The sequence below is a fragment of the Pseudophryne corroboree genome, chromosome 5 (genome assembly GCF_028390025.1).
Source record: "Pseudophryne corroboree isolate aPseCor3 chromosome 5, aPseCor3.hap2, whole genome shotgun sequence".
NCBI lineage: Eukaryota > Metazoa > Chordata > Amphibia > Anura > Myobatrachidae > Pseudophryne > Pseudophryne corroboree.
Genome location: NC_086448.1, coordinates 474,212,778 through 474,284,866, shown reverse-complemented (window position 1 = coordinate 474,284,866; position 72,089 = coordinate 474,212,778). Strand labels below are relative to the sequence as shown.

Sequence of the window (72,089 nt, the reverse complement as noted above, 5' to 3'; positions counted from 1 at the left end):
TTTACGACAAGTGGCAAGGACCGGCTAAGGCCCTAGCCTATGTTCATGACTAGTGGTTCAGCTTCACATGACGATGAAAGCCTTCATCCTCCCGCTATAAAAATGAAAAGAGTTAAGATGGAAAAAGCACAGAAAAGAACTTTGTGTTCTAAGATGGTATCACAAATCCCCAAGGAGAGTCCAAGTGTGTCGGCGGTTGCGATTCCTGACCTTCGCAACACTGAATGGGAAGAGTTGGCTCCTTCCACTATTTGCACGACCCCTGCAAGTGCTGGAAGGAGCAGCCACAGTCCAGTTTCTGATATTCAAATAGAAGGTGTCACTCACACCAGGATGAGGATATGGGTGTTGCTGGTACTGATGAGGAAGTTGACGATGGGGATTCTGATGGTGATGTGGTTTGTTTAAATCAGGCACCAGGGAGACACCTGTTGTCCATGGGATGAATAAGCCCATTATGACACCTGGGCAAAGTAATAAAAAAGCCACCTCTTCGGTATGGAATTATTTCTCCACAAATCCGGACAACAGGTATCAAGCCATGTGTTACCTCAGTCAATCTGTAATAAGTAGGAGTAAGGACGTTAACCACCTAGGAACATCCTACCTTATATGTCACCTGAAGTGTATTCATAAGAAGTCAGTGTCAAGTTGTGAAACTTTGGGTAAGAGCGTAGGCATTCCACTGACACCTAAATCCCTTCTTTCTCTTGTACCCAAGCACATGCAAGCCACACCACCAACTCCCTCAACAACAACTTCCTCCTCAGTCAGAAATGTCAGTAGTCCTGCAGGCCATGTCACTGGCAAGACTGAGGAATCCTCTCCTAACTGGGATTCCATCTTCTGAGGATCCTTGAGTGGTACGCCTACTGTTGCTGCTGCTACTGTTGTTGCTGCTGGGAGTCAATTGTTATCTCAGAGGGGAAGTCAGAAGACAACTTGTACTACTTCAACTAATCAATTGACTGTCCAACAGTCCTTTGTGAGGAAGATGAAATATGACAGCAGACATCTTTTTGCAAAGCGGATAACTGAGGCCTTGACAGTTATGTTGGTGTTAGAAGTGTGTCGGTATCCACCATTAGTTCAGTGGGGCTTAGAGAATTGTTTGAGGTACTGATGTCAGAAAACACGTCCTCAGTGTCCTACAAAATGCAGTGGTACCCACTGTCCACTTAACCACGGACATGTGGACAAGCAGAACAGGGCAGACTAAGGACTATAGGACTGTGACAGTCCACTGGGTAGATGTATGGCCTCCCGCAGCAACAACAGCAGCAGCACCAGTAGCAGTATCTTGCAAATGCCAACTCATTCCTAGGCAGGCTATGCTATGTATCACTGCTTTCCATAAGAGGCACACTGCTGACAACCTCTTACGGAAACTGAGGGACATCATTGCACAATGGCTTACCCCAATTGGACTCTCCTGGGGATTTGTGCTATCGGACAACGCCACCAATATTGTGCATATGGGCAAATTCCAGCACGTCCCATGTTTTGCACATACAATAAATTTGGTGGTGCATATTTTTTTTTAAAATGACAGGAGCGTGCAGAATATGTTGTCGGTGGCCCAAAAAATTGCGGGACTCTTTCGGCAATCAGTCACCACATGCCATCAAACACACCTGAACCTGACCTGCCATCACCTGAAGCAAGATGTGGTAACGAGGTGGAATTCAACAGTCTATATGCTTCAGAGGATGGAGGAGCAGCAAAAGGCCATTCAAGCCTATACATCCACCTACGATATAGGCAAAGGAGGGGGAATGCACATGACTCAAGCGCAGTGGAGTATGATTTCAACGTTGTGCAAGGTTCTGCAACCCTTTGAACTTGCCACACGTGAAGTCAGTTCAGACACTGCCAGCCTGAGTCAGGTCATTCCCCTCAACAGGCTTTTTCCAGAAGAAGCTGGATAAATTGAAGGAGGAGCTAAGACAGAGCGATTCTGCAAAGTATGTGGACTTGTGGCTGGAGCCCTTCATTCACTTTGCCAGGATTCAAGGGTGGTCAATCTGTTGAAATCAGAGCATTACATTTTGGACACCGTGCTCAATCCTAGGTTTAAAGCCTATGTTGTATCTCTCTTTCTGGCAGACACAAGTGTGCAGAGGTTCAAAGACCTGCTAGGAGAAAATTGTCAACTCAAGCTCAACGTGACCCGTCAACAGCTCCTCCCTCACTTTCTCCCACCGCTGGGGCTGCGAGGAAAAGGATAAGATATCCTATCCCACTCGCTGGTGGTGATGCAGGGCAGTCAGAAGCGAGTGCTGACATCTGGACCGGACTGAAGGACCTGCCAATGATTACTGACATGTCTACAGTCACTGCATATGATTCTGTCACCATTGATAGAATGGTGGATGATTATATGAGTGACAGCATTCGTATACTGGCAGGAAAAAGAGGGAATTTGGATGCCCTTGCACAAACTGGCTTTATTTTACCTAAGTCCCCCCCCCCCTCCAGTTTGTACTCTGAAAGAGTGTTTAGTGCAGCCGGTAACCTTGTAAACGATCGACGTAGGAGGTTACTTCCACAAAATGTGGAGAAGATGATGTTCATCAAAATGAATTATACATTTTTCTGGGAAGAACTTGGCCAGCAATTGCCTCCAGAAAGTACACAGGGTCCTGTGATGGTGGATTCCAGTGGGGATGAATTAATACTCTGAGATGAGGAGGAGGATGTAAACAGTGAAAGGGGTGAGGAATCAATGGATGAGGATAAGGTCAACATCTTGCCTCTGTAGAGCCTGTTTGTGCAAGGAGAGATTGATTGCTTCTTTTTTAGTGGGGGCCCAAACAAACCAGTCATTTCAGCCATAGTCATGTGGCAGACCCTGTCGCTGAAATGATTGTTTTTTAAAAGTGTGCATGTCCTGTTTATAGAACATAAGGGTGGGTGGGAGGGCCCAAGTACAATTTAATCTTGCACCTATTTTTCTTCTTTGCATCATGTGATGTTTGGGGACAAGTTTTTTTAAGTGCCAGTCTGTCTGTCACTGCTGTCCCACTCCTAGATGGTCCAGGTGTTTGTGGCGCACACTTGTGTCGCTTAGGTTAGTCATCCAGCTACCTCATTGCACCTCTTTTTCTTCTTTGCATCATGTGCTGTTTGGGGCCTAGTTTTTGAATAGTGCCATCCTGTCTGACACTGCAGTGTAACTCCTAGATGGGCCAGGTGTTTGTGTCACACACTTACGTCACTTAGATTAGTCATACAGCTACCTCATTGCACCTCTTTTACTTCTTTGCATGATGTACTGTTTGGGGTCTAGTTTTTAAATCTGCCATCCTGTCTGCCACTGCAGTGCCACTCCTAGATAGGCCAGGTGTTTGTGCCGCACACTTGTGTCACTTAACTTAGTCATCCAGCCACCTTGGTGCAACCTTTTGGCCTAAAAACTATATTGTGTGGTGTGAGATGTACAGAATGGACTGTAAATGAGTGGAAATTAATGGTATTGAGGTTAATAATACTGTAGGATCAAAAGTACCCCCAAATTCTGTGATTTTAACTGTTTTTATGTTTGTTTTTTTTAAATCATCCAGATCCAAAACCAAAACCAAAACCAAAACAGGGAATGGTGGTTTTGGGAAAACCAAGCCAAAACCAAAACGTGAGCAGGAAATTAGAACCAAAACCAAAACACAAATCTGAAAAGTGCCCGCTGCACATCTCTAATAAAATAGCAAAATTTTAGTCAGTATTAAATAGTCACCACTTCACTTGTACAATATATACTGTACTTTAGTTTCTCTGCTGTGTAACAGTCTAGCATGCCAGATTACATAAAGCTGCTGCACTGACTCTTTAAACTAGAGTTATCTCCCTAGCAAACAGTCTAAAGTAACACAGGTCTAGAATCAAATCAGAAATACTATTTTATTTATCAAACACATTTCTTTAGTCATATGTCATTTTTGTCCATACAGAAATGTAAGTGTTATTCATTTGTTATAAACTAAAAAAAAATTGCATTTGATCCATTGATCCCCCTCTTTTAGCTGTTCCTGACACTTTTGACTTTGAGTTAGCATGAAAGTAAAGTAACTTGTGCAAGTAATGATGTTGACTATGCAACTGAAAGTAATTTGTTTTCATTTTATGCTTGCATATAATACATGAAATAAAAAACCACATTACTAGTGCTCAGGTTTGAATGAGTCTGTTGCTAGGTAATTCTGCTCCTTCCTGCATAAGCTGTCAAAACTTTTTCTGTTTGAGAATCATAAACAAAAAAAATATTCTATATAAAAATACAGACCTCTAGTGGTTTATTGTATATAATTTAATGACCTCTGACTTCCAGAGTTTTGACAGTGTATCCATGTCATTTAATATTGATCAATCAGGAAGTAACACATCCCTTGTGGCATTTCCTTGATTATGTTTTCAATAGCTATTCTTAGGCCATGCAATATATACTGTAAGTGAAAAGCTGTAAGAGATCAATATTTGAAATGCAATAGAATTATACAGTATAATGATTATGCCGTGTTTAAGTTACAGAATAAGAACAACTGCAGAAATTCAGATGGTAAAACAAAGCCATACCTTTCCAATTGCTAAAGAATATGCTTATTCATACAGGCACAAATTGAATATGTTATACTGTAATATATATAGACATGTGCGGCGGGCACTTTTCATGTTTTGGTTTTGGCTTGGTTTTCCCAAAACCACCCTTTCGAGTTTTTGGTTTTGCTTTTGGATCTGGATGATTTTTTGGAAAAGAAACATAAAAACAGCTAAAATCACAGAATTTGGGGATATTTTTGCTCATACAGTGTTATTAACCTCAATAACAATCAATTACACTCATTTCCAGTCTATTGTGAACACCTCACACCTCACAATATTGTTTTTAGGCCTAAAAGTTGCACCAAGGTGGCTGTATGACTAAGCTAAGCGACACAAGTGTGTGACACAAACACCTGGCCCATCTAGGAGTGGCACTGCAGTTGCAGACAAGATGGCACTATTCAAAAACAGCACATGATGCAAAGAAGAAAAAGCTGCAATTAAGTAGCTGGATGGCTAAGCTAAGCGACACAAGTGTGTGGCACAAACACCTGGCCCATCTAGGAGTGGCACTGCAGTGGCAGAGAGGATGGCAGATTTAAAAAAATAGGCCCCAAACAGCACATAATGCAAAGAAGAAAAAGAGGTGCAAAATGGAAATCTCCTTGGGCCCTCCCAACCTTATGTTGTATAAACAGGACATGCACACTTTAACAAACCAATCATTTCAGCATCAGGGTCTGCCATACGACTGTGGCTGAAATGACTGGTTTGTTTGGGACCCCACCAAAAAAGAATCAATCAATCTCTCCTTGCACAAACTGGCTCTACAGAGGCAAGATTTTGACCTCATCATCATCTTCCGATTCCTCGCCCCTTTCACCGTGTACATCCTCCTCAGTAAGTATTAATTCGTACCCACTGGAATCCACCATCACAGGTCCATGTGTACTTTCTGGAGGCAATTGCTGGTAAAGGTCTTCCCGGAGGAATTTATAATTCATTTTGATGAACATCATCTTCTCCACATTTAGTGGAAGTAACCTCCTACGCCAATCGCTGACAAGGTTACCGGCTGCACTAAACACTCTTTTGGAGTACACACAGGAGGAGGGTCAACTTAGGTAAAATAAAGCCAGTTTGTGCAAGGGCATCCAAATTGCCTCTTTTTCCTTCCAGTATATGTACGGACTGTCTGACATGCCTACTTGGATGCTGTCACTCATATAATCATCCACCATTCTTTCAATGGAGACAGAATCATATACAGTGACAGTAGACATGTTAGTAATCGTTGGCAGGTCCTTCGGTCCGGACCAGATGTCAGCTATCACTCCTGACTTCCCTGCATCACCGCCAGGGGGTGGGCTAGGAAAACTTATCCTTTTCCTTGCAGCCCCAGTGGTGGGAGAAATTGAAGGAGGAGCTGTTGATGGGTCACATTCCGCATGAGTTGACAATTTACTAACCAGCAGGTCTTTGCACCTCTGCACACTTGTGTCTGCTGGAAAGAGAGATACAACGTAGGCTTTAAACCTAGGATAGAGCACGGTGGCCAAAATGTAGTTCTCTGATTTCAACAGACTGACCACCCTTGAATCCTTGCAAAGCGAATGAAGGGCTCCATCCACAAGTCCCACAGACTTTGCGGAATCGCTCCGTCTTCAGTTTATCCAGCTTCTTCTACAAAAGCCTGATGAGGGGAATGACCTTACTCAAGATGGCAGTGTCTGAACTGACTTCACGTGTGGCAAGTTCGAAGGGTTGGAGAACCTTGCACAAGACGGAAATCATTCTCCACTGCACTTGAGTCAGGTGCATTACCTTTGCCTATATCGTTGGTGGATGCATAGGCTTGAATGGCCTTTTGCTGCTCCTCCATCCTCTGAAGCATATAGAGAGTTGAATTCCACCTCGTTACCACATCTTGCTTCATTTAATGGCGGGGCAGGTTTCAATAGTGTTTGCTGGCGCTCCAGTCTTCGGCATGCAGTGGCAGAATGCCGAAAGAGGCCCGCCATTTTTCTGGCCACCGACAGCATCTCCTGCACACCACTCTTATTTTTCCAAAAATTCTGCACCACCAAATTAATTGTATGTGCAACACATGGGACATGCAGGGATTTGCCCAGATGTAATGCACGCACAATATTGGTGGCATTGTCCGATATCACAAATCCCCAGGAGAGTCTAATTCTGCGATGATGTTCCTCAGTTTCCGTAAGAGGTTGTCAGCTGTTTGCAGTGGACATATAGCAGCAGAATATATCGTCACTGGAATTACTGATGATACAGGACACTACCACTGGTCTGCACAACACAGCACCACTTTATACAGCTACACTAGATATATGGCAGCAGAGAACACCAACACTGTGAATGGCTAGACTGATGCAGCACAATACACTGACTACACTGGACTGGTCTGCACAATACAGCACCACTTATACAGATACACTGGATATATGGCAGCAGGGAACACCAACACTATGGGGTATATGCAATTGCGGTCGAATTCCCGAAATTGTTGAATTTCGGGTCATTTTCGACCAAAAAAAAAATTCGCCTATGTAATTCAGTGCTTTCCGTCCAAAAAACGGACTTTCAAAATTCGACTTTTTGAAATTCGAACTTTTGCAAATTCGACTTTTCTGCAATGATACAAGTGCTGCAATTGCTGCAATTCGACCAAAGCATATTCAATTCAAGTTTGGAAATTCGACAGCAGTGCTTTTAGACAGCAAATTCGTCATTTTCAATCCGCCACACTTTGGAGGGTGAAAACAATAAAAAAAAATGTAAACATGTTTTTTTTTGTTTTTTTTTTTTTAGGAATAGCATATCTATTTATATTAGAAGGGATTAGGTACTTTTTTTTTTTTGGGAGGCACAAATATTATTTATATATTTTTTTAAATATATATTTTTTTATTTTTAATTTTTTATTGCTGGAACGGTAAAATCCTTAAAAAAAATGGCGTGGGGTCCCCCCTCCAAAGCATAACCAGCCTCGGGCTCTTCGAGCTGGTCCTGGTTCTAAAAATGCGGGGGAAAAATTGACAGGGTAATTCAAACAAAATCAAAATGAACTTCTTTGTAGAAATGTCAGAGAAAAGGGTGCTATACCAACGTGTTTCGTCCTACAGACTTCCTCAGGGGTGTATTAATCAAAGAATCACAATATGGACATACATCTTATTGTGTCTTCAAAAAGGCAATTTAACAATGCTTAAAATAGTATCGGACCAAATTTCACCATATGGGGTATCAATTTAAATGGAATTGGAAGTAACCCTTTTCACTGATTATCCACTGGGTATAACTGTTCTCTGACATCTCTACAAAGAAGATCATTTTGATGTTGTGTGAATTACCAACACAACTAGCGTCTGTACAAACATAGTTAATTTGTTATTCTGGGCAAATTGTAAACAGTTTTATGTATTGCTTTTAAAAATAATAAACAATCTCTCTTTTTTAAGATTATTTTATTATACAAAACTTGTACATACCAAAGTACGACAACAGCTCCCTGGGGAAATCTCTTCTTTCAATATATATATATATATATATATATATAGCAGTCCAATTGAAAACGGCACTCAGAGACAGAAAAATCGTAGAAGAAAGGTTTAATTCATACCATTAACGTTTCGGGGCGACAAGCCCCGTCCTCAGAATGGACAGAAATGAAATACAAAGACACTTACCACAATAAATAGAGACCCACACCGACGGCGTTTCCTCCCATCGCCTGCTCCCTCGCGTTCCGGTCCCACTGCTCTGTCCGCGACGTCATTTCCGCATCCGCCGCTAATGGTTGCTAAGGGAACGCTTTGGTATGCGTTCCACCGTCAGCCAATCGCTGGATCCACCTCGGTAAGAAGTAGGAGGATCGAGCAGGGGAAATTCTGCATAGGGAGAGGGGAGGGTCGGAGGCACCGAAACATAAAAATAAAAATATTAGCCATAACGTCCCCATACCGGTGTTGTACACATTGCCCAAGCTACACAAGGACAGTTCAAATCCTCCGGGTAGACCTATCATCTCCGCTCCTGACTCCTTGTATAGGCCAGTGGCACAGTTCCTGGACTCGATCCTGCAACCGTATCTTCCACTACAATCAACATTTTTGAAAGACACTACTTCATTCCTGTTGAAATTACAGGAGTATTCATCAGTTCCTGAAGGGACGTTACTCTGCTGCTTAGATGTATGCAGTCTGTATACATCTCTATTTATTGTGGTAAGTGTCTTTGTATTTCATTTCTGTCCATTCTGAGGACGGGGCTTGTCGCCCCGAAACGTTAATGGTATGAATTAAACCTTTCTTCTACGATTTTTCTGTCTCTGAGTGCCGTTTTCAATTGGACTGCTATTTCTTTGCTTCAACAGGCACCAGAGCAAGCTGTTGTGATTTGAGTGCCGGCATATACTGGAAGTATATTTTTGTGCTACTTTTGTGCCCCCGTTGCCAGGCACCTCCGTTTTTTACGCATTGTTTGCATTGCCTCAGGACACTGCTCCTATACACTGCGACCCTGCAGTAGGATTGATTTTTATTGCTCCTTGTGCTGTCATTGGAGCTGATACATTTTGAAGACATGATGTCAGCATCACAAGAAGCCCCTGGTTGTCGCAATTTGGTTGTTACCGATACAGGAGAGACATTCAGCTTCTCTCAAGCTGAAATAGAATCCATCTTGTCAAAAGAACCTGCCATTCTCTCCGATAAATCAGTGGACCCAGAGATCCTATACCACCAGATTTGGAAACTCAAACGCAGAGAAATAGACTTTGCTCTTCATAGCAGCACCTTATCTGAATACTTTTGCGAACATAAAATTCCACGCGGCTTCTGGGTAAGAAATATGCCCACTATAGGGCGTAACAACCCTGATTTTGTTCGCCGGTGGATCGCTATCCTAAATAAGTGTGCATTCGACCTGATCATTTTAGTGATCGATGAGGCCAATAAGGAACTTCTTACTACGAGATCAAAAATTGACATCTTTGAGAAAGAACAGTTTAAAACTCTGGAGGAAGATAGAACGCAGGACTGGATTCTTAAGTTGGAAAATCAGTGCACACAGTATAAACGTGATCTCCTTAAATTCAAAAGGAATAAGAAGCTTACGGTTGATACCGACTACGAGGAGAATCAAGTCTACCGCTGGTTATCTGGCGGTAACCCCACAGATACAACTAAGGGTCGGCCGCGGATGAGAAGGCCCTGGTTCCGTAAGTCTCATCGGAAGGAAGGTTCTCAGAAATCTAGCTCGGAGAGCGAATTTGCAATATCTGAAACTGAGGATGCTCCTGCCCCTTTAGATACCCCTTTAGAGGGCACATCTCGAAAGCCAACAAAACCTATAAAATCACTCCCACCCGCCGGGGTGGCCAATACAAAAGGGGTAAGAGCAGTGACCCAACGCAAGAACCGTTAATCTTTAACCTTTCTGATCGAGTGCTAAATACTACTGAACTTGCCGTACTTAATAAAGGACTGAGTTTTGTCCCTACAAATCTTCATGATCCCTTCAATTGGAATAGGGACCTACATGCATTTTCACGCAAACTCCGCCTCAAGGAACATTTCAAAGATGGACTGGAAGATTCTGAGACCTCCATCTTCTCCACCTTCTTGAGAAAAACATCTAGATCAACTTATGATCCACCTTCCATGAATGCCTCTTTGAAAGCGTTTCACAGATTATTAGATGAATCTATTACCAAATTTACCGCTGCTCCTTCTAAAATTAAATTTAACTTGTCCAGAGACGAGTCCCAAGCCTTGGTTGCATTGGGCTCGTATGATGACATAGTGATCAGGCCCGCCGACAAGGGTGGGGCCATTGTTATTTTGAATCTGGATGACTACAAAGCGGAGGTATATTCGCAATTGGCACATATGGAAGTTTATCAAAAATTGCCTGTGGACCCCACTCCTAAATATCAGAAGGAACTTACCCATATTCTCAATATGGCTGTGACTGAGGGCAAATTACCACCTAAAATGTTGAAGGCACTTTCCATCAAATGTCCTCGTGTACCGGTGTTGTACACATTGCCCAACCTACACAAGGACAGTTCAAATCCTCCGGGTAGACCTATCATCTCCGCTCCTGACTCCTTGTATAGGCCAGTGGCACAGTTCCTGGACTCGATCCTGCAACCGTATCTTCCACTACAATCAACATTTTTGAAAGACACTACTTCATTCCTGTTGAAATTACAGGAGTATTCATCAGTTCCTGAAGGGACGTTACTCTGCTGCTTAGATGTATGCAGTCTGTATACTGTGATCCCCCATACTGGGGGTTTGGCGGCCATGTCCGCTTTCCTCAGTACTCATCTCCCTGTTGATAAATTTGACCATGAGTTGTTTATGACCTTGCTAGAACTTACTCTCCGTCGTAACTATTTTCTGTTCGACGGACAGTTTTTTCTGCAACTTAGGGGTTGTGCGATGGGGTCCCCTGTGGCCCCGTCGTACGCCAACATTTATATGTTCGTCCAAGAACAAGAATTGTTTTTCATTAATCAAGATATCGGAGACAATATTCTTATGTTTTGCCGCTACATCGATGATATTTTCCTTCTATGGAAAGGTGGTGAAATGGCATTTAGGCAAATGATGTCAGATATTAATGCTAGAGATGGTCCCGTTAAATTTACCTTTACTTGCAGTACCAGTGAGGCACACTTCCTTGATGTAGCCATTAGGGTAGTGAATGGTGTGTTGACCACTGAGGTTTTTCACAAAACTACAGATCGTAACACCCTTTTAACATCATCTAGCCATCATCCAGAATCTCTTAAGAAAGGTTTACCTCGATCCCAGATGATGCGTGTTGCACGCATTGTCAGTGATCCTGAGGTCCTTAACAGAGAAATTGATGCTCTTGTGCTGAAGTTTCTGGCTCGTGGTTATGATAACAATTTACTTCAGACCTCTAAGAGGGAAGTGTTGGCAATACCTAGGCATGTGCTTTTAAAATCCTCTAATAAGCAACGGAGACCTAAAATCCCTTTTCCCTGCGATTTTTCCACCTCTAATCCCATTATGAGACGGGCCACCCGGGCATTATGGCCCATTGTTTCTACTGATCCAGATTTAAAAGGTCTTAAACAGTTTACTCCCATGATGGCTTTTAGACGGGGGAGGAACATTAGAGACAGGGTGGTCAGAACAGACATCACAGGGATGGGGGTCTCTCGATTGCCCAATGTCCATTATAAAGCACCCAGCTGCTATCGTTGCAGCGGATGTACTACCTGTAGGTATATGTTTTCTTGTAAAGCCTTCCAACATCCCCATCATGAGAACAAAAAATATGACATTAGATTTGTTCTCACATGCTCCACCACCCATGTCATCTATATTATTATCTGCCCCTGTGGATTGTTTTATGTTGGGCAAACCATTCGTAAATTTTCCGAACGTATGGCTGCCCACAGATCAGCGATTAAACTGACCCTTGAAGGCAAGTTTGTCGATCAGCCGGTGGCTAAACATTTCAAACAGGCTGGCCACTCCTTAGAATCCCTCAGGTACTTCATGATTGATCATGTCCCCCTAGCAATCCGCGGGGGTGATAGATCTAAATCCCTACTTATTAAGGAAGCACGCTGGATTACCCGATTGGGGACTATATCTCCAGGTGGCCTTAATGAGAAAATTAATTGGAGTACATTGATGTAGTTCTGAACTCTGAATATTTATTTATACTTGTCAACTGCGTTGAGAAGACACGTATATCCTGATATTTTGTGGTGTATCGTTTATGGCCATTAGTATGTTTTTTGCTACAGATGTCTGATACATGTATGTTTTTTCAATCTCAGCACATGTTCTTAACATAGCTTTGTCTTGCTAAGTATATGTTCTCTGTTCCTGTACATTAGGTATGGGGACGTTATGGCTAATATTTTTATTTTTATGTTTCGGTGCCTCCGACCCTCCCCTCTCCCTATGCAGAATTTCCCCTGCTCGATCCTCCTACTTCTTACCGAGGTGGATCCAGCGATTGGCTGACGGTGGAACGCATACCAAAGCGTTCCCTTAGCAACCATTAGCGGCGGATGCGGAAATGACGTCGCGGACAGAGCAGTGGGACCGGAACGCGAGGGAGCAGGCGATGGGAGGAAATGCCGTCGGTGTGGGTCTCTATTTATTGTGGTAAGTGTCTTTGTATTTCATTTCTGTCCATTCTGAGGACGGGGCTTGTCGCCCCGAAACGTTAATGGTATGAATTAAACCTTTCTTCTACGATTTTTCTGTCTCTGAGTGCCGTTTTCAATTGGACTGCTATTTCTTTGCTTCAACGGGCACCAGAGCAAGCTGTTGTGATTTGAGTGCCGGCATATACTGGAAGTATATATATATATACTATATATATATATATATATATTCCTGACGAAGGTTAATAAAACCAAAACGTTGAAGCTATTCAGCCTCTTAGCTCAGTCTGTGAGTGCCGCCGACCTCTCTCTATGTATGCATGATTTGGAGGGCACCCAGCACGTTGTTACCTGAATTCGTGAGTGCCGAGTCTACACGCTTCTTATATATATATATATATATATATAGAGAGAGAGAGAGAGAGAGAGAGAGAGGTTCCTGTGGACGGAGAGAGAGTGTGGGCTCCATCCATTAGACCCATTCTGCTCTTTAGGCCATCACCCTGGGATCAGGCTGCTGCAATTAGTGTTTGCACCTGTAGAGGCCAATAAAGCGGTGACAGAGCTTTACTCAGAATCTCACTGCCTGGGGAAACAGGTAGCAGGTTTGACCAGAGACACTGTGATGTACAGACAGTCATTACTTTGCATATGCTTTTGTTGTGTTAGGGGCACTAGTTCCTACTACTCTGAGAGAGGCAATATACATTATGTGTTAGTTAAAGCCCAGATCGAATAGTTTTTTTTATATTTTGTCTATCTGTACTGTACTTCACAATAAACCTATTTTAGGTGTAGCTACAAGAAAAATGTTTTCCCCTAAATTTTGGAGTATACTGTACATGTTGCTTCACACTGAAGCCTACAGTATGGTACCCATGGCTCTCTCTACATCATCTGGGCTTGGAATTTCACCAGGTTCTACTTTCCAGAGTCTTTCCTTCTACAGTTGCAGTTCCACAGCAAATTTTCATGAAGTTTACTTTTCTGCACCTCTTAATTTAATTAATCTCATTATAGGTGTAATTCCTGCAGTACAACCATTATCAAACAGTTTTAGTGCTATAAAATGTGCTGTAACATTCGCTGTCTTAAATACACTGTGCTTGCTTCACTCTGTGCTAATGCAGCTGACTGTGTCCGATATATGTGGCAAAGATAGCACCTCAGGGTTGCTCTCACATTTGCAACAAACTTCAAATCTGTATAATATACCCATGGACAAGTCCACTTTAGTTTTAGCATGCAGTGTGATTTACTGAGAAAGTGATAGTACATCCATACTAATTGTGAAACTGGTTGATGGTCATGAAGTGGTGCTTGTAGTGAAGCAGGATTCATACAGATCACCACCTGTTGACTATATCCTGGATGCGGAAGCAGTACAGGGTGCTAGAACAGCAGTGTAGCAGGTAAAAGGTTGCAGTTCTTGGAGCAAAGGGGAAGAAATCCATTTCCCACTATGTCACTCATTCACTGTAACAAGATGGTGCCATGCATGCACTGTAGTAGTAGGGGCCACCTTGGTAGGAGAATGAAGTATTAACCCTGGATAAGCCATATTGGAGGCTGCACACTTATTCTAACAAATATAAGGAACAAACAGGTGGTATTCATGTGACCGCCGGTCAGCTGACCGACAGTCACATGACCTCCTCCGTGAGCCCGACGGCTCACTATCCCGATAGTCGGCATGCCTACCAACATGGACTATTTCCACTCGTGGGTGTCCACGACACCCATAGAGTGGGAATAGAACCCGTGACGACCGCAGGTCGCCACCGAGCCCGCAGCGTGGTGAGCGCAGCGAGCCCGCAAGGGGCTTGCTGTGCTCGCCCCTCCCCACCGGGATCCCGGCGTCGGTATGCTGCCGGGATCCCGGCGTCGGTAAGGTGACCGGCGGTCAGGAGACCGCCAGTCACCAGTACTACACCCGGTACAAACAAACTACAGTAAATTAAGATTACCAATGAGAATCAGGTGACAAAAAGCATACATAAAAAGTAAATCACAAGTAGAAAGCAGGTTAATAATGCAATGTGGTGCCTTAACTTATACACTCATACTCCTTAGGCTTGAACATTAACTTTCCTATGGAAAGATGCCTCCCCACATTTAATTTAGATTCAGGGAATATTTGAATGGTGTGGTCACATTATTTCTTAACATTTTCAGATACAGGTTGAGTCTCCCTTATCCAAAATGCTCGGGACCAGAGGTATTTTGGATGTGGGATTTTTCCGTATTTTGGAATAATTGCATACCATAATGAGATATCATGGTGATGGGACCTAAATCTAAGCACAGAATGCATTTATGTTTCATATACACCTTATACACACAGCCTGAAGGTCATTTTAGCCAATATTTTTTATAACTTTGTCCATTAAACAAAGTGTGTCTACATTCACACAATTCATTTATGTTACATATACACCTTATACACACAGCCTGAAGGTCATTTAATACAATATTTTTAATAACTTTGTGTATTAAACAAAGTTTGTGTACATTGAGCCATCAAAAAACAAAGGTTTCACTATCTCACTGTCACTCAAAAAAGTCTGTATTTCGGAATATTCCGTATTTCGGAATATTTGGATATGGGATACTCAACCTGTAGTTGAAAGAAACATTTTCTGTTTTGTTTTTTTTTGTTTGTTTTTTGCAAAGATGTTGGCACTTCATGTATCAGAGACTTGTAAATCTGTTGCAGTGCCTTCAATTCCCATGTTTCAGAATGTGGAAATACAATTCAGGAAAGGAAAAGGTGGCACTTGCAGTAATGAAGACAACAGAACCAGAGGGATTCAATGTTTCAATTGATCTAAACTTCTCTGAGTTTTTTGTCTTTATGACTTTATTATTTTACATACAGTATGTGTCCTCTAACACCAAGCCTCACGAATACAGATGTACAATTATGCATAGGCAAACGCAGGTGGGGGGGGGGGAACCCCCTCCTCTTGGCAAGTGGTTCAAATTATAACAATAGCAGTGGTATATAATACGATTAATAGAGCTGCTGCCACATCGTGTAGTGTAAGGGACAGAGCAGAGCTGCTGCACATGCCCAGTGCTAGCTGCTTCTTCTACCAAGTTAGCAGTGTTGTGGTTCTCAGTCAGTGCACTGGACTAGAGAGTAGCTCCAGTGGTGCAAGTAGAAAAAATGTCTTATAGGTACTGTGTGTGCGTGCCAAAAATGGGTTTGGTCAAATGCCACATAGGGCGTGGCCAATGAAAATGGGGGTATGATACACCTTTAGGGAGGGCGGATACACATATGACCCCAACAGTGCCAGATACACTTTGTCCCGCAGTGCCAGATATAGATTGCCCCAAAGTGCCAGATATACATTGTCCCACAGTGCCAGATATACATTGCCCCACAGTGCCAGATACACAAATGCCCCCAGAGTCGCAGATATACATTGCCTCACAGTGCCAGATACACATTGCCCCACAGTGCTAGATACACAAATGTCCCCAGAGTGCAAGATATACATTGCCTCACAGTGCCAGATACACAAATGCCCCCACTGTTTCAGATATACATTGCCCCCAGTGCCAGATACAGAAATTCCCCCACAGTGCCAGATATGCCCCCAGTGGCAGATACATATATGCCCCCAGTGCCAGATATAGAAATGCCCACAGTGCCAGATACACATGACCCCACAGTACCAGATATACCCCCAGTGCCAGATATGCCCCAGTGCCAGATATGCCCCAGTGCCAGATACAGAAATGCCCCCAGTGCCAGATACACATGTCCGCCAGGGCCAGATATGCCCCCACAGTGCCAGATATGCCCCCAGTGCCAGATATGCCCCCAGTGCAAGATACACATGTCCCCGCAGTGCCAGATATGCCCCCAGTGCCAGGTACACATGTCCTCACAGTGCCCCCCTCTTCCCTTGCTGTTTACCGTTCTGCTGCTGTCCTGTGTGTGAGGGGAGGAGAGCACAGCATGCGCCTCTCCTGCCCCTCAGTCTCCAGCAGTGGTGCGGGTGTCTACCTTCAAATAGGCACTGATCCGTGAGCCAATCAAAGCTTGCAGGCCAGAAGCCAATCAGGAACCTTGGCTGCTGGTCTGCGAGCTCTGATTGGCTCCCGGGCCGGCATTGAATTAAAGGTAGACACTTAAGGGCAGGAGAGGTGCACGCTGCGCTCTCCTCCCATCACAGCAGCAGCACGGTGAGCAGCAGTGGAGGGAGGGAGCGGTGGCCTGGAGACGATCGAGCCGCTTGCGGAGGTTGAAAGAGCCGCATGCGGCTTGAGAGCTGTGGGTTGGCCACCGCTGGTCTAGTTGGTGAGAGCAATGAGCGGAGGCCCAGTGGAGGTGGGTACGGTGTACCCACTGCTAAATTCTTATGGGTACGCCATACCCGCATGTACCCGCACACTTGCACCGCTGAGTAGCTCCCAATAAAAGAGACAGGAGCACTACCATGAGGTGGGAGAATGTGTGCTTAGAAAGTGCAGTACTAGTTCTGTTATGTTTTTGTATTTACTTATCATGGTATGTTTAACATTTTCCTGAACACTTATTTATATTATTTAAATGTTTGATACAGCCTATACTATAGACCATCCACAGTACTAAAAATTAATACTGTATTCCATACAGTATCCAGTGTATAAAAGACCAATGTTTACATTAATTTCCACTTGTCCAGGGTCGGCGTAAAGTTCTTCTGCAGCTCCCCCAGACTCCCGCACTTGTTCCAATGTTCCGTAAGGTGAGAGATCGTGGACTGCATTTGGAATCCCCTCTATAGAAATCCTGTGTTTGCCATAGAAATTAAACAGTGCATCACTGCAGTCTCATGCAGCAGTTTTGTTGCATCCAATAGTTAAATTTATGCAACTAAGGTGCACATTCGAGTAAAAGGATGCTTGGTATGGGACATGTGCTGGGTGTGGTTTTTAGATTTGCAACCTTTTGTTCGACAATCATTCAATCGACCACGCAAGTTAGACAGGGTATTCAGATCGACATAGCGTACATCGACAGTAACATTACTCAGACATGCATAAAATCAAACATGTTAGTAGATCGTTATTCATGACATTGAATATGAAACATAGACATATACATAAGATCGACAGTGCCTAGGTAGATAGTTAAAAGACATATACAAAGATCGACAGTAATATCAGGTCGACGCTACCTACATCGAAATAACATAGATAAACAAGCCCTAGATCGAAACTAAATAGGTCAACAGTTAATAGATTGACATATAGCAGTTAGACAAAACTTAGATTGAAACAAAATATGTGGACAGTTAATGGATCGACATATCGAAGTTCGACAAAACTTAGATAAGGGCTGTCTGGGAGCTGTAGTTCCACGGATGGAAGCAATGGCAGGGGTAGCGCTATTAGTGTGGGCTCCCCATGATCGCAGGGAGGACAGGGAGGGGTAGTGGTGGGAAGAAGGGGTGAACTTCAGGGACTGGGGGTACACAGCAGGTCAGATGAAGGACAGAGGGGTTTGTGTAGGTGGGGGCTGTAAGGGCTTGCTGGGAGGTTGTAGTTCGATTATGGAAGCAGCGGCAGGGGTAGCGCTATTAGCGGGTGGCATCTTGGAGTAGACGGGTGACGGGGTGCCCAGGTGTAGGCACCCCATGATCGCGGGGAGGACAGGGAGGGGGTAGAGGTGAGGAAAAAAGGATTGCGATGCAGGAACTAATGTCAAGTAAAGGAGAAAGCTTCTTTCCCCAATTTCCCAGTGTGAATTTCCCCTAATAGAATACTTATCTATTCCAAGTTAAATACCAATTCCAATTCATTTAATATGCTTCCCCATTAATATCATAACACGTGGCACTACATTAAACTGGTACTACAGGCCCCAGCTTGTCCTTTTATCGCACAATATTCTGATATGAATGCCAGCGCAAACAACCAACCTTCTGCCCTTTTCCTGAAGAACTGTGCACTTGCTGAACCTGCAGCGCACCCCTCATCTCCTCTGACTCCCCCTCCTTGTCCTCCCTGAGATTACGGTGCACCTACACCTAGACGCCTCGACACCCCGTCTACTTCAAGACGCCCCCGCTAATAGCGCTACACCTGCCGCTGCTTCCATCCGTGGAACTACAGCTCCCAGAAAACCCTTTACAGCATCCACCTACACAAGACCCTCTGTCCTTCACCTGACTTGCTTCGCACCCCCAGTCCCTGCAACACACACCTTTTTCCCACCACTACCCCCTCCCTGTCCTCCCTGCGATCATGGGGCACCTACACTTGGGCGGCCCGTCACCTGTCTACTTCAAGACGCCCCCCGCTAACAGCACTACCCCTGCCGCTACTTCCATCCATGGAACTACAGCTCCCAGCCAGCCATTACAGCCCCCACCTACACAAGCCCCTCTGTCCTTCATCTGACCTGCTGCGCACCCCCAGTCCCTGCAGCGCACACCTTCTCCCCACCACTACCCCCTACCTGTCCTCCCTGCAATCAAGGGGCACCTTCACCTGGGTGCCCCATCACTCGTCTACTCCAAGATGCCCCCCACTATTAGCGCTACCCCTGCTGATGCTTTTATCCATGGAACTACAGCTCCCAGCCAGCCCTTACAGCCACCACCTACACAAGCCCCTCTGTCCTTCACCTGACCTGCTTCGCACCCCCAATCCCTGCCGTGCACACCTTCTCACCAACACTACTCCCTCCCTGTCCTCCCTGCAATCATGGGGCAACTACACCTGGGCGCCCTGTCACCCGTCTACTTCAAGATGCCCCCCCCCCCGCTAATAGCACTACCCCTGCCACTGCTTCCATCCGTGGAACTACAGCTCCCAGTCAGCGCTTATCTAAGTTTTATCGAACTTCGATATGTCGATCCATTAACTGTCGACCTATTTTGGTTCAATCTAAGTTTTGTCTAACTGCTGTATCTTGATCTATTAACCTATTTAGTTTTGATCTAGGGCTTGTATATCTATGTTATTTTGATGTAGGTAGCGTCAACCTGATATTACTGTTGATCTTTGATTTGTCTATTAACTATCTACCTAGGCAATGTCTATGTTAAATATTCGATGTAATTAATAACGATCTATGAACATGTTCAATTTTATACATGTCTGAGTAATGTTACTGTCGATGTATGCTATGTCGATCTGAATACCCTTTCTAACTTGCGTGGTCGATCGAATGATTGTCGAACAAAAGGGTGCCGATCTAACGAACCAAACCCAATTATTCTGTATCTGTTTCTACTTAGATCAGATTATATAAATGATATATAATACAGTATTAGTTCATTTTCTCTTTTAACTAAAATGTAACTGTAAATACTATTGTTGATTATAATCATTTCATTTTCATTTATTGTTTTTAGTGCATATTAATGTTTCTAATTTGTTTAGCAAAAAAAAGTGCATTATCCAGCATTGCTACATTTCCATAAGCACTATTAAAATATGTTTTTGCCCTGTATGTAGTATCAAAGTCATAAGAACGTAAATTAATTTTCTTTTGACCTTTACAGAAAAAGTTTTAGTATTCTAACAAATTGACACCAAGCATACTTTTTCTAATTTAGTGCAGCTACTTAAATAATATTACTTTACACAGAATTTATGAGACTGTTGGAATGCAGAAAAAAGCTGTTATATGAGTATATGAGACAGTGAAAATAAAAGACTGCATACTATATTTGAAAAGTTCACAATGTGAATCATCACCTACAATATGTAGTTAAACAGATGAACAGACATATTTCTTTATTTAAGAAATTGAAGTTTATTGTTATTTTAAGTTCAAGAACAAAACTACTGCAAAAGATGTTCAAAAAGTAATATTATTCTAAGCAAAAAAATTGGAATCGATAATTATTCTATTAGGGGCAATTCACACTGGGAAATTGGGGAAAGAAGATTTCTCCTTTACTTGACATTAGTAAATATGATATACAGGAATGAATCCTACACATTTTGCAATGGCCGGTTCTTTGAACTGTTTAGATTCATAAAAACCAAAAGCAACTTTGGACTAAATTTAAATATATTTAAAGTCAAGCTTTAGTCTAACAGCTATTTTTCCATGTTCCTTCTGACCATACAGACTAATAAATGTTTATCTGGTGTTCATTCTATATAATAAAAGGCTAGAACTGCTCCTCACCTCTATGGAGGGAATTCAAGTGTTTTGCGCTCTGGCAGCCACTAGATGGTGCCCATCTTTGTAAACAGAGTTAAACATAAGGACATTGAAAGAAGCCGATGAGATTCACTTTGCTTGCTGCTTTTTAAGACTTAACTTACTGTAGTAGCAAATTCATAACATTCTTCACTTTAAAAAGATTATATATATATATATATATATATATATATATTAAGTAGAGATGAGCGCCTGAAATTTTTCGGGTTTTGTGTTTTGGTTTTGGGTTCGGTTCCGCGGCCGTGTTTTGGGTTCGAACGCGTTTTGGCAAAACCTCACCGAATTTTTTTTGTCGGATTCGGGTGTGTTTTGGATTCGGGTGTTTTTTTCAAAAAACATTAAAAAACAGCTTAAATCATAGAATTTGGGGGTCATTTTGATCCCAAAGTATTATTAACCTCAAAAACCATAATTTACACTCATTTTCAGTCTATTCTGAATACCTCACACCTCACAATATTATTTTTAGTCCTAAAATTTGCACCGAGGTCGCTGTGTGAGTAAGATAAGCGACCCTAGTGGCCGACACAAACACCGGGCCCATCTAGGAGTGGCACTGCAGTGTCACGCAGGATGTCCCTTCCAAAAAACCCTCCCCAAACAGCACATGACGCAAAGAAAAAAAGAGGCGCAATGAGGTAGCTGTGTGAGTAAGATTAGCGACCCTAGTGGCCGACACAAACACCGGGCCCATCTAGGAGTGGCACTGCAGTGTCACGCAGGATGGCCCTTCCAAAAAACCCTCCCCAAACAGCACATGACGCAAAGAAAAAAAGAGGCGCAATGAGGTAGCTGTGTGAGTAAGATTAGCGACCCTAGTGGCCGACACAAACACCGGGCCCATCTAGGAGTGGCACTGCAGTGTCACGCAGGATGTCCCTTCCAAAAAACCCTCCCCAAACAGCACATGACGCAAAGAAAAAAAGAGGCGCAATGAGGTAGCTGTGTGAGTAAGATTAGCGACCCTAGTGGCCGACACAAACACCGGGCCCATCTAGGAGTGGCACTGCAGTGTCACGCAGGATGTCCCTTCCAAAAAACCCTCCCCAAACAGCACATGACGCAAAGAAAAAAAGAGGCGCAATGAGGTAGCTGACTGTGTGAGTAAGATTAGCGACCCTAGTGGCCGACACAAACACCGGGCCCATTTAGGAGTGGCACTGCAGTGTCACGCAGGATGTCCCTTCCAAAAAACCCTCCCCAATCAGCACATGATGCAAAGAAAAAGAAAAGAAAAAAGAGGTGCAAGATGGAATTGTCCTTGGGCCCTCCCACCCACCCTTATGTTGTATAAACAAAACAGGACATGCACACTTTAACCAACCCATCATTTCAGTGACAGGGTCTGCCACACGACTGTGACTGATATGACGGGTTGGTTTGGACCCCCCCCAAAAAAGAAGCAATTAATCTCTCCTTGCACAAACTGACTCTACAGAGGCAAGATGTCCACCTCATCATCACCCTCCGATATATCACCGTGTACATCCCCCTCCTCACAGATTATCAATTCGTCCCCACTGGAATCCACCATCTCAGCTCCCTGTGTACTTTGTGGAGGCAATTGCTGCTGGTCAATGTCTCCGCGGAGGAATTGATTATAATTCATTTTAATGAACATCATCTTCTCCACATTTTCTGGATGTAACCTCGTACGCCGATTGCTGACAAGGTGAGCGGCGGCACTAAACACTCTTTCGGAGTACACACTTGTGGGAGGGCAACTTAGGTAGAATAAAGCCAGTTTGTGCAAGGGCCTCCAAATTGCCTCTTTTTCCTGCCAGTATAAGTACGGACTGTGTGACGTGCCTACTTGGATGCGGTCACTCATATAATCCTCCACCATTCTATCAATGTTGAGAGAATCATATGCAGTGACAGTAGACGACATGTCCGTAATCGTTGTCAGGTCCTTCAGTCCGGACCAGATGTCAGCATCAGCAGTCGCTCCAGACTGCCCTGCATCACCGCCAGCGGGTGGGCTCGGAATTCTGAGCCTTTTCCTCGCACCCCCAGTTGCGGGAGAATGTGAAGGAGGAGATGTTGACAGGTCGCGTTCCGCTTGACTTGACAATTTTGTCACCAGCAGGTCTTTCAACCCCAGCAGACTTGTGTCTGCCGGAAAGAGAGATCCAAGGTAGGCTTTAAATCTAGGATCGAGCACGGTGGCCAAAATGTAGTGCTCTGATTTCAACAGATTGACCACCCGTGAATCCTTGTTAAGCGAATTAAGGGCTCCATCCACAAGTCCCACATGCCTAGCGGAATCGCTCCGTGTTAGCTCCTCCTTCAATGTCTCCAGCTTCTTCTGCAAAAGCCTGATGAGGGGAATGACCTGACTCAGGCTGGCAGTGTCTGAACTGACTTCACGTGTGGCAAGTTCAAAGGGCATCAGAACCTTGCACAACGTTGAAATCATTCTCCACTGCGCCTGAGACAGGTGCATTCCACCTACTATATCGTGCTCAATTGTATAGGCTTGAATGGCCTTTTGCTGCTCCTCCAACCTCTGAAGCATATAGAGGGTTGAATTCCACCTCGTTACCACTTCTTGCTTCAGATGATGGCAGGGCAGGTTCAGTAGTTTTTGGTGGTGCTCCAGTCTTCTGTACGTGGTGCCTGTACGCCGAAAGTGTCCCGCAATTCTTCTGGCCACCGACAGCATCTCTTGCACGCCCCTGTCGTTTTTTAAAAAATTCTGCACCACCAAATTCAAGGTATGTGCAAAACATGGGACGTGCTGGAATTTGCCCATATTTAATGCACACACAATATTGCTGGCGTTGTCCGATGCCACAAATCCACAGGAGAGTCCAATTGGGGTCAGCCATTCCGCGATGATCTTCCTCAGTTGCCGTAAGAGGTTTTCAGCTGTGTGCGTATTCTGGAAACCGGTGATACAAAGCGTAGCCTGCCTAGGAAAGAGTTGGCATTTGCGAGATGCTGCTACTGGTGCCGCCGCTGCTGTTCTTGCGGCGGGAGTCCATACATCTACCCAGTGGGCTGTCACAGTCATATAGTCCTGACCCTGCCCTGCTCCACTTGTCCACATGTCCGTGGTTAAGTGGACATTGGGTACAGCTGCATTTTTTAGGACACTGGTGACTCTTTTTCTGAGGTCTGTGTACATTTTCGGTATCGCCTGCCTAGAGAAATGGAACCTAGATGGTATTTGGTACCGGGGACACAGTACCTCCAACAAGTCTCTAGTTGGCTCTGCAGTAATGATGGATACCGGAACCACGTTTCTCACCACCCAGGATGCCAAGGCCTCAGTTATCCGCTTTGCAGTAGGATGACTGCTGTGATATTTCATCTTCCTCGCAAAGGACTGTTGAACAGTCAATTGCTTACTGGAAGTAGTACAAGTGGGCTTACGACTTCCCCTCTGGGATGACCATCGACTCCCAGCGGCAACAACAGCAGCGCCAGCAGCAGTAGGCGTTACACGCAAGGATGCATCGGAGGAATCCCAGGCAGGAGAGGACTCGTCAGAATTGCCAGTAACATGGCCTGCAGGACTATTGGCATTCCTGGGGAAGGAGGAAATTGACACTGAGGGAGTTGGTGGGGTGGTTTGCGTGAGCTTGGTTACAAGAGGAAGGGATTTACTGGTCAGTGGACTGCTTCCGCTGTCACCCAAAGTTTTTGAACTTGTCACTGACTTATTATGAATGCGCTGCAGGTGACGTATAAGGGAGGATGTTCCGAGGTGGTTAACGTCCTTACCCCTACTTATTACAGCTTGACAAAGGGAACACACGGCTTGACACCTGTTGTCCGCATTTCTGGTGAAATACCTCCACACCGAAGAGCTGATTTTTTTGGTATTTTCACCTGGCATGTCAACGGCCATATTCCTCCCACGGACAACAGGTGTCTCCCCGGGTGCCTGACTTAAACAAACCACCTCACCATCAGAATCCTCCTGGTCAATTTCCTCCCCAGCGCCAGCAACACCCATATCCTCCTCATCCTGGTGTACTTCAACACTGACATCTTCAATCTGACTAACAGGAACTGGACTGCGGGTGCTCCTTCCAGCACTTGCAGGGGGCGTGCAAATGGTGGAAGGCGCATGCTCTTCACGTCCAGTGTTGGGAAGGTCAGGCATCGCAACCGACACAATTGGACTCTCCTTGTGGATTTGGGATTTCGAAGAATGCACAGTTCTTTGCTGTGCTGCTTTTGCCAGCTTGAGTCTTTTCATTTTTCTAGCGAGAGGCTTAGTGCTTCCATCCTCATGTAAAGCTGAACCACTAGCCATGAACATAGGCCAGGGCCTCAGCCGTTCCTTGCCACTCCGTGTCGTAAATGGCATATTGGCAAGTTTACGCTTCTCCTCCGACAATTTTATTTTAGGTTTTGGAGTCCTTTTTTTTCTGATATTTGGTGTTTTGGATTTGACATGCTCTGTACTATGACATTGGGCATCGGCCTTGGCAGACGACGTTGCTGGCATTTCATCGTCTCGGCCATGACTAGTGGCAGCAGCTTCAGCACGAGGTGGAAGTGGATCTTGATCTTTCCCTAATTTTGGAACCTCAACATTTTTGTTCTCCATATTTTAATAGGCACAACTAAAAGGCACCTCAGGTAAACAATGGAGATGGATACTAGTATACAATTATGGACTGCCTGCCGAGTGCAGACACAGAGGTAGCCACAGCCGTGAACTACCGTACTGTACTGTGTCTGCTGCTAATATAGACTGGTTGATAAAGAGATAGTATACTCGTAACTAGTATGTATGTATAAAGAAAGAAAAAAAAACCACGGTTAGGTGGTATATACAATTATGGACGGGCTGCCGAGTGCCGACACAGAGGTAGCCACAGCCGTGAACTACCGCACTGTACTGTGTCTGCTGCTAATATAGACTGGTTGATAAAGAGATAGTATACTCGTAACTAGTATGTATGTATAAAGAAAGAAAAAAAAACCACGGTTAGGTGGTATATACAATTATGGACGGGCTGCCGAGTGCCGACACAGAGGTAGCCACAGCCGTGAACTACCGCACTGTACTGTGTCTGCTGCTAATATATAGACTGGTTGATAAAGAGATAGTATACGCGTAACTAGTATGTATGTATAAAGAAAGAAAAAAAAACCACGGTTAGGTGGTATATACAATTATGGACGGGCTGCCGAGTGCCGACACAGAGGTAGCCACAGCCGTGAACTACCGCACTGTACTGTGTCTGCTGCTAATATATAGACTGGTTGATAAAGAGATAGTATACGCGTAACTAGTATGTATGTATAAAGAAAGAAAAAAAAACCACGGTTAGGTGGTATATACAATTATGGACGGGCTGCCGAGTGCCGACACAGAGGTAGCCACAGCCGTGAACTACCGCACTGTACTGTGTCTGCTGCTAATATAGACTGGTTGATAAAGAGATAGTATACTCGTAACTAGTATGTATGTATAAAGAAAGAAAAAAAAAACACGGTTAGGTGGTATATACAATTATGGACGGGCTGCCGAGTGCCGACACAGAGGTAGCCACAGCCGTGAACTACCGCACTGTACTGTGTCTGCTGCTAATATATAGACTGGTTGATAAAGAGATAGTATACTCGTAACTAGTATGTATGTATAAAGAAAGAAAAAAAAACCACGGTTAGGTGGTATATACAATTATGGACGGGCTGCCGAGTGCCGACACAGAGGTAGCCACAGCCGTGAACTACCGCACTGTACTGTGTCTGCTGCTAATATATAGACTGGTTGATAAAGAGATAGTATACTCGTAACTAGTATGTATGTATAAAGAAAGAAAAAAAAACCACGGTTAGGTGGTATATACAATTATGGACGGGCTGCCGAGTGCCGACACAGAGGTAGCCACAGCCATGAACTACCGCACTGTACTGTGTCTGCTGCTAATATATAGACTGGTTGATAAAGAGATAGTATACTCGTAACTAGTATGTATGTATAAAGAAAGAAAAAAAAACCACGGTTAGGTGGTATATACAATTATGGATGGGCTGCCGAGTGCCGACACAGAGGTAGCCACAGCCGTGAACTACCGTACTGTACTGTGTCTGCTGCTAATATATAGACTGGTTGATAAAGAGATAGTATACTCGTAACTAGTATGTATGTATAAAGAAAGAAAAAAAAACCACGGTTAGGTGGTATATACAATTATGGACGGGCTGCCGAGTGCCGACACAGAGGTAGCCACAGCCGTGAACTTCCGCACTGTACTGTGTCTGCTGCTAATATATAGACTGGTTGATAAAGAGATAGTATACTCGTAACTAGTATGTATGTATAAAGAAAGAAAAAAAAACCACGGTTAGGTGGTATATACAATTATGGACGGGCTGCCGAGTGCCGACACAGAGGTAGCCACAGCCGTGAACTACCGCACTGTACTGTGTCTGCTGCTAATATAGACTGGTTGATAAAGAGATAGTATACTCGTAACTAGTATGTATGTATAAAGAAAGAAAAAAAAACCACGGTTAGGTGGTATATACAATTATGGACGGGCTGCCGAGTGCCGACACAGAGGTAGCCACAGCCGTGAACTACCGCACTGTACTGTGTCTGCTGCTAATATAGACTGGTTGATAAAGATATAGTATACTCGTAACTAGTATGACTATAAAGAAAGAAAAAAAAACCACGGTTAGGTGGTATATACAATTATGGACGGGCTGCCGAGTGCCGACACAGAGGTAGCCACAGCCGTGAACTACCGCACTGTACTGTGTCTGCTGCTAATATAGACTGGTTGATAAAGAGATAGTATACTACTAATATTATATATACTGGTGGTCAGGTCACTGGTCACTAGTCACACTGGCAGTGGCACTCCTGCAGCAAAAGTGTGCACTGTTTAATTTTAATATAATATTATGTACTCCTGGCTCCTGCTATAACCTATAACTGGCACTGCAGTGCTCCCCAGTCTCCCCCACAATTATAAGCTGTGTGAGCTGAGCACAGTCAGATATATATATACATTGATGCAGCACACTGGGCTGAGCAGTGCACACAGATATGGTATGTGACTGAGTCACTGTGTGTATCGTTTTTTTCAGGCAGAGAACGGATATATTAAATAAAACAAACAACTGCACTGTCTGGTGGTCACTGTGGTCGTCAGTCACTAAACTCTGCACTCTCTTCTACAGTATCACAGCCTCAGGTCAATCTCTCTCTCTCTCTCAACCCTAATCTAAATGGAGAGGACGCCAGCCACGTCCTCTCCCTATCAATCTCAATGCACGTGTGAAAATGGCGGCGACGCGCGGATCCTTATATAGAATCCGAGTCTCGCGATAGAATCCGAGCCTCGCGAGAATCCGACAGCGTCATGATGACGTTCGGGCGCGCTCGGGTTAACCGAGCAAGGCGGGAAGATCCGAGTCGCTCGGACCCGTGAAAAAAAACATGAAGTTCGGGCGGGTTCGGATTCAGAGAAACCGAACCCGCTCATCTCTAATATTAAGGTATGCATATTTAATGAAATTATCTATGCAAATTCTACATTAGACCTGTGGTGTAATTTAATGGCTTTTCTCTAATCCAATTCTCTTCAGTTTTGATCCTGAACCCTATAACAGAATAAAATTAAATGAAAACCAGGTGTGTTTTGCGTTACATGTTATTGCTGTTTTTTTCTGATAAGAATCATTGGCTTGCAAAAGCTGACTCTTAGTAAATCTAGGGGTAAATTCACTAAGCAGCATGTTTGAAGTAATTTCAAACCTGGAGGAACAGGCTGTGGATTGATGGCAGGTTCTATTCACAAAAGGCAGTATTTTATAAAGTAACATTGAAAGGATTCTCAAACTGACCCCATGCTGGCTTCATAGGTAATTTATTCTGAGGGAGTTGGTCAGTTCCTTGCTGTAGTGACTTTCTCAGATCAAAGGTCTTTGGGGGTAATTCCGACCCGTTCGCACGCTGCAGTTTTTCGCAGCGGTGCGATCAGGTCTGAACTGTGCATGTGCTGGCAACGCAGTGCGCCGGCGCATACCAGATGACCGACGGACATCATTGCCTAGCGATCGCCTCTGCCTGATTGAGAGGCAGAGGCGGACGCTGGGCGGGAGGAGGCGGCACGGCGGTGTTTGGCCTCCGTTTTTGGGGGTGCAGTCTGGCCAAAGCAGGCATGGCCGGACCATGCGGGGAAGGGGGGGACCTCAGCGGCTGCATGATGGCACACGCAGCCGCTGTGACCCAGGCAGCGACAAGTAACTACTGACCAGCCGCAGGAGCTGCACTGGCTGGAAGTTACTCTAAAAGTAAAAAAGCATCGCTGGGCGATGCTTTTGTACTTGTGCGGTAGGGCCGGGCCAGACATGCGGGGTGGACTAGCCCTGTGCTGGACATCCCCCCGCATGTCTGTGTCAGTGATCATAGCTGCACAGCTATGATCAGGTTGGACTGACCCCCTTTGACTAGCCTTTCCATGTTATTGTATGAAAATGTACTAATAAATTCAAGCTAAATACATAATGAAGGTTTTAGGAATCCTCCTCCTTTTGGGCTGCAAACACTGTTAAACTGTTCCTTTAATGAGTTGCCACAAATCATCCCTCTCCATGTATTTTATTAAGCTCTTTTTTGACCTACTAAATATATAGCCAGCTATCAATCCCTGTCTGATTTTTAGGCCCCATCCCACGTGGATCCCAACACAATCTCAAGATAAACCCGCTGCTTTACCACCATGGTTTACCAAAAACCTTTGCAGTATTGAGAGTCACAGAATACATAGTTAAAGGAACATATTTTTTGGGTTAATTAAGGTAGTTGTATTAAAGAAGTTAATATGGCATTTGGGTAAAAGTTCAGAGATAGTGCTGTGAAGTTCTCAGTTGCAGTCCAATTATTTGAGTTGTTTTAAACTCTTAAAGTTACTCTTGTTTGCCCATTACAACCACAGCAAGTTCATCCAAAAGCTATGTAGTCAAAGATGTGCTGAAAACAGGTTCCATGGCTCCAGGTTTTTACAGAAGCAATGAAACAGCAGCTCACATCAGAGCTGTACTGTTGTTTCTCTATTATTGTCTACCGCAGTGGCTATATTCACAGCACATGGTTATGGTAACTGCCTGATATCCCCAGGATATCAAATAAATACAGTGGGTTAATGTGATACATCAATGAGGCTCCCCATCTGATTGGTTATTGGACCTATAAAAAAACTAGGGTATCACTGATATTATATCGTCTGAAGAAACTACATCAGAAAAAGGGCAGAGGAACACATCAGTGACCAGTTAGTGAGACACAAGGTGGAATTCAGGTCGGAAGTCTAGTTGGCAGAAGACAGTGTGCAGGATATAAAGCAGCCATGGATGTGATGTACTATATAGCAGTGGTGGTCCCAGGTGCAAAAATATGCTTTGGGTCCCCATCCTCTGCCCCACTCCAAATTCACAATAAAACACACAGCAAAGAGTGATGGAAAGAGGATGATGACAGGAAGAGTCAGTGGGTGACAGTGAGAGGGTTACACAGAGAGGAAGAGGGGGTAAGGGAGAGGGAGTGGGTGACAAGTAGAAAGTGACCAGGAGATGCAGTTGGTAACAGGGAGAGAGTTTGAGAGAGAAGCAGAGGGTGATGGGGAGATCGTGACAAGTAGAGGGTGACAAGAAAGGCAGTAGGAAGAGGGAGGCAAGCAAAGGGTGACAGAGAAGCAGTGGATGACAGGGAGAAGGTGATAGAGAGAGGGTGATCGGGATAGGCAGTTAGTTTTGGGGAGTGGGTGACAGGGAGAGACAGAAGGTGATGGAGAGTGGGTGATGGGGACAGGAAATGGTTGATTTGGAGAGGGTGACAGGGAGACATAGAGGATAATGGAGAGTAAGTGACTGAAATCTAAATTGCAGTGTAACAATAAAGCATCCAGGATTTTCCCTGCACAGAAACAAAATAACCCACCCAAATCTAACGCTCTCTGCAAATGTTATATCTGCCCCACCTGCAGTGCACATGGTTTTGCCACATGCTAATACATTTTCTGCTACAATCAACTCTGAATTACCCCCTATGGCCCTCATTCTGACCTGATCGCACGCTGCATTTCCTCGCATCAGTGAAATCAGGTCTGGAATGCACATGCGTGGCATGCGCATGCGTGGCGTGCGCATTGCGCATGAGTGTCATTGCCTGGCAACAGCTGTTGCCGGGCAACGATGCTGACAGCAGAGAAAGTGGTTGCAGCGGTGACCGCAAGAAGATTGACTGTAGGAAGGCGTTCCGGGGCGTCAACTAACCATTGGAGGTCATTTTCGGGGAGTGGTAAGAAAAATGCAGGTGTGTCCAGGTGAACGGAGGGCGGATGTCTGACATCAAAGGATCACCAAGAATCAAAGACAACACTACACGTTTGAATTGATCATCTCACTGGCACACATAAAATTGTTTTATTGATTGATATTATTTACACGGAAGGTGCTGGTTCCTACAATTTTTAAATATTGAACTGTGTACTTTTTGGTAACAGAGTCTATTGAGGACTTTCTAGCAGCCCCCTTTGAGTGGAAGTGTAATTTGCTTATTTGTCGATTGATTGTTTATTATATGCTGTTGGTTAACACAGAGTTTGTTTACAATAGCCTAGTTTTTTTTAAGTAGTAGCGCTACTTACTCTATCACAAATATATCTATATATATATATCTATATCTATCTACATATATATATATATATAGAAATAGAAAAAATTACTGCGCCACTTGTGTTCACCAACGTTAGACGTAAACAAAATTAAAACAAAATTAATCTGACACTCCCTAGAAATTTAAAAGGGCGTCTGCTTACCCCCTAACAGGGATGGCGGTTCCCTGTATAAGAAAATTAAATATAGTTGGGGGGGAGGGGGTTTAGCGACCAATGGTGTCTAAAAGAATCACACTTTAGGTGAATAATTTAAGAATAAAATACAATTTATTAATGTGTAAAATTTAAAAATGACAAGAAACTTTTTCTAAAAAAAATGGGATAAAAACTATACATACAGAAATATAAAATACCAGTTAAAAATGAATAAATAGTAAAAAAGATTCCTTAACTTGGTATGTAGTCACTGCCAGATAGCCCAACGCGTTTCGTCCTTAAGACTTCATCAAGGGGTGTTGGCAGACTGGGACCAGGCATCTATTTATACTAATACTAGTATGGTATCAATTATGACATCATTTCCTGTTGGTACCACATGATATTTTGTGACAGACTAAGAATTCTTATTTTACACTGGTAAGTGATATAGTTAGATAGTATATAAGATCCATATGTTGATAATTTGTTTTAGGAGCAAGTTTAGAGTTCAGAAAACCGAATATAACCATCAGAAGGTGCGCCAGTGCATTTTCCGCCCCACTTCCGGTTTCTCGGCGTCGCGTCACTTCCGCCCCACTTCCGGAAACCAGACTGCGCATGCGCCCGCGGTTTCCAATGCGTCTAGTATCAAGAGAGCTGAGTTCTGAGTTCGTAGTTCTCTCAGCGGCGGCCATCTTTGTGGAGACTTTTCCTTCAGTCTCTCTATGTGGCGGCCATCTTAATGGAGGGCAGCAGTGCGGACATTTATAGTGTTTCTTAGCATAGAAATAGGAAATAAATAGAAAAAGGGAATTAGTGCATGTTAAAAACGATGACAGTACAGCATTTTACATTTAGAGCAATATCTGACCATAAAGGGATATCAATATACTTCTAAAAGGAGATTAAATACATTTTATATAGATATTAAATAAGGAATAAAAAAGGAATATAAAATAAATAAATATAAATACAAAATATATGTGCATATAATTGATTATAGTACTTTATGCATATTGCATGTTAATAGGGTGCAGTTTTAGGGCAGTACAATAAAGGTGCTTTGTGCATATTACTGTGCTTAGTAGGTTACCAAGGTGCAGATCGGGGCGGTGAGGGAAGGGATGGTATTAAGTGTACATTATTTTCGTGCTTAATGTCTGTTAAGTAATATAATACTGACATGCTCATGTAGGCTTTTTTAGTTAGTTTGTTTACAGTACCTGATATTCCCAGGTGGTCTCCCTGTTCTGGTACTGATCAGGCCCGACACTGCTTCGCTTCCAAGATCGGACGAGATTGGGCGTGTCCAGTGTGGTTTGACTGTACAAATCACTTACCTTACATGTGTCAGCGTTATTTATGATAAGACTATGCACGTTTCAGTGGAGGGGTGGTGGAGGTGGGAGAGGATTGTGGTGGTAGTGTTGGGGGGGGGTGAGGGGGGGGGGGGGATAGTGGCCAAAGCATTAGATAAAGTGTTTAAGTGTTTAAGGATCCGACCGTGTGGTCCTGGTGCCAGGAATGAGATTACAGGAACGGCGCAATTTCATAGTAGTCGTTGAATCCCTTTGGGTGAAGTGTCTGCAGTTGGAAGATCCAGTACATTTCAATGCGTGACAATCTGTTAGCCAAATCGCCACCTCTTTCTCCCAGTTTCACAAGTTCGATAGCTTTGAAAGTCAATGCTTCTGGGTTAGAGTCATGTACTAAGTTGAAATGTAATACCTAATCAGTAATCTACCTTTTAGAATGTGGGTGCGGAAAGCAATATGTGGGAAAGACTAAGAGACCCCTCAAAATAAGAATCCAAGAACACATCCGCAATATAAAGAATAAAATAGAAACACACGCAGTATCCAGACATTTCAACTTAGTACATGACTCTAACCCAGAAGCATTGACTTTCAAAGCATTGACTTTCTCATTCCTGGCACCAGGACCACACGGTCGGATCCTTAAACACTTAAACACTTTATCTAATGCTTTGGCCACTATCCCCCCCCCCCCTCCCTCACCCCCCCCCCCCCCAACACTACCACCACAATCCTCTCCCACCTCCACCACCCCTCCACTGAAACGTGCATAGTCTTATCATAAATAACGCTGACACATGTAAGGTAAGTGATTTGTACAGTCAAACCACACTGGACACGCCCAATCTCGTCCGATCTTGGAAGCGAAGCAGTGTCGGGCCTGATCAGTACCAGAACAGGGAGACCACCTGGGAATATCAGGTACTGTAAACAAACTAACTAAAAAAGCCTACATGAGCATGTCAGTATTATATTACTTAACAGACATTAAGCACGAAAATAATGTACACTTAATACCATCCCTTCCCTCACCGCCCCGATCTGCACCTTGGTAACCTACTAAGCACAGTAATATGCACAAAGCACCTTTATTGTACTGCCCTAAAACTGCACCCTATTAACATGCAATATGCATAAAGTACTATAATCAATTATATGCACATATATTTTGTATTTATATTTATTTATTTTATATTCCTTTTTTATTCCTTATTTAATATCTATATAAAATGTATTTAATCTCCTTTTAGAAGTATATTGATATCCCTTTATGGTCAGATATTGCTCTAAATGTAAAATGCTGTACTGTCATCGTTTTTAACATGCACTAATTCCCTTTTTCTATTTATTTCCTATTTCTATGCTAAGAAACACTATAAATGTCCGCACTGCTGCCCTCCATTAAGATGGCCGCCACATAGAGAGACTGAAGGAAAAGTCTCCACAAAGATGACCGCCGCTGAGAGAACTACGAACTCAGAACTCAGCTCTCTTGATACTAGACGCATTGGAAACCGCGGGCGCATGCGCAGTCCGGTTTCCGGAAGTGGGGCGGAAGTGACGCGACGCCGAGAAACCGGAAGTGGGGCGGAAAATGCACTGGCGCACCTTCTGATGGTTATATTCGGTTTTCTGAACTCTAAACTTGCTCCTAAAACAAATTATCAACATATGGATCTTATATACTATCTAACTATATCACTTACCACTGTAAAATAAGAATTCTTAGTCTGTCACAAAATATCATGTGGTACCAACAGGAAATGATGTCATAATTGATACCATACTAGTATTAGTATAAATAGATGCCTGGTCCCAGTCTGCCAACACCCCTTGATGAAGTCTTAAGGACGAAACGCGTTGGGCTATCTGGCAGTGACTACATACCAAGTTAAGGAATCTTTTTTACTATTTATTCATTTTTAACTGGTATTTTATATTTCTGTATGTATAGTTTTTATCCCATTTTTTTTAGAAAAAGTTTCTTGTCATTTTTAAATTTTACACATTAATAAATTGTATTTTATTCTTAAATTATTCACCTAAAGTGTGATTCTTTTAGACACCATTGGTCGCTAAACCCCCTCCCCCCCCCAACTATATATATATATATATATATATATATATATATATAAAGAAAAACTGGCACTGCATACAGTTTAAAATAGTTGCTCCCGTGCCCTCTACAAAATAGTATCATAGAACGGTCAAAATCAGCAGCACTGGGAGACTGAGCATAGTCAGTATAGTGTATTAGAAAATCACACCATGTTACTAACATTTCGGGAATGGCATACCTCTTTGTCAAGGTGAACCCCGTTGCAATTCCGAGTGACACTGATTTTGACTTCTGTCTCTCTCTCTCTCTCTCTATATATATATATATATACAGGTATATATATATTGAAAATCCTGAGTTTGTCACTGATGTAGTTGTATGTAAACATACTATATGGTTTATGTACACCTTAATTTAGGCTAATGTTCCAGAACTTGATACTGTACATCTTGATTATGATGATTTTCAATTTTTTCCAGGTCATATCAGAATACAATGGCAAGCTGTTTTGACTCACAAAATTGGACAAATGTGAATACCGTATTGGAGGTATTGTTATTATCATTTTTGCGCTATTGAAATATAAGTTGCACCTAAAAAGCAATATTCTAACTAGATGTTAGTGCCAGGAGGTGCGCGTCCTGGCCATTGCTTAGTAGCCGGGACACCACGCCTCCCGTTGACCCCCACCTAGCTCTTAGCAATGCCGGGCACACAGCTTTCTGGTCCCTACCTGTTGCCTAGCAACATGCTGATGCCGGGCACTGGGAGCCGCCGGACTCCTAGCAATGGGGATGCCAGAGGCAGATGGTGTTCCCTGTTGCTGGGTAATTAGTAACTCAGCTGTAGCTCTAGGTACGTGCAGCAGAGCAGCTGCATAGACTTTATTAACTAAGACTCCTGGGTTCTGATTGGTGCAGCACCATTTATATTCCCTTCCTGGCCTCTCCCAAATCACTGGTGATAGTTCCTGCTCTTGTGAGAACCTGTCAGCTCCTGTGAGAACATGTGAAGCCTTTGATTCTGAGACCCTGCCTGCCTGACTTTCTGATCTTATCCAGCTTGTATTCAGGTTTTGCTGTGGAGTTTCCACACAGGCACTGTCTTGCCTGAATTTCTTTATTGTATCCACCTTATACATTGTTGCATCTTGAAATAATTTATACTTACATGTTGTTATTCATAACACCCTGTGCATTGTTGTGATTGTGTTTTGATTATATTCCAACCTGTGCATTGTTGCACTTACATGCATTCCTCATATATTCCTCAGTCTGTGCCTTAGCACAGTAGTAAGGTTGTGTCAGGTGATGTCTCACTGTACTGCATTTACCCCTGCCCAGCCTCCAATAGTCATCTTGTATACACATAAAACCTTTGGGCATCTGAATACGGGGTGGACCTAATTCACCCTGGAAAGGTGGGTGCTATAGGCGAAGTCTTTGGCTGCAGGAGACTAAAAGACTGCTGGGCAGTGGGTAATTGTGTGAGCATCATAAGGCACCACCTATAAACCTACGGAACTGAGTGTAAACATAACAGTATCTTTAAAAACCTAAAAACCGTAGCACCATCGGTTGGTTGTTTTCAAATGGATCCAGCACAAAATCTGGGCCAGATTCTGGTGGGCCAGATCCAGTGTTCGACCCAGCAGCTACAGGACCTTACCATTCATGTGGACACTCAGGAGGACAATCGTAGAACCCAGACTGTCTCATCATCTGCTCCGAGGGAACTTAAACTAAACCTCCCAGATAGGTTCTCTGGGGATCGTAAACAGTTTGTGAACTTATGGGAGATTTGTAAGTTGTATTTCAAGCTCAGGCCTTAATCTTCAGGTTCTAAAAACCAAGCGAGTGGGAATCGTAATTTCCCTGTTCCAAGGTGACCCACAATCTTGGGCCTTTGGCCTTTCACCAGATCACCCCAGTCTGCATTCCGAGGATTTCTTCTTTAAAGCCTTGGGAGTCCTTTATCATGACCCTTAGCGGGCAGCATCTGCGGACGCCCATCTTAGTTCCCTTAAGCAAGGGAAAAAATTCTACTGAGGTTTATTGTACCAAATTTTGCTGATGGGCCAACGACTGTGGTTGAAATGACCCGGCACTTCGGAGTCAGTTCTTGTTGGGACTTACAATGCAAATTAAGGATTTTCTCATCCAATATCCTTCCCCGTCCACTCTGAATGCACTTATGGAGTTAGCCATCAAAGTAGATAGGCAGATACGGGAACGGAGAATGGAGAAAGTGGTTCCCATACCTACATCTCGTTGGACAGTGCAAGAGGTTGCAGGAAGTACTAAGGAACCAATGCAAATCGGAGCTTTCCGCTTGATGACTCAAGAGAAGGTGAGATGTTGCAGTCTGGGACTGTGTCTTTATTGCGGGACCAAGAAGCTTAAGGCAAACACTTGTCCGCAGAAGGCAAAAACTAGAAGACCTGAGAAATTCAGGGAGAGGTTTTCGGGTCACTGTTCCATCTCCCTGAATAATTCTTTATTATTATCTATTAGGTTACTACCCCTTCAGGTCCAAGTGAAGTAACTGCTTTTGTTGACTTCGGGGCTGTCGGAAATGTTATGAATTTTAATTTTGCTCATTCCCGAGGTATTCCTATGGAGACTCTTTGCCCACCAATTTCTGTCTGTGGATTAGATGCTAATCATCTTCAAAATGATCGGGTGAGCACCCGGACTCCAGCCCTCCAGTTTTGTGTCAGAATATACCATTGTGAAGAGTTGTCTTTTTTTCCTTGTACATTGTCCTTTAACTCCAGTAGTTCTGGGCCTGCCCTAGCTAAAAGCTCATAACCCAGTAATCAACTGGAGTGCAGGAGATCTTGTTCCTGGGGCATGGAATATGCAGCCAAATGCCTGACCATGTCAGTCCACTCAGCACTTCCAGTCTCTGAAGGGTTACCAACCAAGTACATGTCTTTCATTGATGTTTTTTTCCAAAGAAAAAGCTGAATCTTTGCCTCCTCGTCATCCTTATGATTGTGCAATCAACCTTATACCTGGAGCTTGACTCCCTAAAGGCCACCTCTGTGCTCTGTCTTTGCCCGAGACGAAAGCTATGGAGGAACACATCCAGGAGAGTGTCGAAAAAAGCTTTATCAGGCCTTCTAAGTCACCAAACTAGGTGTTTGAGCTATTCTTTCACAAGGGGATCCAGTCAGTCATAAACTCTACCCCTGTGCCTTTTTCTCTCTAAAAATTTTCCCTGCTGAAGTCAACTATGATGTAGGAAATTAGGAGCTCCTAGCAGTCAAATGCGCTTTAGAGGAATGAAGGCACTGGCTGGAGGGAGCAAGGCATAGAGTAACCGTATTCACAGACCACAAAAGTCTAGTCTATCTTGAATCTGCAAAAAGATTTAACTTTCGGCAAGCCAGATGGGTGTTTTTCTTTGCTAGGTTCAATTTCATAATTACCTATAGGCCTGGCTACAAAAACCTCAAAGCTGACAGTTTGTCCTGGAGTTCTCTGTCTATGTTAGGCGCCGTGGTCCGGCGCCTCCTCCCTGTCCGGTGCCTAGCAATATAGTGATGTACTATATAGCAGTGGTGGTCCCAGGTGCAAAAATATGCTTTGGGTCCCCATCCTCTGCCCCACTCCAAATTCACAATAAGACACACAGCAAAGGGTGATGGAAAGAGGATGATGACAGGAAGAGTCAGTGGGTGACAGTGAGAGGGTTACACAGAGAGGCAGAGGGGGTAAGGGAGAGGGAGTGGGTGACAAGTAGAAAGTGACCAGGAGATGCAGTTGGTAACAGGGATTGAGTTTGAGAGAGAAGCAGAGGGTGATGGGGAGATCGTGACAAGTAGAGGGTGACAAGAAAGGCAGTAGGAAGAGGGAGGCAAGCTAAGGGTGACAGAGAAGCAGTGGATGACAGGGAGAAGGTGATAGAGAGAGGGTGATCGGGATAGGCAGTTAGTTTTGGGGAGTGGGTGACAGGGAGAGACAGAAGGTGATGGAGAGTGGGTGATGGGGAGAGGAAATGGTTGATTTGGAGAGGGTGACAGGGAGACGTAGAGGGTAATGGAGAGTAAGTGACTGAAATCTAAATTGCAGTGTGACAATAAAGCATCCAGGATTTTCCCTGCACAGAAACAAAATTACCCACCCAAATCTAACGCTCTCTGCAAATGTTATATCTGCCCCACCTGCAGTGCACATGGTTTTGCCACATGCTAATACATTTTCTGCTACAATCAACTCTGAATTACCGCCTATGGCCCTCATTCTGACCTGATCGCACGCTGCATTTCCTCGCATCAGTGAAATCAGGTCTGGAATGCACATGCGTGGCATGCGCATGCGTGGCGTGCGCATTGCGCATGAGCGTCATTGCCTGGCAACAGCTGTTGCCGGGCAACGATGCTGACAGCAGAGAAAGTGGTTGCAGCGGTGACCGCAAGAATATTGACTGTAGGAAGGCGTTCCGGGGCGTCAACTAACCATTAGAGGTCATTTTCGGGGAGTGGTAAGAAAAATGCAGGTGTGTCCAGGTGAACGGAGGGCGGATGTCTGACATCAAAGGATCACCAAGAATCAAAGACAACACTACACGTTTGAATTGATCATCTCACTGGCACACATAAAATTGTTTTATTGATTGATATTATTTACACGGAAGGTGCTGGTTCCTACAATTTTTAAATATTGAACTGTGGACTTTTTGGAAACAGAGTCTATTGAGGACTTTCTAGCAGCCCCCTTTGAGTGGAAGTGTAATTTGCTTATTTGTCGATTGATTGATTGTTTATTATATGCTGTTGGTTAACACAGAGTTTGTTTACAATAGTCTAGTTTTTTTTAAGTAGTAGCTCTACTTACTCTATCACAAATATATCTATATATCTATATATCTATATCTATCTAAATATCTATATATATATCTATATATATATATATATATATATATATATAAAGAAAAACTGGCACTGCATGCAGTTTAAAATAGTTGCTCCCGTGCCCTCTACAAAATAGTATCATAGAACGGTCAAAATCAGCAGCACTGGGAGACTGAGCATAGTCAATATAGTGTATTAGAAAATCACACCATGTTACTAACATTTTGGGAATGGCATACCTCTTTGTCAAGGTGAACCCCGTTGCAATCTCCGAGTGACACTGATTTTGACTTCTCTCTCTCTCTCTCTCTCTCTCTCTCTCTCTCTCTCTCTCTCTCTCTCTATATATATATATATATATATATATATATACAGGTATATATATATTGAAAATCCTGAGTTTGTCACTGATGTAGTTGTATGTAAACATACTATATGGTTTATGTACACCTTAATTTAGGCTAATGTTCCAGAACTTGATACTGTACATCTTGATTATGATGATTTTCAATTTTTTCCAGGTCATATCAGAATACAATGGCAAGCTGTTTTGACTCACAAAATTGGACAAATGTGAATACCGTATTGGAGGTATTGTTATTATCATTTTTGCGCTATTGAAATATAAGTTGCACCTAAAAAGCAATATTCTAACTAGATGTTAGTGCCAGGAGGTGCGCGTCCTGGCCATTGCTTAGTAGCCGGGACACCGCGCCTCCCGTTGACCCCCACCTAGCTCTTAGCAATGCCGGGCACACAGCTTTCTGGTCCCTACATGTTGCCTAGCAACATGCTGATGCCGGGCACTGGGAGCCGCCGGACTCCTAGCAATGGGGATGCCAGAGGCAGATGGTGTTCCCTGTTGCTGGGTAATTAGTAACTCAGCTGTAGCTCTAGGTACGTGCAGCAGAGCAGCTGCATAGAGTTTATTAACTAAGACTCCTGGGTTCTGATTGGTGCAGCACCATTTATATTCCCTTCCTGGCCTCTCCCAAATCACTGGTGATAGTTCCTGCTCTTGTGAGAACCTGTCAGCTCCTGTGTGAACCTGTCAAGCCTTTGATTCTGAGACCCTGCCTGCCTGACTTTCTGATCTTATCCAGCTTGTATTCAGGTTTTGCTGTGGAGTTTCCACACAGGCACTGTCTTGCCTGAATTTCTTTATTGTATCCACCTTGTACATTGTTGCATCTTGAAATAATTTATACTTACATGTTGTTATTCATAACACCCTGTGCATTGTTGTGATTGTGTTTTGATTATATTCCAACCTGTGCATTTTTGCACTTACATGCATTCCTCATATATTCCTCAGTCTGTGCCTTAGCACAGTAGTAAGGTTGTGTCAGGTGATGTCTCACTGAGTGTAAACATAACAGTATCTTTAAAAACCTAAAAACCGTAGCACCATCGGTTGGTTGTTTTCAAATGGATCCAGCACAAAATCTGGGCCACATTCTGGTGGGCCAGATCCAGTGTTCGACCCAGCAGCTACAGGACCTTACCATTCATGTGGATACTCAGGAGGACAATCGTAGAACCCAGACTGTCTCATCATCTGCTCCGAGGGAACTTAAACTAAACCTCCCAGATAGGTTCTCTGGGGATCGTAAACAGTTTGTGAACTTATGGGAGATTTGTAAGTTGTATTTCAAGCTCAGGCCTTAATCTTCAGGTTCTAAAAACCCAGCAAGTGGGAATCATAATTTCCCTGTTCCAAGGTGACCCACAATCTTGGGCCTTTGGCCTTTCACCAGATCACCCCAGTCTGCATTCCGAGGATTTCTTCTTTAAAGCCTTGGGAGTCCTTTATCATGACCCTTAGCGGGCAGCATCTGCGGACGCCCATCTTAGTTCCCTTAAGCAAGGGAAAAAATTCTACTGAGGTTTATTGTACCAAATTTTGCTGATGGGCCAACGACTGTGGTTGAAATGACCCAGCACTTCGGAGTCAGTTCTTGTTGGGACTTACAACGCAAATTAAGGATTTTCTCATCCAATATCCTTCCCCGTCCACTCTGAATGCACTTATGGAGTTAGCCATCAAAGTAGATAGGCAGATCCGGGAACGGAGAATGGAGAAAGTGGTTCTCATACCTACATCTCGTTGGACAGTGCAAGAGGTTGCAGGAAGTACTAAGGAACCAATGCAAATCAGAGCTTTCCGCTTGATGACTCAAGAGAAGGTGAGATGTTGCAGTCTGGGACTGTGTCTTTATTGCGGGACCAAGAAGCTTAAGGCAAACACTTGTCCGCAGAAGGCAAAAACTAGAAGACCTGAGAAATTCAGGGAGAGGTTTTCGGGTCACTGTTCCATCTCCCTGAATAATTCTTTATTATTATCTATTAGGTTACTACCCCTTCAGGTCCAAGTGAAGTAACTGCTTTTGTTGACTTCGGGGCTGTCGGAAATGTTATGAATTTTAATTTTGCTCATTCCCGAGGTATTCCTATGGAGACTCTTTACCCACCAATTTCTGTCTGTGGATTAGATGCTAATCATCTTCAAAATGATCGGGTGAGCACCCGGACTCCAGCCCTCCAGTTTTGTGTCGGAATATACCATTGTGAAGAGTTGTCTTTTTTTCCTTGTACATTGTCCTTTAACTCCAGTAGTTCTGGGCCTGCCCTAGCTAAAAGCTCATAACCCAGTAATCAACTGGAGTGCAGGAGATCTTGTTCCTGGGGCATGGAATATGCAGCCAAATGCCTGACCATGTCAGTCCACTCAGCACTTCCAGTCTCTGAAGGGTTACCAACCAAGTACATGTCTTTCATTGATGTTTTTTTCCAAAGAAAAAGCTGAATCTTTGCCTCCTCATCATCCTTATGATTGTGCAATCAACCTTATACCTGGAGCTTGACTCCCTAAAGGCCACCTCTGTGCTCTGTCTTTGCCCGAGATGAAAGCTATGGAGGAACACATCCAGGAGAGTGTCGAAAAAAGCTTTATCAGGCCTTCTAAGTCACCAAACTAGGTGTTTGAGCTATTCTTTCACAAGGGGATCCAGTCAGTCATAAGCTCTACCCCTGTGCCTTTTTCTCTCTAAAAATTTTCCCTGCTGAAGTCAACTATGATGTAGGAAATTAGGAGCTCCTAGCAGTCAAATGCGCTTTAGAGGAATGAAGGCACTGGCTGGAGGGAGCAAGGCATAGAGTAACCGTATTCACAGACCACAAAAGTCTAGTCTATCTTGAATCTGCAAAAAGATTTAACTTTCGGCAAGCCAGATGGGTGTTTTTCTTTGCTAGGTTCAATTTCATAATTACCTAAAAAACCTCAAAGCTGACAGTTTGTCCTGGAGTTCTCTGTCTATGTTAGGCGCCGTGGTCCGGCGCCTCCTCCCTGTCCGGTGCCTAGCAACTAGGGACGCCATGCGCGCTGAGCCGCCGGGTCCCTAGCAACGCTAGGACGCCGTGCGTGCTAGCCGCCGGGTCCCTAGCAACGCTAGGACGCCGGGCGCGCCGAGCCGCCGGGACCCTAGCAACGGGGACGCCACAGGCGCACCGCGTTCCCCGTTGCAGGGATTATTAATTAAATACATACACTTGTTCTCTGGACTTGCAGCATGGCAGCTGCACGATATTTAGTGTAATTTGGCTCTGCATTCTGATATGAGGGTTCCCTGTTAAATCCCTCATCAGTGCCTCACACAGACGCCGGTAATAGCTTCCTGCATGTTGCCTGTTGTTTGGTGAAAGTCTGTTCCTGGTTTGCTGTGTCCGGTCCCTTCAGTCCTCAGAGTTGCAGAATTTTGGAGTTGGTTTCCTGGTCCTAAGGAGTGCTTCTGGTCCTAAGTCATCTGGGGCAGTCGTTTGAAGCTCTCTGTTGGTTCCGTGAGTTGCGGCCCTGCCGCATGTTGTGGCATTAGCCACTTAAGTATTATTATGAGACAACGGAGGTAGGGTGCCAGGGGCTATTCCCATTCCATTTCCCTTTCCCAGCATTACGTCCAGGAACTCAGGTCCCATCGTATAAGATCTCCCCTGACCTGAGTAACTGGATCATAACATTATTACCGGCCCAAAACGTAAAAAAAGGGGTCTAATTTTTTCCATTCTTTGTTTTGGTTAGTGTAAAATTCGGCTTCATGAATCCGGCAGGTTTAGGGCCGAATCCCAGTCAGCTTCTGGTCAACCAAATGCAAGAATTAACTCAGATGGTTCAGGACCAATCTCTTCGGGTGAAATCGCAGGAAGATCTTTTGCAAGCCTCCCCGAGTGTGGTCCCAGAACCAAAAATGCACCTACCCGACCATTTCTCGGGTGACCGAAAATATTTTTTTAATTTTAAGGAAGCTTGTAAGCTTTATTTTTGTTTAAGGCCTCGTTCCTCTGGTACTGAGTCTCAGCAGGTTGGGATTGTAATGTCATTGCTCCAGGGTGATCCTCAGACCTGAGCGTTTGGGTTAAGAGCAGATGATCCTGTCTTGTTGTCAGTAGACACATTTTTCAAATCTCTAGGCCTGTTATATGATGACCCAGATAGAGAGGCTTCAGCTGAGAGTCACCTGCGTGCCCTTAAACATGGCAAAAATCCAGCAGAGGTATATTGTACCGAATTTCGCCGTTGGTCGAACGACTGTGGCTGGAATGACCCTGCCCTGCGCAGTCAGTTTCACCTCGGTTTTTCAGAACTTATTAAAGACAGTCTCCTTCAGTACCCCGCTCCTGAGACTCTCGACAAACTCATGGAGCTTGCTATTAAAATAGATTGTCGTCTCCGAGAGCGGAGGGCTGAAAGAGGAACAACTGTTAAACCAAGTCATTGTGTTTATACCTTTCCTGAGGACCTCGAGGAGCCCATGCAGTCTCTCTGGGCTGTCCCCAGAGGAAAGATCCAGAAGACTAACGTCTGGTCTCTGTTTGTATTGTGGTGGTAAAGGACATATTGCTCGTAACTGCCCGGATAAGTCGGGATACGCTCTGACCAAGTGAATTGTGAGGGGGTTCACTTGGGTCTGCAGCTTATCTCCTCAAATGATTCTCTTTTAGTTCCTGTTAAAATTTCCTTTGGCAGCCTCAGTTCGTTGGTGTCGGCCTTCGTCGACAGTGGAGCTGCAGGAAATTTTATGGATTTAGCTTGGGCTAAGGCTTTAGGCATTCCACAGATACCATTGGAAAAACGTATTACCATGCACGGACTGGATGGGGGTCCGCTTTCCAATGGGATAATTACTCACCGCACACCTCCAGTATTTTTGACAGTAGGGGCCTTACATTCAGAAGACATAGAATTTTACCTTACTCATTGTCCGGCAGTTCCTGTAGTGTTGGGTCACCCTTGGATTGCCTTTCATAATCCCAACATTGATTGGCGGTCTGGGGAGATATCTCAATGGGGTCCTTTTTGTGTTAAGGAATGTATTTCCCATCCAGTCCGGGTTGCAGCAGTCGCCTCAGAATTTATTCCTGTGGAGTATCAGGATTTTGCCGATGTGTTCTCTAAAGGCAATGCTGACATTCTGCCTCCCCATCGGTCTTATGACTGTGCAATTGAATTAATACCTGATGCCACTTTACCCAAGGGGAGATTATATGACTTGTCCGGGCCAGAAACCACGGCCATGAATGATTACATTCAGGAAAGTCTGAAAAAAGGCTTTATTAGGCCTTCAAAATCTCCGTTGAGTGCAGGTTTTTTCTTTGTTGAGAAAAAAGATGGGTCACTCAGACCATGTATTGATTTTCGGGCTCTGAATAAAATTTCGGTTAAGAACACCTATCCTTTACCATTGATTTCTGTGCTTTTTGATCAGTTACGCTCCGCAGTGATCTTTTAAAAAATAGATCTTAGAGGAGCTTAAAACCTCATCCGAATAAGATCTGGGGATGAGTGGAAGATGGCTTTTAGCGCTCAGTCGGGTCACTATGAATACCTGGTGATGCCCTTTGGCCTGTCAAATGCTCTGGCGGTTTTTCAAGACCTCATCAACGATGTTCTCCGTGATTTCCTTGGGAAATTCGTGGTCGTTTATTTAGACGACATTTTGATATATTCTGAGTCTGTGGAACAACATGTTTCCCAGGTACGTCTGGTTCTTCAAAAACTACGGGAGAATCATTTATTTGCTAAGCTTGAGAAGTGTGATTTTCACATCACAGGTGTGTCTTTCTTGGGGTAAGTTATTTCTCCCCAGGGATTTTGCATGGAACCGAAAAAACTCCAGGCCATTCTTGATTGGGCGCAACCCACTAATTTAAAAGCAATTCAGCGCTTTTTAGGGTTTGCAAACTATTATAGGCGGTTCATTCACACTTTTTCTGACCTGGTCGCACCCATAGTAGCTTTGACTAAAAAAGGAGCGGATCCTTCCAATTGGTCGCCTGAAGCTGAGTCTGCCTTTCGGGCCTTGAAGCAGGCCTTTGTCTCGGCTCCTGTCCTCAGACATCCTAATCCGGAGCTTCCCTTTATTGTGGAGGTTGATGCCTCAGAGGTTGGAGTGGGGGCTATCCTTTCTCAGGAAGATCCGGAGTCTCAGGAACTACATCCCTGTGCCTTCATGTCCAAGAAATTCTCCTCCGCAGAATCCAACTATGACGTTGGTAATCGGGAATTACTGGCAGTAAAATTGGCTTTCGAAGAGTGGAGACATTGGCTGGAGGGAGCTAGGCATATTATTACTGTATTTACTGACCATAAGAACCTGCAATATATTGAGTCAGCTAAACGTCTTAATGCTCGGCAGGCACGTTGGGCATTGTTTTTTTACTCGTTTCAGGTTTATTATCACCTTCAGGCCTGGTTCCAAGAATACGAAAGCTGATGCCCTGTCACGTTGCTTTCTTCCGGTTCACAGTAGCCATCCTGTTAATACCCCCATAGTTCCATCTTCAGTCATCCGAGCACACAGGATTTGTTTACTCAGTTAAACCAGCTTCAACACCAAGCTCCTAGACTTATTCCTGCTTTTCGTCTTTTTGTCCCTGAATTTTTGAGAGGCACTGTTTTAGCTGAGTTTCATGACAACAAGGTCTCGGGTCATCCGGGTATCACTAAAAGGTCTCGGGTCATCCGGGTATCACTAAAACCTTGGAGCTGGTCTCTCGCTCAGTATGGTGGCCTAGTCTTTCTAAAGACGTAAAAGAATTTGTCCACTCCTGTCAGGTTTGTGCACAGCATAAGGTCCCTCGTTCGTTGCCGATCGGGCAACTCATGCCTTTAGCCATTCCTCTCAGGCCATGGTCACATATATCCATGGATTTCGTGGTGGACCTTCCGCTTTCGGCCGGATGTCGAGTCATTTGGGTGGTAGTGGACCGTTTTAGTAAAATGGCTCATTTCATTGCTCTTCCCCGATTACCCTCTGCTCAAGGGTTGGCAGTTTTGTTCCTTCGCCATGTGTTCAGGCTCCATGGTTTGCCCACTGATATTGTCTCTGATCGGGTCCGCAATTTATCGCACGATTCTGGAAACGTTTTTGTGCCTCACTGAATATGAAACTGTCTTTAACATCTGGTTACCATCCACAGTCTAACAGGCAAACCGAACGAGTCAACCAGTCATTAAAACAATATTTACGTTTGTATTCGGCCAAACTCCAGAATGATTGGTCTGAATTTCTTCCTTTAGCCGAGTTTGCTTATAATAACTCCTGTCATTCCTCCACCAAGGAGTCCCCATTCTTTTCAGTCTTTGGTTTTCATCCTAGAGCCAACTCTTTTTTCCATCATTCTCCAGTCTCCTCGTTGACCTTAACCTCCCATCTCAGAACTATTTGGAGAAGAGTGCACCTTGCCCTGAAAAAAGCTGCCTTCCGTGAAAAGAGATTTTCTGATAGGCTCCGACGTCCTTGCACTTTTAAGGTGGGAGATAAGGTGTGGTTATCAACCCGGAACATCAAGCTCCGACAACCCTCGGCTATATTGGGACCCAAATTTATTGGACCATTCTTTATCATTAAGAAGGTCAATCCAGTTGCTTTTCGGCTACGCTTGCCAAGATCCCTAAAAATTGGAAATACTTTTCACTGTTCCCTTTTGAAACAGTATTTTTCTTCCAGGAGATTTCCTCGGATGTCTTCCTGGGGTAGGTCTCCGGTTGATGTGCAGGGACAACAGGAGTTCTTGGTAGAGAAGGTTTTAGATTCTAAAGTTTCCCGGGGCCGACTTTATTTTTTTGTTCACTGGAAAGGCTATGGTCCGGAGGAGAGATCTTGGGTCCTGGATAAACTCAAGAGATTGTTTTTTCAGGAAATTCCTCAGAAACCTGACTTTAGGGGTTCTTTGACCCCGCCTCAAGGGGGGGGGGTACTGTTAGGAGCCGTGGTCTGGCGCCTCCTCCCTGTCCGGCACCTAGCAACTAGGGACGCCGTGTGAGCTGAGCCGCCGGGTCCCTAGCAATGCTAGGACGCCGTGCGCACTAGCCGCCGGGTCCCTAGCAATGCTAGGACACCGGGCGCGCCGAGCCGCCGGGACCCTAGCAACGGGTACGCCACAGGCGCACCGCGTTCCCCGTTGCAGGGATTATTAATTAAATACATACACTTGTTCTCTGGACGTGCAGCATGGCAGCTGCACGATATTTAGTGTAATTTGGCTCTGCATTCTGATTGGAGGGTTCCCTGTTAAAACCCTCCTCAGTGCCTCACACAGACACTGGTAATAGCTTCCTGCATGCTGCCTGTTGTTTGGCGAAAGTCTGTTCCTGGTTTTCTGTGTCCAGTCCCTTCAGTCCTCAGAGTTGCAGAATCTTGGAGTTGGTTTTCTGGTCCTAAGGAGTGCTTCTGGTCCTAAGTCATCTGTGGCAGTCGTTTGTAGCTCTCTGTTGGTTCCGTGAGTTGCGGCCCTGCCGCATGTTGTGGCATTAGCCACTTTAGTATTATTTCTTTGTTCTGGTGCTTTTGCTGAGGTTTCCGCTACCACAGTCCTCTCCGGTACTCGGCGGTGCCGTGTAGGAGAGTGGGCAAGTGGAATTTTGGTTGTTCTTTTCATGGCGGTTATCCGCGCATACTTTTAGTTTCAGGTTTACCAGTAGCCCCTGGCCTTGTTGTTCAGTTAGAGGGCCCCTTGTCATCACCCTGTCTCAGTTTACTCTTTGTCTCTCATTAAGACCTGAGGGGGCATCGGAGTTGGGCAGATGTAATCCGCCCTTCAAACGCGGCTGCCATGGGCTCAAGAAACCATAGTCTCGCAAGAGTGTTCTGACAGCATGGGTGAGACAACGGAGGTAGGGTGCCAGGGGCTATTCCCATTCCATTTCCCTTTCCCAGCATTATGTCCAGGAACTCAGGTCCCATCATATAAGATCTCCCCTGACCTGAGTAACTGGATCTTAACAGTCTAACCATGAAGTCTCTAATCTTCTGCAGCCAATTCTTATCCTATAATGCATTCTTGCTGGCATAACCATGAATCTTGCCTCTCAAGTCAAGTCAGCACAGATGCAGGCCCCATCTAACACTCCTTAAGGACTCCTTTCCATTACAGAGATAAAAATAGATCAGCCGAGTTCCATTCCAACAAGACCTCAGGACATCCAGGGATTAGTAAGACTTTACACCTTCTCTCTCACTCATTATGGTGGCCAACCAATAAAACAGACATTCAGGAGTTTGCTAGAGCCTGTCATGCCTGTGCAAAAAACAAGTCTCCTTGTGTTCTTCCTTCGGGACAATTACTTCATCTGTCTGTACCCTCCAAGCCATGGACCCATTAGTCAATGGATTTTATTGTGGACCTGCCAAGATCTTCCAAATGCTCGGTCATCTGGGTAGTAGTTGATTGTTTCAGTAAAATGGCTCATTTCATTCCCCTGTCTAAACTGCCTAATGCTAAGAACCTTGCCTCATTGGCCATTCAACACATATTCATGGCCTACCACAAGACATTGTCTCGGATAGATGCGCTCAATTCATAGCCCATTTCTGGAGGTCTTTTTGTGTGGAACTGCGGATCAATATCAGTCTCTCGTCAGGGTATCATCCACAGTCAAATGGCCAGACAGAATGGGTTAATCAATCGTTGGAGCACTATCTATGATGTTATATCTCTAAATACCAGGATGATTGGGTTGACCACCGATCCTTTGCAGAATTTGCATATAATAATTTTGATCATTATTCATCTTTTAAGTCTCCTTTCGTTTGTGTTTCTGGTATTCATGCTAAATTTAATACTTTCACTCCTTCACAACAGTCTAGTTATTCTTTTTGTCCCATGTTTTGCCTCAGGTGGATTTGGAGGGGAGTACATCAAGCCTTGGAGGATGCGGCAGCCCGATTTAAGTGATTTTCTGACTGATTCCGGAAACCTTGTTGTTTCAAAGCAGGAGACATGGGCCTATATTTACTAAAAATCTGAGTTTGCCCGATTTGTATTTTTTTTTTCTAAGTCCCAATCCGGAAATTCACTAAGCACCAATTTCGGCAGTATTTGGACTATTCGTAATGGTTTGACTTGCCAAGTTCAGAAATACAAATGAATAGACCATCGGTCAAACGCGGCGGTTATTTCATACAATACGGGAATTCACTATTCATTCGTATTTGGGTGTTAGTCTCTGAGTGCTCAAATGCGGTCGTATTTTTTTGTGAATCATTAAAAAAAGCGGCAAAAAAATAGACCTGCTTTTTTCAGGCATGTTTACATGTGTTGCAACTCAAAAATAAATCACACCTGAATATGGATGACTATAAAAGGATGTTAGGCCCAATTCAATCCACCTACACTCAGAAATGGCAGCAGGACTGTGGACCAGTGATATTTTGTGTGCTGTGGGATTCCTCAGACTCAGACATCAGCCTGTAAGTAACCAGGGCCAACAAACTGAACATGGTCAGCAGGTTGTACAGGTTCCGCGGAGGCTGCGCAGGCCTCGTTTTTTTAGGGGATGTTTAAACTTGAACGCATTGTTCGATGATATGGTCATGCAGATGCTCCGTCTAAATTGTAACAACATTTTACGTCTGTATGACCTTGTCAAACTGGGCCTAGACCATGAAACAGCACGCTCTCACTCTGTCTCAGGCCTGCACAAACTCCTGGCTGTGTTGCACTTTATGGCTACTGGTTGCTTTTAGGCTGTGTCTGGGGATGTCATAGGAATCTCACAGCCCTCATTTTCGAGAATATTAACACAGATGATATACACCTAACTACTTATTTTTTTATTTTTTTTTATTTATCGGTGGTCAGTTCTGTTGTAAAATCTCATGTTTATTGTTCTTTCAAATATACACACAGGTGTTGGCTGTTTTGCAGCCCCACATTGATGCCTCAGTCTGCTTCCCTACCCAGGAGTCTCATTGGCATGCTGTCAGGGTAGATTTCTATGAGCTGGCTGGCATGCCCAATGTGCTTGGAGCCATAGATTGCACACACATTCAGCTGAGACCACCTAGGGGCTGGCAGCACATATATACTAATCACCATCAAGAACACTCCACAAATGTGCAGGTGGTTTGTGATGCAAATCTCAAAATAATGAGTGTTGTTGCTGGTTACCCTGGGGGCTGCCATGACTCCTTCATCCTCAGTCAGTCATCCCTCTTTGATAAGTTTGAGGACGGACAAATGCCAGATGGATGGCTGCTGGGTATGTAATTTGATATGTGTAGGCCTGCGTATACTTTGTCCAAATACAGGGGCAGATGTATTAACCTGTAGAAGGCAAAAGGAAGTGAGAAACCAGTGATATGTGCATGGTGATAAAGGCACCAGCCAATCAGCTCCAATATGTAAATGAACATTTAGGAACAGATTGTCTGCTGCCTTTATTACCTTGCACATATCACTGGTTTATCACTTCCTTATGCCTTCTACAGGTTAATACATCTGCCCCACAGTGTGTTACTTATGTGTTGCTGTATCTTGTTGTATAGTCACTCGAAGGTGACTCAAATTGTGTTCTGCTGCTGCTTTCTTCATAACATGTGTTTGCAACAACATCTGCCACATGTTGAGGAGGAGGAGGAGGATGAAGAAAGCAGCCAGCAAGCAGAGGAATTAGATACATCTGGTGATACTTGGAGTACAGATGTAGGGTGGCAGGTTAGGCAAGAGCTCATCACTCGCTATTTCTAAGGTAAGTTTGGTTTGCTAATTTCATTTGTTGTGTATTCATAAATAGATGTTGGCCCATTTTTATTGTAAAAACAATTATTCAGAATGTGTCTGTCTCCTTGAGACATACAAACATCCCCTCGCTTTATGCAAAACTAATGTCGCATGTGTATTGTGTTTATTTGAAAAATCAAAGCAACAGATTATCAGTGGCATGCATTAAGGCCCTCATTCCGAGTTGATCGGTCGCAAGGCGAATTTAGCAGAGTTACACACGCTAAGCCGCCGCCTACTGGGAGTGAATCTTAGCTTCTTAAAATTGCGACCGATGTATTCGCAATATTGCGATTACTAACTACTTAGCAGTTTCAGAGTAGCTCCAGACTTACTCTGCCTGTGCGATCAGTTCAGTGCTTGTCGTTCCTGGTTGACGTCACAAACACACCCAGCGTTCGCCCAGGCACTCCCACCGTTTCCCCGGCCACTCCTGCGTTTTTTCCGGAAACGGTAGCGTTTTCAGCCACACGCCCCTGAAACGCCGTGTTTCCGCCCAGTAACACCCATTTCCTGTCAATCACATTACGATCGCCGGAGCGAAGAAAAAGCCGTGAGTAAAAATACTTTCATCATAGTAAAGTTACTTGGCGCAGTCGCAGTGCGAACATTGCGCATGCGTACTAAGCGGATTTTCACTGCGATGCGATGAAAAATACCGAGCGAACAACTCGGAATGAGGGCCTAAGTCTGGATAAGTGTTCTTAAACTTGCACTGATAATTTATTACAAGCACACATAATCCACATAGTAATTTATTTAGTATTTTACTTTATGATTATGTGGAACGTCCTAATGCACAGGTTCTCAAACTCGGTCCTCAGGACCCCACACAGTGCATGTTTTGCAGGTAACCCAGTAGAAGCACAGGTGTATGAATTACTCACATACACATTTTTAAAGGTTCACAGGTGGAGCTAATTATGTCACTTGTGATTCTCTGAGGAGACCTGCAAAACATGCACTGTGTGGGGTCCTGAGGGCCGAGTTTGAGAACCTGTGTTCTAAATAAACAGTCCTCAACATATATGTTAGCTTTGAGGAATACATGTGTCCCTATGTGTCATGCTCCATCATATTGAAGGGACACAAACTTACTCTCATCCAAAATAATTTATTTTGTAATGTTTGCTGCAGTAAACTTGCTGATTTGTAAGTAAATACACAGTTTGACACATATATACATTATTATACACATTATTTTCTTTGGGTTAAAAAAATATTATTGTTTGGCTTCTGCATCATGTGTAATAACATTATTACTCATTTTTAACACACACAAACATGGCTCAACAGTAATGACATTCATTTTGGCAATGCATTATCTCAATTCAATGACAACATATTAAAAGCTTTTTACGCAACTCAATTGTGTTATTCTTATAATGTTGTATAGAGAAGAAAGGTAAAATAGTTAACAATCACATTATAATGTGTATGGGCTGCAGGATATGAGAATGATTGGAATCTAGAAAGAGTAATAATTAGAAAAAAAATCAAGTGGTCTGGTTAATTCCTGCTAACATGTATGTGGCTGCCTGACAATGATTGTGTGTGCAGGATAGGAGAATGATTGGAATCTAGAAAGAGTAATGATTAGAAAAAAATCAAGTGGTCTGGTTACTTCCTGCTAACATGTATGTGGCTGCCTGGCAATGATTGTGTGTGCAGTATAGGAGAATGATTGGAATCTAGAAAGAGTAATGATTAGAAAAAAAATCAAGTGGTCTGGTTAGTTACTGCTAACATGTATGTGCAGCTCCAACAACATTTCCCTCCTCCAAAACAAAACAAAGATGGTAAAGATTTATTTAGTATTTTACTTTATGATTGTGTGGAACGTCCTAATGCACAGGTTCTCAAACAATTTATACAACATCATTAATTATAAGTGGTACAAACAACAGCATAAAATTTGTAGGCACATTAATGATCCATGCACCAATGTGCGTACAAATTTTATGCTGTTGTTTGTACCACTTATAATTAATGATGTTGTATAAATTGTTTGAGAACCTGTGCATTAGGACGTTCCACACAAATAAATTGTGCGTACAAATGTTATGCTGTTGTTTGTACCACTAATAATTAATGATGTTGTATACATTGTCAAGGAGCTAAGTGTTATATATATTTTGCCAAACATACACTTACTAACTATTTTGAATTACTTCTCAGAAATGTAAATTTGTGTGTTTTGTGTTATTTTTATATAATTATACTTATATAACTATATAGGAGAGTGCAAGATGCTGAATAGATAAATACAATTTATAAAAATATTTTAAAACAATTAAACAAGGTGATTGTTGAACATGGAGCATACGATCAACTAATAACAATGTCCCATATGTTGTGCAAAATGGAGTATCCAATTAATATTTATGGAACCAATGCAGAGTATTAATGAAGAGATGTCTCGCTTGAAACTCTACTATAGCGCCTGTGTTTATTTTGCTTTAACAGTAATATAAATTTTAGTTGAAATCTTCATTAGTGGCCTGCTGTCTAGCCCAAATGGTCCAAAACACCTGATAAGGGCCTTCTGTTACTGGTGTTGTTGGGCTGTGTTGTGGTGGTAGTGTGCTTTGCTGTGGTGGTGTACTCACAGGTGCTGGGGGGCTGATTCCTTAATGGCTGCATTTCTAAGATGATTGTCTCCTCTATGTCATTGTGTTGCTGTTGTTGCAGAGGGATGCTTTTACCAGGACTAGAGGCTGAAATGTAGAAAAAAATGCCGTTAGCTATCCACATGTTTGATAAATTAAAACAAATCACTACACATGGAACACATGTCATTCACTGTTGCTTTCAGATATTCTGCCTAGCAACATCATCACTCATAACTTAAATACATACATATGCCTGTTTGTGGCAAATGTGTTTGGTTACTTAATTGTGAAAGCAAACACTTTAGTTTTATTGTAGATCAGACATACTCCACCATAAAAACACATTGTAATCCATAATGTGTTACCTTATAGCTTTTCTAAAACAAACATAGTAATGTCTTTATATGTATTTGGCAATGTGAGCTCAAACACACGTAAAAATTTGATAAACAACCTTACTATTTGCAAACATTAAACATGACTTTCTGTTGCAGCATCTTACTCACAATGTGCTATTGTATGACTCAAGTGGACACACATATCTTTACTGGATGTGGACAAGGCCATTTTGGTTGGATTCCATTTCATGTTTTACTTACTTCGGTAAGTATATACGTTTTTGATGTGTTTTGACTTAATGCGGTTAAGAAAAAGTTTGATTACAATCTAAAATTGTTTACATTTATTTCAGTTTAATACTCACAATCAAGATGAGGGGAGTGTGGATGACATCTTGGAGGTGTGTCAAAAATTTGGAGTGGGGGGACCGAACATACTGTCGATAATCTTCGTGGCGGGGTAGCCTGCTGTGGTTGGCCCTGGACATCAGACCTTGCTTTCTTTGCTGCCACAGGTTTTTTGTGGTGATGTCTTACTGAAGTCAAACTTCTGCTGCTCCAGACTTCTTTTGATGGACCTATTAATGAAAGTGAAATTTTGTTATGGCCATTCCTTTACAAACATACCCTATACTACAATGGACACTTTACCTGCTTCCGCAGCATCATCATCATCAGATGTGCTGGGAGTTACTCCAGGACGAGTAGTACTGCTTTTTTCAAACACTGTAAAAAAAAATTTATTCATGCTATTGTTGATACATTTACCCATTATGCTTATAAACATGTATTCTTTAAGAAATGCTTGCTTTATTTTTATGAAAAACATAAGGACCGGAAACAAAAAAAACACTACACAAAATAATAAACATTGTCCAATAGCCATATGCACTATGGAAAGTTCAACACAGGAAAACATGTACATGACACTGACATAGGCCACAAGAAAAATACATACATTAACAACAACAAACACACACATCTTCATTTTGTAATGAAAGGAAAAATTTTTACAGTTGCAATATAAAAATTGCTCTGTGATGTGACACTCCAAACACACATTACCACTATATGAGCCAAACAAAAACAAAAATTACACTGCAGTGTTGTGTCAGGGTACAAATACAAACTCAAACTGAACAAACAAATAGTGTTTTTTTTAACTAAATAATATTCTGTAATAATGACATTATACATGTCAGTGGTTTCCAAACCACTTTCCACTACTCCAGCCTCTAACATGACAACCACTGTTTTTGAAACATTGCACATGGATAACCTAAATATAAAACATAGTCCAAATTAAAAAACAAAAAATGTCCAAAAGGAAAACATTATTGCAGTACAATTCAATGACACACCAAGTCCAAACTACACATGCAAAATATACTGGGAAAAAACACATGACATACAATAAAGTAAGATGTTATATTGGCTTTTGTATAAAACATTACCCAAAACAATGTATTTGCTGACACACACTTGAAGATGTGAGTAATATGCAATGTCACATTACACACATTTTATAAAAAAAAAAGGTCATAGAATGTTAATGCAAATACACATGCTCACCATTCTTCCTGGGCCTATCTGAATCCCGGACATGGGTTGCAGAGACTACTTCAGGAGGTATTACACTCCGCATGGTCTCCTCATACTCCAGATATCTTGCAATATAGGGCTGGCCACCACCGGTTTTTCGAGCCGACTTTGCCTCCTTGGCCATTTTGGACTTGACACGTCGCTTTATGTCATAGTACCGTTTGCGGCACGTGTCCTCCGTCCGCTTGACCACCCCCTCACTATTGACAGCAGTAACAACTCTCGCCCACAACACCGTCTTCCTCCGTGTTGACACCTTGGCGGACTCAGGCCCAAATAGCTGCCGCTGATACTTCATCAGCTCCCGCACCAATGCCACATTTTCAGCAAAACATTCTGCCCAGTCTTAGTAGTGGTGCGTGGCTGTGGAGCTGTCTGACTGTCACTATCACTTGAGGCTGCTGCACCAACCTCACCCACCTCCTCCACCTGACCGACCTCCTCCCCCTCACTCACACCCTCCACCTCACCCACCTCTGAGTCACACATAATTGTGTGTCTAAACACTTAACACAGAAAAAAAAATAGACAAACAACACAGAAAAAAAATAGACAAACAACACACTCATCCACTACCACTACACAACTCACACACACACACACACACACACACACACACACACACACACACACACACACACACACTGACAAGGGACTATAAAGAAAAATAACTTGCACAAAAAATGAGACAAAACCACAAAAAACAAGACTAGAAGAATGACAAGATGACTTTCAAATACAATACCACACTCAGAAATCGCTACCAACACTCCTCACCAAACCACAAATTCACCTACCTCCACAGCACAACCTCCCTCCTCCTCACCACTAACTAAACCCACGAGGTGCGGACGGTTTAAGGCGTATTTATATGGTTGCGCACAGACACTCCTACATCTGAAACACAACCAATCACGAACGGGGATGAAAAACTAAACTAAAAGTGAAAATGCGGCCAGTCTTAAAAAACCCTGCCGCGTTTAACTTAAAAATACCGGTAAAAACAACCAAAAGACGTACGCAAATGACAATGACGGCCGAGAATGGTCCAAAAAAAAAACTACTGACATCGACATCGGAAAACACGAAAACCATAAAGTCGACTGCTTCGTAACTTTGCGTATATAGGCCCTCATTCCGAGTTGATCGGTCGCAAGGCGAATTTAGCAGAGTTACACACGCTAAGCCGCCGCCTACTGGGAGTGAATCTTAGCTTCTTAAAATTGCGACCGATGTATTCGCAATATTGCGATTACTAACTACTTAGCAGTTTCAGAGTAGCTCCAGACTTACTCTGCCTGTGCGATCAGTTCAGTGCTTGTCGTTCCTGGTTGACGTAACAAACACACCCAGCGTTCGCCCAGGCACTCCCACCGTTTCCCCGGCCACTCCTGCGTTTTTTCCGGAAACGGTAGCGTTTTCAGCCACACGCCCCTGAAACGCCGTGTTTCCGCCCAGTAACACCCATTTCCTGTCAATCACATTACGATCGCCGGAGCGAAGAAAAAGCCGTGAGTAAAAATACTTTCATCATAGTAAAGTTACTTGGCGCAGTCGCAGTGCGAACATTGCGCATGCGTACTAAGCGGATTTTCACTGCGATGCGATGAAAAATACCGAGCGAACAACTCGGAATGAGGGCCATAGTTTCAAAAAGTTGCATGAAAATGCACCCGATACAAAACGAGTTTAAACACTACACAAACCGACTCAAACACGAATATTAGTAAATATTGCCCATGGTGTGGTTATCTGCCTGAAACATCAAGCTCCACCAGACATCTCAGAAATTGGGTCCCCGTTACATTGGACTATTTGAAATCATCCAGAAAATCAATCCTGTTCCTTTCCATCTACAATTACCCAGATCTTTGAGAATCAATAATACCTTCTATTGTTCTTTATTTAAACCGGCATTTGTTTCAAATAAATTTAAAGTAAAAGGTTTCAGGAGACCTTCTCCAGTCATGATTTGGGGACAACAAGAGTTTGTTGTTGAAAGAATACTGGACTCCAAGTTTGTCAAGTACATTACTTAGTTCATTTGAAAGCCTACATCCCTGAGGAGAGAGCATGGGTGCCTGGGAAGTTCCTTCAAAAGATTTCTTCAAGAGATTTCCCCAGAAACCAGGTTCTAGGGGTTTCTTAACCCCTCTTCACTGTTAATGCTGGAAAGTGCGCATCCTTGCCATTCCTTAGAAGCTGGGACGCTGCACTTCCCACTGACCCCCACCTGACATCTAGCGATGTGCAGATTCTGGGCGCACATCCTTCCAGTCCTTGCCTGGCGCCCATCAATAAGCTGACGCTGGGTGCTGGGAGCCGTGGACTCCTAGCAATGGGTATGCCAGAGGCAGATGGCGTTCCTCATAGCTGGTTAATTAGTAACTTAGCTGTTGCCTTAGTATCTCAGCTGTAGCTCTAGGTATGTGCAGTAGAGAAGCTGCATAGAGTTTATTAACTAAGACTCCTGGGATCTGATTGGTGCTGCACCATTTATATTTCCTTCCTGGCCTCTGCCAAATCGCTGGTGATAGTTTCTGCTCTTGGGAGAACCTGTCAGCTCTTGTGAGAACCTGTCAAACCTGTGATTCTGAGACTCTATCTGACTGACTTCTTGATCTGATCCAGCTAGCATTGTAATCATGTTTTGGTGTGGAGTTTCCCCACAGGCACTGTCTTGCCTGAATTTCTTTATTGTATCCACTTTGTGCATTTTTGCATTTTTTAATCATTTATACTTACAGTCTTGTTGTTCAAAACACCCTGTGCATTGTTGCATGTGTATAGTGATTGTGCCTTAGCACAGTAGTAAGGTTGTTTCAGGTGACGTCTCACCATACTGCATTTATCCCTGCCCAGCCTCCAATAGTCATCTTGTATACACATAAAACCTGGGGTCATCTGAGTACCACCACTGTAAACTAGAGATTAGCGGGTTCGGTTCGTCGAGATCCGAACCCCCCCAAACTTAACCTATTTTACACGTGTCCAAGGAAGCCTCGGATCTTCCCGCCTTGCTCGGTTAACCCGAACGCGCCCGAACATCATCATCCCGCCGTCAGATTCTCGCGAGATTCGTATTCTATATAAAGAGACGCACATCGCCGCCATTTTCACTCGTGTATTGGAGATTAAATGGAGAGGACGTGGCTGTGTTCTCTCCCTGAAAAGCTCTGTATCTGTGCTCAGTGTGCTGCAAATATCTGTGCTCAGTGTAATATCTGTGCTCAGTGTGCTGCAAATATCTGTGCTCAGTGTGCTGAAAATATCTATGTTCTCTGCCTGAAAATGCTCCATATCTGTGCTCAGTGTGCTGCATTGTGGGGACCACCAGTATATAATTATAGTAGTACAGTACAGTAGGCCATTGCTGTATCTTGCAGCTCTGTGTCAAGTATACTATCCATATCTGTGCTGCATTATTGTGAGCAGTATATAGTAGGACAGTGCAGCATTTTGGTGACCAGCATTATACATATAGTACAGTACAGAAGGTCATTGCTGTATCTTGCAGCTCTGTGTCAAGTATACTATCCATATCTGTACTGCATTATTGTGAGCAGTATATAGTAGGACAGTGCAGCATTTTGGTGTCCAGCAATATATATATATAGTACAGTACAGTGGGCTATTGCTGTATCTTGCAGCTCTGTGTCAAGTATACTATCCATATCTGTGCTGCATTATTGTGAGCAGTATATAGTAGGACAGTGCAGAATTTTGGTGACCAGCAGTATACATATAGTACAGTACAGTAGGCCATTGCTATTGATATATTACTGGCATATAATTCCACACATTATAAAATGGAGAACAAAAATGTGGAGGGTAAAATAGGGTAAGATCAAGATCCACTTCCACCTCATGCTGAAGCTGCTGCCACTAGTCATGGCCAAGACAATGAAATGCCATCAACGACATCTGCCAAGGCCGATGCCCAATGTCATAGTAGAGCGCATGTAAAATCCAAAAAACTAAAGTTCAGTTAAATTACCCAAAAATCAAAATTAAAAGCATCTGAGTAGAAGCGTAAACTTGCCAATATGCCATTTACGACATGGAGTGGGAAGGAACGGCTGAGTCCCTGGCCTCCGTTCATGGCTAGTGGTTCAGCTTCACATGAGGATGGAAGCACTCATCCTCCCGCTAGAAAAATGAAAAGACTTAAGCTGGCAAAAGCACAGCAAAGAACTGTGCATTCTTCTAAATCACAAATCCCCAAGGAGAGTCCAATTGTGTCGGTTGGAATGTCTGACCTTTCCAACACTGGACGGGAAGAGGTGGCGCCTTCCACCATTTATACGCCCCCTGAAAGTGCTGGAAGGAGCACCCATAGTCCAGTTCCCGATATTCAAATTGAAGATGTCACTGGGGAAGTACACCAGGATGAGGATATGGGTGTTGCTGGTGCTGAGGAGGTAATTGACAAGGAGGATTCTGATGGTGAGGTGGTTTGTTTAAGTCAGGTACCCGGGGAGATACCTGTTGTCTGTGGGATGAATATGGCCATTGACATGCCTGGTCAAATAAAAAAAAAAAAATCACCTCTTCATTGTGGAATTATTTTAACAGAAATGCAGACAATAGGTGTCAAGCCATGTGTTGCCTTTGTCAAGCTGTAATAAGTAGGGGTAAGGACGTTAACCAACTAGGAACATCCTCCCTTATTCGTCACCTGGAGCGCATTCATCAGAAGTCATTGACAAGTTCAAAAACATTGGGCGACAGCGGAATCAGTCTACTGACAACTAAATCCCTTCCTCTTGTACCCGAGCTCTTGCAAACCACACCACCAACTCCCTCAGTATCAATATCCTCCTTAGACAGGAACACCAATAGTCCTGCAGGCTATGTTACTGGTAAGTCTGACGAGTCCTCTCCTGAGTGGGATTCCTCCGATGCATCCTTGACTGTAACGCCTACTGCTGCTGGCGCTGCTGTTGTTGCTGCTGGGAGTCCATCGTCATCCCAGAGGGGAAGTCGGAAGACCACTTGTACTACTTCCAGTAAGCAATTAACTGTACAACAGTCCTTTGCAAGGAAGATGAAATATTACAACAGTCATCCTGCTGCAAAGCGGATAACTCAGGTCTTGGCAGCTGTGTTGGTGTTAAACATGTGTCCGGTATCCTCCGTTAGTTCACAGGGACTAAGAGAATTGCTTGAGGTATTGTGTCCCCGGTACCAAATACCATCTAGGTTCAACTTCTCTAGGCAGGCGATACCGAAAATGTACACAGACCTCAGAAAAAGAGACACCAGTGTCCTAAAAAATGCAGTTGTACCCAATATCCACTTAACCACGGACATGTGGACAAGTGGAGCAGGGCAGACTAAGGACTATATGACTGTGACAGCCCACTGGGTAGATGTATGGACTCCCGCCGCAAGAACAGCAGCGGCGGCACCAGTAGCAGCATCTCGCAAACGCCAACTCTTTCCTAGGCAGGCTACGCTTTGTATCACCGCTTTCAAGAATACGCACACAGCTGAAAACCTCTTACGGCAACTGAGGAAGATCATCGCGGAATGGCTTACCCCAATTGGACTCTCCTGTGGATTTGTGGCATCGGACAACGCCAGCAATATTGTGTGTGCATTAAATCTGGGTAGATGTATTGCCTCCAGCAGCAAGAACAGCAGCGGCGGCACCAGTAGCAGCATCTCGCAAACGCCAACTCGTTCCTAGGCAGGCTACGCTTTGAATCACCGCTTTCCATAAGAGGCACACAGCTGACAACCTTTTAAGGAAACTGAGTAACATCATCGCAGAATGGCATACCCCAGTTAGACTCTCCTGGGGATTTGTGACATCGGACAACGCCACCAATATTGTGCATGCATTACATGTACGCAAATTCCAGCACGTCCCATGTTTTACACATAAATTGAATTTGGTGGTTCAAAATGAAAAAAAAAATGACAGGGGCATGCAAGAGATGCTGTCGGTGTCCCGAAGAATTGCGGGCCACTTTCGGCATTCATCCACCACGTGCCGAAGACTGGAGCACCAGCAAACACTCCTGTACCTGCCCCGCCATCATCTGAAGCAAGAGGTGGTAACAAGGTGGAATTCAACCCTCTATATGCTTCAAAGGATGGAGGAGCTGCAAAAGGCCATTCAAGCCTATACATCTGCCTATGATATAGGCAAAGGATGGGGAATGCACCTGACTCAAGTGCAGTGGAGAATGATTTCAACGTTGTGCAAGGTTCTGCAACCCTTTGAACTTGCCACACGTGAAGTCAGTTCAGACACTGGCAGCCTGAGTCAGGTCATTCCCCTCATCAGGCTTTTGCTGAAGCAGCTGGAGAGATTGAAGGAGGAGCTAAAACGGAGCGATTCCGCTAGGCATGTGAGACTTGTGGATGGAGCCCTTAATTTGCTTAACCAGGATTCACGGGTGGTCAATCTGTTGAAATCAGAGCAGTACATTTTGGCCACCGTGCTCGATCCTAGGTTTAAAGCCTAAGTTGTATCTCTCCTTCCGGCAGACACAAGTCTGCACATGTTCAAAGACCTGCTGGTGAGACAGTTGTCAACTCAAGTGGAACGTGACCCATCAACAGCTCCTCCTTCACATTCTCCCACAACTGGGGCTGCGAGGAAAAGGCTAAGAATTCTGAGCCCACCCGCTGGCGGTGATGCAGGGTAGTCTGGAGCGAGTGCTGACATCTGGTCCGGACTGAAGGACCTGCCAACGATTACTGACATGTCATCTATTGTCACTGCATATGATTCTGTCACCATTGAAAGAATGGTGGAGGATTATATGAGTGACTGCATCCAAGTAGGCATGTCAGACAGTCCGTACGTGTACTGGCAGGAAAAAGAGACAATTTGAAGGCCCTTGCTCAAACTGGCTTTATTTTACCTAAGTTGCCCTCCCTTCAGTGTGTACTCCGAAAGAGTGTTTAGCGCAGCCAGTCACCTTGTCAGCGATTGGCGTACGAGGTTACTTCCACAAAATGTGGAGAAGATGATGTTCATCAAAATGAATTATAATCAATTCCTCCGTGGAGACATTCACCATCAATTGCCTCCAGAAAGTACACAGGGACCTGAGATGGTGTATTCCAGTGGGGACAAATTAATACTCTGTGAGGAGTGGGATGTACACAGTGAAAGGTGTGAGGAATCGGAGGATGATGATGAAGTGGACATCTTGCTTGTAGAGCCAGTTTGAGCAAGGAGAGATTGATTGCTTCTTTTTTTGGTGGGGGCCCAAACAAACCAGTCATTTCAGCCACAGTCGTGTGGCAGACCATGTCGCTGAAAGGATGGGGTTGTTAAAGTGTGCATGTCCTGTTTATACAACATAAGGGAGGGTGGGAGGGCCCAAGGACAATTCCATCTTGCACCTCTTTTATATTTATCTTTGCATCATGTGATATTTGGGGCCAATTTTTTTAAGTGCCATCCTGTCTGACACTGCAGTGCCACTCCTAGATGGGCCAGGTGTATGTGCCAAACACTTGGGTCGCTTAGATAAGTCATCCAGCGACCTCGGTGCAAATTTTAGGACTAGAAATAATATTGTGAGGTTTGAGGTGTTCATAATAGACTGGAAATGAATGGAAATTATGGTTATTGAGGTTAATAATACTATAGGATCAAAATTACCCCCAAATCCAAAACACACCCGAATCAGACAAAAAAATTTCAGAGAGGTTTTGCCAAAATGCGTCCGAATCCAAAACACGGCCGCGGAACTGAATCCAAAAACATAAAACAAAACACAAAAAAATTCCGGTGCACATCTCTACTGAAAAAGAGGCACCAAGTGTAACAGTGCAGTTGTAGATCACACAAGCATAACACATAAACTGGGATAATGCATGATTATTGAACTGTGGATGTTACAGAGAATGCAGAATTCTTGTAGATAACATAGGTAGAGTGCAGACACCTGGAGCCAGGAAACTTTTCTCACAGAAGGTAGTGAGTTGTGGCAATGAAATGGACTCAAGAGCTGGTGTAAATAGGATGTTTCCAGTTCCAATTGGCTGTACTAATTATGTGAGTTCAGCTCCTGGGATCCAATTAGATTTCAGTGATCACCTGGCAGAATCCAATATGGCTGCACCCATGCACTCAGACTGTTTGTAAACAAATGGTAATACAGTGCTCATTAACTAGGGGATGCATGGATGTCCTTGAGATGGCACCGCCAGACATGATAAGTGGAGCTAAGATCCTTTTTTCATGCCCAAGCATTATTGCCAGAAGTCATCCTGTTTGGATCCATGGAACTTTAGATAAAGTATGTGCAAATTTACATGTAGGCACCAGGATTGGAACCACTGGCCTATAGATGAGACTGGAATGAGATGAACAAGTACTATAATAAGGCTACTATGGGAGTAAACTCTAGGACTGACTCAAACTGTTGACCTGATAGGAACCTTGTAGATGCTCTGCCCAACTGAACCAGATGGTGCACTGGAACTGAATGGTGTCTGTAACCAGATTATTGGCTTTTACCTGATTGGGACCGGTGATGCTTCTGACCAGACTGGAACTGGTATAGACTGGTTTTAATCTGGAACCAGAAGAGGTAGAAACTGGACTGGGACAGGAAAAATCAAATTCAGGACTAGCACCAGAACTGGTGGAATCTGAAATGGCACGGAACAGGCAGAATCTGGGCTGGTAACATATCAGTCAGAAAACAGACTGGGGCCAGAAAAGGCAAAATCTTTCTGTGACCAGAACAGGTAGAATACATACTGGGATCGAATGGGCAGAATCCGGACTGGGACTGGAACAGGTAAAACCAGGACTGGGACTGGAAGAGGTGGAATATGTTCTGGGGACAGAAGAGACAGAATTCATATTGGGTCTGGAACAGGGAAAATCTGGTCTGGAACAGAAACAGGCAGAATCCAGGCTGGGACCAGAACAGGCAAAATTGTGTGTCTATAAACTCATTTTCCGGATGTTGTTTTTGCATATGTGGTGCTGTGGCTGGGCATCCAGCTGGGACTGGTGGTTGTGAATGTTCACCTAGGAACTATAACATAATACAGCATCAGGAAACTTGAAGAATGTAACTGAATATGTTCTGTTGTACAGATATAGTAGGTTGTGGGAATGCATAGACAATAATAAATTATTTTCTACAGGAGGATGCCAGAAATAACAGGAGGACTAAATGCTAACAGCACAAAATAGAGGTAATGATATTCTTTAGAATAAGCTTTCAGTTGCAGACTGGAACTTGAACATGAAACAGATAGGAAACTTAACTGCTAACAGGGGTTTAATGAGGGTGGCTCTGGTGGAGCATGAGCTCCGGGCGCTGGAAAAGTCAGCCTGCTCACCCCTTCCTTCTGCCTGCTATACTACAGGCAGCCTCAGAGCAGGAGGAGGAGATACAGAGGGGCACACACTGACTAGACTTGGAGACTAGTGGCCTAATTCAGACCTGATCGCTGCTGTGCAAATTCGCACAGCAGCCGATCAGGACTGAACTGTGTATTATGCGCCGGCGCCGCAGTGCGCTGGCGCTTGCCAGACAGCTGACAGCCATCTCAGTCCAGTGATCGCCTGTGCCTGATTGACAGGCAGATGCGGTCCTGGGCGGGCCAGCAGCGTTTGGCTGCCATTTTAATGGAACGGTCCGGGCAACGCAGGCATGGCCGGACCATGCAGAGGGCGGGCCACGGCAGCTGTGTGACATCACACACAGCTGCTGAGACCAGGACAGTGATGGATAGCTCCCTGCCAATGCACAGAAGCTGCGCTGGCAGGGAGCTACTCTTCAAGTACAAAAGCATTGCTGCTGTGCGATGCTTTTGTACTTGTGCTGTGGGGTAGGGCCTGACATGCGGGGCAGACTAGCCCTGTGCCGGGCATCCCCCTGCATATCAGGGTAGTGGATCGTAGATGTGCTAAATTTAACACATCTATGATCAGGTCTGAATTAGGCCCTAGGTAGGGATCAGGAGAGACCAGAGGCAATAGCAGAAGATACTGACAGTCAGCACATGCAGGAGTTCTGCCCGCCCTATTTATTTATCTGTCTGCTTGTAGCTCAGCCTCAGTTGCTACAGCACCTCTTTCTGCCACAGCTTCTGTAGCATCTCTCTTTTTCCCAGCTACAGCAGTGCCTGTTTCTGCCTCGGCTGTTGCAGCACTTCTGTCTGTCCAGCTGCAACAACACCTCTCTCTACATTTATGCTGCAGCACCTCTCTCTTCCCCAGCTTCTGCTGCAGCACATTTCTCTGCATTAGAAGCTGCACAGTAACCTGTACAAATGGCTCTACTATGGTGTAACGTGTATAAATGGCTCTACTGTGGTGTAACATGTATAAGCGGCTCCACTGTGGTGTAATGTGTATAAGGGGCTCTTCTGTGGCATAGCGTGTATAAGTGGCTTGACTGTGGTGTAACGTGTATAAGTGGCTCTACCGTGCTGTAAAGTGTATAAGCAGCTCTACTGTGGTGTAACATGTATAAGCTGCTCTACTGTGGTGTATCATGTATAAGTGGCTCTACTGTGGTGTAACGTGTATAAGCTGCTCTACTGTGGTGTAATCTGTATAAGTGGATCTACTGTGGTGTAATGTGTATAAGTGGCTCTACTGTAGTGTAATGTGTATAAGTGTCTCTACTGTGGTGTAACATGTATAAGTGGATCTACTGTGGTGTTATGTGTATAAGCGACTTTACTGTGGTGAAACGTGTATAAGGGGCTCTACTGTGGTGTAAAGTGCATAAGTGGCTCTACTGTGGTGTAACACGTATATACGGGTTTACTGTGGTGTATCGTGTATACACGGTTTTACTGTGGTGTAACATGTATAAGCGTCTCTCCTGTGGTATTACATGGATAAGCAGCTTTAATGTGGTGTAATGTGTATAAGGGGCTCTAATTTGGTGTAACATTGTATAAGCAGCTCTACTGTGGTGTAACATGTATAAGTGGCTTTACTGTGGTGTAATATGCATAAGGGGCTCTACTGTGGTGTACCTTGTATAAGTCGCTCTACTGTGCTGTAACATGTATAAGCAATCTTACTGTGGTGTAACATGTATAATCTGCTCTACTGTGGTGTATTGTGTATAAGCTGCTCTACTGTGGTGTAATGTGTATAAGTGTCTCTACTGTGGTGTAACGTGTATAAGTTGCTCTACTGTAGTGTAATGTGTAAAGTGACTCTACTGTGGTGTAATGTGTATAAGGGGCTCTATTGTGGTATAACGTGTATAAGCAGCTCTTCTGTGGTGTAACATGTGTAAGCGGCTTGACTGTGGTGTAACATATATCAAGGTCTCTACTGTGGTGTAACATGTATAAGTGCTTCTACTGTTGGGGTACCCCTCTCTGCCCCATCTGCTACAGCACCTCTCTATACATTAATGCTGCAGCAACTCTTTCTGCCCCAGCTGCTGTTGCAGCACATCCCACTGCATTAAAAGCTGCAGGGTAACATGTGTAAACAGCTCTACTGTGGCATAGCATATATAAGCGGCTCTACTGTGGTGTAAAGTGTATAAGCGGGTCTACTGTGGTGTAACATGTATAAGTGGCTCTACGGAGGTGTAAAGTGCATAAGTGGCTCTACTGTGGTGTAAAGTGCATAAGTAGATCTACTGTGGTGTGACATGTATAAGTGGCTTTACTGTGGTGTAAAGTGCATAAGTGGCTCTACTGTGGTGTAACGTGTATAAGTGGCTCAACTGTGATGTAATGTGTATAATCGTCTCTACTGTGGTGTAACATGTATAAGCGGCTCTACTGTTGTGTACATGTATAAGCTGCTCTACTGGGGTGTAACGTGTATAAGGGACTCTACTGTGGTGTATTGTGTATAAGCGGCTCTACTGTGGTGTATTGTGTATAGGCAGCTTTATTGTGGTGTAACGTGTACAAGGGGCTCTACTATGGTGTAATATGTATAAGCGGCTTTATTTTGGTATAAAATGTGTAAGTGTTAGGATCTCCTGCTCTGCGCTGCCACGTCGCCATGGCAACCGGGAGGCAAGTGTTAGCGAAGTAACCTGAGCGCAGCTGATACTCCGGTCCAGGTTTTTACTGTGCAGTGGTTACAGGCTCTGTGCACGGCAGGGAATCCGGCACTGGTTTGGTGCTCACAGTCTGTGAGGTCTGAGTGGGGCGTGGACAGCACCTGCTATATAAACCATCCTCTCAGGCTAGGCAAATGCTGCTGAATCTTTGTTTGTTAGTCAGTTCCAGAGAATTAGCTAGTACTGTGTGACTTTGTATTTACTTGTTGCTTACTGCAAATAGGCCTTGGGATTCGGTACTTCATTCTGCCAATCCGGACCTAGCAGTAAGACCGGAGTCAGTTGTTTAACCTGGTGGGGTTCTTTTGCTATTCTGTGAACCCTGCAGGTTTGCGGCTGTACTCTCAGACCTGCCTGCATAATCCTCTCTCACTGTGCAGGGCGTCCAGGTGTCAGTTTAGTGGCAGTAAGCTGTACCTGTGCCCTGCAAGTGGGGGTTAGGATTGTGGATACTCTCCTTGTGTCTATATTTCTATCTCTGACCAAGGAGTTTATTCCCACACCCGTTGATAACCCTTTGGGGTTTTTTCTGTTGCTCTTAGCAACATAATTTCGGGTGCTCCACATGTTAAATCACTAAACCTCGCTTCATTGTCCGCTCTATTCCATCTGAGAATTCCTGACACTAGGGAGACACCCAGTTCCTGAGCCTTCGGGCTTCTCCGTTCACTTTGTGTTTATTAGTTATTCCATCACCTTCTGTGTATGTTATGTTATATTGTCTGTGAGTTCGTTTGCTCCGCATCCCTCTCTGTTCATACACCGGTATACTCCTGTTAGCACTGGTGTGCGTAACAGTAAGTGGCTCTACTGTGGTTCAATGTGTTCAAGTGGCTCTACTGTAGTGTAATGTGTACAAGGGGCTCTACTGTCGTGTAATATGTATAAGTGGCTTTATTTTGGTATAAAATGTGTAAGTGGCTCCACTGTGGTTTAATGTGTTTAAGGGCTCTATTGTAGTGTAGCATGTATAAGCAGCACTACTGTTGGTTAATTTGTGTAAGTGGCTCTACTTTGGTGTAACGTGTATAAGGGGCTCTACTGTGGTGTAACATGTATAAGTTATCCTACTGCGATGTAATGTGTATAAGCGGCTCTACTAATGTGTAACGTGTATAAGCAGCTCTACTGTGGTTTAAAGTGTATAAGTGGATTTTCTGTGGTGTAATGTGTATAAGCAGCTTTACTGTGGTGTAACATGTATAAGCGGCTCTACTGTCGCATAACATGTATAAGCAGTTGTACTGTGTTGTGTAAAGTGTATAAGGGGAACTACTGTGTGGTGTAATGTGAATAACAGACAATACCGTGTGGTGTAATCTGAATTGGTACTATCCTGTGGCCATGCCCCTTCCCCATGAAGCTATCCCCAATATTTTTGTTGCACGGTTCCTAAATTAAACATGAGGGGCACCTAAAGGAATCTTTCATCCAGAGCTCAACAAGGTCTAGAACCAGCCCTGTTACCAATTTAGGATTTTTAACTAGCTACACCTCTGCTTGCCAAACAATCAGGTTTAACAGCACACTGGTATGCAGGAACAGTGATGGAAAATTAGGGTGCACAAATCCAGCAGCTTGTAGCAACTGGTGAAACAGGTATGAGATGAACTCTGAAATACTTGAAAGTAGGGATGAGTGGGTTTAGTTCCCGAGAACCAAACCCACCCCCTGAACTTTGAGATCCAAGCCCAGAACCAAGTTAGGCTCAGTTTTTCGCGCTTTTCTTGGATTCGAAAACTAGGCAAAATGTCATCATCCTACTTTCAGATCTTGTGGCAGGCAGCCAATGCGGAAGGAGAGGGACAGCTGAAGTTGCAACACCACCAATTACATATCACTGCAGCGGCTCCAGTCCCCCTCTCTATTCCTCCTTCTCTGCTGCCCGGTAATGGATCTGCCAGCACCGAGGAGCCTGACTGCCAGCGGGGAGAGATGGTAAGTATCTCTCTCTCTCCTGTCTGCCGTAATGTGTAAAAAGGGGGATGCTGTCTGCCGTAATGTGTAAAAAGGGGGACGCTGTCTGTCGAATTGTGTAATAAGGGGGACGCTGTCTGCCGTAATGTGAAACAAGGGGGACTGTCTGCCGTAATGTATAAAAAGGCATACTGTCTGACGTAATGTGTAAAAAGGGGGACTGGCTGCCGCAATGTGTAAACAGGGGGACGCTGTCTGCCGTAATGTGTAAAAAGGCACACTGTCTGCCATAATGTGTAAAAAGGGGGACGCTGTCTGCCGTAATGTGTAAAAAGGCACACTGTCTGCCGTAATGTGTAAAAAGGGGGACGCTGTCTGCCATAATGTGTAAAAAGGCATGCCGTCTGCCGTAATATGTAAAAAGGGGATGCTGTCTGCTGTAATGTGTAAAAGGGGCTCTACCTGGTGTAGTGGCGCTACTGTGCAGCGTAATTTGAATAATGGAGACTACTGTGCACCGTAGTATGAATTGGTATTATTGTGTGGCCACGCCCCTTCCCCATGAAGCCACGCCCCTATGTATTTTCCATGCGCCTGTGGCGTGCACTGCCCCTGTCTTGCATAGGGGGACGCCAATGCCGTTTCTTGCACACAGCACTAAAGTTACGGCGCTGATCACCACATTGTAATTAATTAAAATGAATATTATTATTAATAATTATAAATTAGATAAGTTTAAATTAAATGAATATAAATAAACTCTCCACACTCATGTAGTGAACTTTCTGCATATCAAAGATATCTTTGAGGAAATGAAGAATTTGATTTTAAATAAATTAAATAAATAAAAAAGAATTTAAATAAATTGAAATTAAAATAAATTAAATCTAAAATATTGTCTTTTTATTCTTCTTTATCTTAATCATCTTTTTGTGAACTGAAATCTTGAGCCTTGCCTAAAGTGTCTTTTTTTTTTAAATACATTCTTATTTTTAATATTTTGTCCTCCCAGTATATACATCTAAGGGCTGCTGCTGCTGCTCCATCAAGCTACCTCGTTACAACCTTTTGGCCTACACTGGATTTAAAAAAAATGGGCCTAATTCAGACCTGACAGTAGCATTTAACATGTGCAGAGAGAGTTAGATTTGAGTGGGGTATGTTAAAACTGAAATCTAAATTGCAGTGTAAAAATAAACCAGCCAGTATTCACCCTGCACAGAAACAATATAACCCACCCAAATCTAACTCTCTCTGCACATGTTATATCTGCCCCCACAGAGCACATGGTGTTGTCCAATTGCTATCAAATTTGCTGCTACAATCAGGTCTGAATTAGGCCCAATATTGTGAGCTGTGAGGTGTTCAGAATAGTCTGGAAATGAGTGGAGATGAATGTTATTGAGGTTAATAATGCTGTAGGAATAAGAACACCCCAAAATTCTGTGAATTTAGCTGTTTGAGATTTATTTATTTATTTTAAATCCAGATCCAAACCCAAAAACAAATCCCGCAAGGGTGGTTTTGGCAAAACCAATCCAGATCCAAAAGACAAAGGAGATCCAGATCCTCCCCCAAAAAAATTAAAAATGGCCC

The 72,089-nt window shown here is 43.8% G+C and overlaps 2 pseudogenes; one reads left to right on the top strand and one right to left on the bottom strand.

The window, feature by feature from the left end:
* Window positions 1-32,907: 32,907 nt before the first annotated feature.
* On the bottom strand, window positions 32,908-33,027 carry LOC134931434 (5S ribosomal RNA; annotated as a pseudogene).
* Window positions 33,028-33,825: 798 nt separating this feature from the next.
* On the top strand, window positions 33,826-33,945 carry LOC134931433 (5S ribosomal RNA; annotated as a pseudogene).
* Window positions 33,946-72,089: the final 38,144 nt, after the last annotated feature.